The sequence below is a fragment of the Nesoenas mayeri genome, assembly GCF_963082525.1.
Source record: "Nesoenas mayeri genome assembly, chromosome: 1".
Lineage (NCBI taxonomy): Eukaryota > Metazoa > Chordata > Aves > Columbiformes > Columbidae > Nesoenas > Nesoenas mayeri.
Window position 1 is genome coordinate 140,532,579 of NC_137541.1, and position 60,948 is coordinate 140,593,526.

At 45.3% G+C, this 60,948-nt stretch overlaps 1 protein-coding gene across 1 annotated transcript; it reads left to right on the forward strand.

Moving 5' to 3' along the window:
* Window positions 1-46,890: 46,890 nt before the first annotated feature.
* DRD3 (dopamine receptor D3) lies at window positions 46,891-60,545 on the forward strand (the record flags this gene model as incomplete). The annotated part of the gene is made up of 6 exons (XM_080360321.1): window positions 46,891-47,205; window positions 53,880-53,992; window positions 56,245-56,387; window positions 57,514-57,710; window positions 58,635-58,980; window positions 60,349-60,545. The coding sequence occupies exons 1-6, from the start codon at window positions 46,924-46,926 to the stop codon at window positions 60,543-60,545; spliced, it is 1,278 nt and encodes a 425-aa protein (XP_080216447.1). The 5' UTR covers window positions 46,891-46,923.
* Window positions 60,546-60,948: the final 403 nt, after the last annotated feature.

Genomic DNA, 60,948 nt, shown 5'->3' on the forward strand with positions numbered 1-60,948 from the left:
ACCACACCTGGCCAGAGAAAACTCATAATGTTTGCCTTAGGAAAAGGAGTGTAGCATTTAGGTAAGCAGACCAAGAACATCTTCCAAGCACTATCTTAGGTGTATTTTAACCTTCCAGTTTACACATTTGTCCTCAACTGTTTTTCAAAAAGCAAAGAGCGGTAAGATACTTCTTTGGGAAGCAAATACAATGCAGCCTTGAATACATTACGGCCTCGCATACAATTGCTGCCTTAAAACATAAATGTGTCTGAGCAGTATGGAGTGTACCGATGTTTTGTATCTGTAGCATAGTTTCATCTAAAACATTCCCTTCATACAAAAAGTCTTATATTGTGTTTTCCTGTTTGAGATGGTAGGGAAGAGGTAAAGAGGTATTAGTAAGGCATAGTCATTTCTTCATATTGGATGATGCTTCTCAACTGTTTCTTACCTTCAGTTACAGCTTCAGGCTGGACCCTCTTCTAAAGTGATCTCCTTTTGATTGGGGTGGTTGGCATCAGCTCCCTGTAGAACACTGGAGCGTAAATCCTCTTTATAAACCAAATGAATAATATGGGGATAAGGCTGTGTGATATGACTACTGACTCCAGCTTTGCCAATACCAGTGGAATTCCTGAAAGAGAAATCCAGTTAAAAGCTGCTTCCCAGTGACAAACTCAATTCTTAATTTCTATCAGCGCAACCTGTATTGGCACTTTTGGGATAACTGCATGTCACTGGAGATAAATGCAGGCCCTTTGATTGGTTTAGCTGTGATTTCTTTCAAGAAAAATGTACTCCAACAATATCCTTTTGCTGCAACAGTATCATTATACAAACAAAAAGAACCGCCAATATCCCATCATGTGTGAGAACTTTTATCCAGTTCAGCACATAAGGACATTCTTGTTTCTGTTCCTCATGCAAAATTTATTAGCACTTGAGCTCTCTTTGTGCTGCGAAGTTTCATGCACAGTCATGCAGCCACACCCCAAGCATCCTTTGTAAATGCTTTGTGTCAGGTTGGGCTTAGGTATTACAGTAGCCCAAAGGCTTTCATAAGGTCTCCACTGGGACTTACCCTGCTGACAAATCTGGTCAGTTTGGCAAAGCATTTCTTGCTTTGGGTATTTTCCAGTCAGAATTGCAGACTTCTACTGGGTGCACACTTCATATAGTTGACTTGTTGGTGGTTTTTTTGCCAGCTTCACAGTCCTATGACACTTGAGGAAAGTGCAGACCTTGGTTAGATACTTACTGTTGTGCTCTGTCCGACTCTGCAGTGACCAGTTCCTACAAAATTGACATAAATATTTCTGAGATCTATGCATTTAATTAGGCATCTTTCTATTTCACTTTTCTCCTTTTCTTTTTGCAACCTGGATATCGCCATGTTCTTTAGTGAACCTAATGAAGTCTCCTAAAGGATCAACTGCCGTGTTGAATATGCACAGTTCGACTAGAAAGGACCATCACATTCAGGAAGCAGGATTACATTCACCCAACTGCCCTGACATACATCACAACTTTCTTCCTCTCACTTTTTCCATGAAGTCCTTTGCTTTCATTTGTCACACAGTCTGTTGGTACCAATGGGGTCTTTGAGTAAAACTCAATTATATGACCTCTGTGCGTGTGTGCATGCAAATGTATGTGTGAGTATGCATGTGTATGTGTGCATGCATAGGTAGATAGCAAGCTATCTCTTTCTGGCTTTACAGACAGGTTGCTTATAGAGTGCGTGGGCATGCCTGGTTCAGGAAAGGGTTTAGATGGAACAACTGTTACAACATTAACTGGAGCATTGGCATGAGTCTATATTAATATGATGAAAAATAAATACACTACTTTTTCAGTATATATGCACACATATATTAATAAAGCACATTCTGTTGGCCAAATGCTCTTAACTGATATTTGCCCAAATAAGACGTTTGTCCTTATTCAAAACTTGACACCCAGATTTGGTCCAGTGTATTTTTGTGAGTACCCATTCTGAAGGGAAGGCTGGAGTGTGCCTCTCAGAGCCTTGTGTGGTCTTTCACCCACAAAATAAATAAAACTGGCCAGCTCAGGTGCCTTCACCAGCAGAGATGGGCTTCCATGGGGAGTGACAGCTCCGGAACAACTGTTGAGCTTAGTCACTCATTTCCATTGAATTTCAACATGTTCACCTGACAAAGGAATAAAATCAAAGCAAAATAATCTAACTTGCCTGTTTGCTCCCCTTAAAAAGAACAATAAAAAATTATCAAGTCTTTAAACAGTTAGCAACACAGGGTGTTGATAGGGTCTGACATGCTCCAGGTCTGGAGTCGGTAGTATCCAAAGCGCCATATCAAACAGCCCTTTCCCCACCTCACGTACTCTGAAACATGTTAACTCTGGATATATTTACAAGTAATGTGAGTAATCCATTCTAAATGTGCAGTCACTAACAATTAACAATTAACTTTCTCTCCCTTGGTCTTTGCCAAAGTCTTTTTGGGAATATGGTTAGTGTGTCTAGAAGACCAGTAGATTGTCAGGAGAAGAAATTGGTCAGTTAGAGTATTCAGTACGTAATCCATGAGAACTGCAGGATTTCTAGAACTCATTTTTCACCCATTTAGTTGGGGGTATGAATAAGTATGTTTAGCTACAGCTGCCTATTTTGGTATTGAAATGGCCCCAAAAGTAGCATTTCATTATTTTAACTCTTTTGCCCAGCTGGGGGATTGCCCTTGTCCAGGAAAGGATAACTGGAGACTTGGGTGGATTTTTTTTCTTTCATTTTTCATTCATAAAAGTTGAGTAAATGTTATTCCTCTTCTTAGATTGGTTGCATTTCCCTTCCCCTTTTGAATAAGATGATAAATGCAACAATTTTGGCTGGTTGATTTTGGGGTGTATTTTGGTTTGGGGTTTTCCTTTGGTTAATGTACATTGTCTCTCTATAGTCAAAATGTCTGTGACTGTAACAGTATGTATTTCTTTTACGGGAGAAAATAGACTTTTTGGTTTTTGTTAACAGTACTAGTGACTTTGTGGAAAATGACAAGTTGCTATTTAGATATGCTTAGTTAAGTACAGTACACTACAATACAGTATTTCTGAAAGCTAGAACATACAGTACACAATATATATAGCAATTCTATATCAATATATATACATAGTATAATCATTTAACTTTTGCATCTGCCTATGATCATAGAAGAATTATTTTTCACATGTATCATTCACAACCCAATCAACTGCTGCAGCTATTTGAAGCATTTAACAATCATTATTACAGCTCTAGTGTGCTTTTTCATGTTATTGGCTTCTTTGTTGTCTTTACAACTCTTTTTTCAGACTTTTAAAAATCTCTATGTAGCAAGATGTAGGAAAGTAAATTTTTTTAAGAAAAGGTAAAACAGTATTAGGCTCTACAAAAAGTTAGAGATTGTTCCCTGCTACCCTTTCATATCAGAACAACAATTAATCAAGACAATTAAGGTTATCTATTAGCTCTCTTCTAAGATGCCCTTTTATTTCATTTGTAAAAATGTATGTCAGGCTTTCCTCTTCCATTCCTAGCCTTGGAGAAAGATGCCACAAGTGGTCTTTCACTCTTTGCAAGTTCTGTTTCTTTAAAGTTTTAAGATTTCCTGAAATGATCCTCCACACTAATGTGGGGTAGAATAGATCTTATTCTCCATAAAGTTATGCTTAATGTGGCCAGTGGATTTTGCCAGGAATTGAATAAAAAATACTTCCATCCACCACTATCAATATGTTCAAATTGCATCTTTACTTATCCACTTGATCCCCGCCCCCCCTTTTTTCAAATGAAAAGAGCCTCTGCAAGTTTGAGTTTCAGTTGCAAAGTTTTCCAAGGTGAGTGCTGCCTTTATCATTGTCAGTCCACATTGCTGTTGGTTCTGAGATTCGGGTCAGTCCCACTAGATTTTAATTGTCACCACAGAGCTGCTGAAAAAATGTCACTAAGGATATGTCCATATCTAGATCCAAGTAGCCCTGAGGAAGCTGAGCAACACCCAAGCCGTGTGGCTTGGCGTGTCCTTTCTGTGTTCTCATCTTGCAACAGATGGCCCAGGCAGCAAGTCTCAATCCAAACTTCATAAGAGTGCAAACTTAACAAAAGCATTGATGTTTGCTTTTCTAATTCAGATACATCTAGGCTGACCCTCATTCCTTGTTGATAATATATCGTTCCTAAGTGAAACTGTGCAAAATCAAGTGGATGCGCTTTGTGGAGGAGGTATTCATTATATCTCATTTCTTCTAACTGTGAAGACTGGAAGAAATGAGAGATGGTCACATCAATTGCAAACTGTGTTTTTGCTGAGAATGAGGAAATCTGTGTCACTGCAAATCAATAAGCTTAAAAGTGACTTGAGAGTGGGAAGAGAGGGCAGGAATTACCTATGCCACATCTTGGGATAATAAAATGAGAACTTCAAGCATGGGAATCGTCAAGTGCTGGCATTCCTTACAGACTGCTGTCATCTGCCATTTGCACTTATGTGGAGGCCACTACCACATCCTTTTTCTTTCTACTTGCAGTTTAAGAGTTACGGTCTTCCAGCAGTGACCTGTAAGTCTGGCTTTTCTTTTCTTCTGCGTATACCTTTTTGTAAGGGAAGGAAGAGACTATTCCCTCAGTATGAATTACACAGGTAACAAAACTAATTACCCTACTACATAAAGGATGGGCTTTGTCCCATCAAGCCAAACAGGTGCCATTTCCCAAATTAATTCCAGTTAGCTGCTGCAACAGAGCGCTGATTCAGTGGTCCACATTTTCTGACCATGATCTTTGCCTCTTCCTTTGACTGAATGCTGAATCATACATATTTTCGTAGAGAGTGTTCTCGCTTCACTGAGAACGCCTGATCATTTAACGGGCTGCATACCCATTCCACGCTTCCCCTGCTAATCCTTTGTAAGGTTCAGTAATTCATTTAGGATAATTACTAGTTTAATGTGTTTCTTGATTTGACTTCTTCGTTGCCTTTTATTTTTTCCTAATGCTTTTTTAAACACCTCAGTTCATTTTGCATCTTATACAGTTTACAGTTTATATTTTTAGGCTAAGAAGTGGTTTTACAAGCAGGATGGTACCAAACAGGTAGATTATCCACACTAGAGATTGTACTTTTAGAATGCAGTGTGTACAGGTACAATTGCCTAAGGGAAAGTGAAACTAACAAAATAATCAGCTGGTGAACACTATTTTAACATATCTTTTACATAAAAGACAGTCAGTCATTTGTGAATCCAGAAATCTTGCCTTTTTTCAATATGTATCCTTTCTTTTTCATTCTCTGAAGAAATACTAATCTTGAGGATTGTGATGTTCTAAGAAACTCATTTCATATGTGTGTATTTTCTGCTTTTCTAAGGAGAGAGAAAACTGAAGGTGGTACTGGCTTTAGAGTTGTATAGATTCTTGCATTGGAGACTTTTCTGAACTGACAGAAATGTCAAGGGGAGACTCTGTCCAAATATTAGCTTTATTCTAGTATATTATTTTTGTTATTACTTTTGTTTCTCCAACTCCTCGTTGACCAAGTAGACTCCAGGGCTAATGCAAGCTGTGATCTTGTGTGTCTGTGGTCGACAGCTCCTTTTTGCACTTCTTTTCTGTGTTATACAGCTTTTGAGGAACACAACAGTTGAAGTAGGTAACACTGTCACCACGAGAGGGAGAACCTTGTTCTCTGAGAATGTTGCTCTATGCTACTGTACAGGGACTGAAAGGGATTTTAAAGCTTTTTGCTGCAAGGTTGAGTAAGAGGAGAGTCCCCCGCCTTGGGGGTGCTTGCACCAAAGACTGGGGGCCTCCCAGGAGAGAGAAACGCTTGATCTCCGTACAAGGGACTTGCTCTTCACCTGTGCCACTTAGAGAAAAAGACTGAATCTCCAGTGTCTGCTGCTGCTCTTTTTTAAATGTATGAATATGTTTTAAAAATGTTATAGTTCCTATTTATTGGTGGAAGAGGTGTCACTCTTTCATTTATTGGAGTCAGAACTACTTGTTCACAAGTATTTTCAACAGGTTTCATAGTCTTTTGAGATGCCCCTTTTCCTTTGTCCTAATGCCAGGTTGTAGAATGAACTGCCGTGAAACTCATAGGGATCCTTTAAATCTGGAATTTATTCCCAGTTTCGTATGTGCGGAGCATTCAGTCTCCTAGATACTTGCTCCAAAGTTCAGATTCAAAGAAATTCTTACAATGAAATGAAGCAGAAAATTGGTGTTTTCCCATAAACTCCACCCATAATGAGCTTTTGTTGTCAAACGTAAGATAAATAAGCTGCTCCATTCAGGCAGGATGTACTGTGTGACCTTTCTTGTCAGCATCAGTGAGGTCTGTACTTAATCCTCAAAACTGACTGGACCAGCTCTCTGTGGGCCAAACTCTGCAGGCAGGAGCCACGTGCTCTTCTGTTGACTTCAGTGTGTTTTCTCTGGAGAGAAGGAGTATGTAGTCCTACAGAAAGCTATGGTCCTACAAACAAGTTTCATACACACACTTCAGGGTATCACAGGACCGATCCCCATAATTTAGCATGTTTCTGCCCAGAGTTTCTGTTCTTCATAAAATTGTTTTAAGGTTTTATTTCACTCCAGTAGGCAGATTTTGCCTATGGTAATGGCTCTGTGATTAAATACTCCCTCCTTCTTGCTGGGAGGCTTGACTCAAAAGAACTATACAGGGCAGGACAGCTGCTTCACTTTGAACAAGGCATGGGACTTTTTCTGTCCAGAGAGTCATCAATAGCCTAGAGTCTTTCATTCTACAAGTATGTAGCCTCTTTGGGTTTGATTGGTAAGAGCGTGTTTGTCTGAAATGATTAAATAGTGAACCACAAGAGCGAATGTAGATACATGATACGCAGCAATCGCTTTTCTCTAACTTACACCCTTGCTGTGTCACTTTTCTATTGCCAGAACAATGTAAAAGCATTTGTGTATTTGGATATTTGGAGTTACTTCATTCTAGGTTTCTGACTGCTTTACCCAGAAGCACTCTGGCCATGCCTTTTCTGTAATGGTGAACACATGTTCGTGTGGGTGAAATAAAGTTCTTTCTTTGTAATATCTCATTATATAACCCCAAATTCAGACTATACATCAAACTTTCCTGAGGACTTTTTTTTTAAGAAGTGCTGCTGCACTGGGTACTCAGAGTGGATGGGAACCCACATAGTCTAGGGTGAACTTAGCATTTCAGCAAACAGGTAGAACACCCTCAAAGTACACAGAGATCAACAGCAAGAATATTTGTTGCTGTTGATTATACTGGCTATATTTATGTTTATAGATTTTACAGAAGACTTAGCAAGCTATATCCACTTTGTATCTCGTGTGCTCCGACTCTGCACCCAGAGAGACTGCATTTAGGTTCTGGCCCCTTGTCATGGCTAGTGATTCCATTATGCTCTCTTTATTTTTCATGATAGGCTCATTGGTGAAGATAAACAGCAGAAGTCCTTACGAACTGGCATTTTTCTGTGTTGGCAGATGTTATTCAGGATCCTTGCACCCTTATTTAGATTCTCTTAGGTTTTTCCATTATTTCTGTGCATGTGTAACGCTGTTCGTTTTTGTCTGCACTAGGATGAGGCAGAGTGTATCTGTGTGCCTGGAGGTGAGGGCATAGTTCTGTCTTTGCAAGAGAAAGAAAAAGAAGGAACCTGCTTCTTGGTTATCATTTGGTTTATTTGTTGGTATTTGCTTCTGTTTACATTCTGGGGGAGGTTGCCACCTTCAGCAAGGGACTGGGAGTGGGAGAAGAGGCTGAAGGTGTGAGGAAACATGTGCCTGAGCCTAAGCAAAGCAGCATCAATATTCCTCTATATACTGAGCAATTACAGTGAGATTAGTATAGCAGCAGCAGTGTTACCCTAATGTGTTCCTTTTTCCATACATTTCCCTTTCTTGCTCCTCCTTCCCTGTTGTGGCCTCTTACACTGTTTTGGTGGTTCCCTACACTCCTTTCTAGTAGTTATGAGGCTTAGATGGAGACTCTTGTGTCTCTCCAAACTGAAATTAATCTCCAAACCAGTGAGTACTCGCAAGTCTTTGTTGTGTTTTCCCAGGTGATATCTTAATGAGTGGCAAGCCGTGGCAGATGTTTTATATTGTTACGAGATAGGACAGGCTAGAGGAGGTCTGGGCTGATTGGGATTCAGTAACCTGCTGCCTTTGTTATTAGTGAGCTTTATTTTGTTTTTCTTATGTGTTTTCATTTTGAGGTACTTAAGAGCTTGTAAGCCTGTCATTAAAATTCCTGCTTTTCCCATCATAGCCCTAGAAGGGCTGTGAAAAAAATCCTTTTTATATACTCATGTATTTGCAGGATGGAGGAGGGATTTGTCCATGCACCTGCGCGTCTGTGTGAGAGGGAGAAAACTAAAGTTAGAGTTGATCTGTCCATTTGTTTTAGGGTGGCCATAGAGAGCTACCGCTTTGAAGAGTTGATTGCACTACAGAACCTTTGCTTGGGCACTGTTAAAATAAGGACTGTATATTGGGAACAGGGAAGCTTCTTAAGTTTTTTTATCCACACTTACACATGCCCTTTGCAAGGTGTGCCCTTGCAAAGTTTACGTCTGACAACTTTGTGTGAAACCACTACTGACCTTTTTGCTGTATCCATTTAGTTCTCTCTTATTTCTGCAGCCCCCAAACAATGGCTTGTCTCCGTTCAGTTTCTGTCATTTAACTTCTTATGTCTTCAAGAAAAGTCCCACCTGCTAAGGAGATCTCTGCATTGAGTGGGAGGAGAGAAAACGAGGCATGTGAAAGTGTGGCTGGGAGACTGCAAATCCCCCTTTGTTTTGGGGCATTAGTATGCATTTACTGAGAGCTGATTTCTTGGGGGCTAGGTGGGACGGGGAGGGAGTTTGTGCTTTTTTGGTCTGGATAAGGCTTTTTATTTTTGCACTAAGTATGACTGCACTGCACTGCATTGCACTACTGAAATGTATTTACATGTGGTGGGATTGGAAGGGGCCAATTAAGCAGGAAGAGAGAAGAGAAAGGGACAGGCACAGCAAACAGGATGTACCGTAAACCTAACCAGGCCGAAAGCACCGGGGTTACCTTTACTTTAAGCAACTAGTCAGACACTGAGATAACTGTATTGAATAGCTTCCATTTAAAAATAAATAAATAAATAAATAAAAGTATAAGAAAAATAAGCACTATAATAGAAACTAAAGAGTCATCACAGGTGTCAGGGTGCTAGAGATCTTTTTTCCCCCTTTTCCTAGAGAGAGTTCTTTGGGGCTGTGAGAGAGTTAAGAGAACTGCTCAGCATGAAAACCAACCTAAGGCTTCAACCTAAAGATACCAATTCCTTGTTCAGATGTCAAAACTTGCATTGTCAGATAGGATCTCTTCAGAGAGGTTCAGCTGTGATTAGCATCCCTTCAATATAAGCCTGATCTCTCAGCTCAAGAAGTGAAGCCACGAAGCCGGCTTACCAAAGGGGAAGGTCACTCAAAAAAAGCACTTCTTTCTGAGGCTGTTATGGGAACAGTGCAATAAACAGTCATCCTGAACACTCAATTAAATAAAGATGTTCCGGTCAAGTCTTTGGGGCAGAGAGAGCAGGAGGGACATGTAGACAAGAAAGGGTGACACGGAATTCAGTACAGTAAGGAATATTTCTACTTACGCAAAGAAGCTGTCTAGCATTTTAAGATCTTCAATCCGATTTCTCTCCTCAGATAGTCAAGCATTATGAAGGCTTTTGGATGGAACCAAATGGAATCCTAAGTTGGAAAGTATTTTTACAGTCAAGCTGTATGTTGGCCTATGCCTTGGTCATTAACCTTGTAACAAGCATAATATGAGAAAAAAGAAAACAGTAGTAATGTGCAGCAAGATCCAACTCTGCTGTAGCTCTTGGTGGTCTATAAACTCTCAAAAGTTTCTGTCAAATCTCTTCAGTAAGACTAATTACAACTTCAGCCAGAAGATAAAGCAGGATCATGAAAAATGCTCTGTATGGCAACTGGGAGAAGAATGTAAAACATGAGTGCGTCTGCTTTGCTCCCATAATGTAGGGACCGCCAGTCTAATGTACATAGAGGTTTCATGCAGAAAAAAGGGGCGGTAATGACCCAGTTGCTAAGGAAAGTCTAGAGTAATTGGGTGGTCAACAATTTACTCATGCCCTGAATTTCTTCTTAGACTTGAAGTTAAGACATTTTGGTTTCATTAGTACCAAGGAATGGGTTGTACAGACCTTACACAGAGCTGCACAATGCAAAGCGGATTGCTGCTAGTCAGTCTGTTGGGCTGCCTCAGTTGAGAAAAGTACCAAGAACTAGAGGAGGAGTAATATAGAAGAGGCAAGTCCTGAGTGGGAAGGAGAGAGTCTGTCTGGAGTGAAGAATGTTTTTTTCTGGCAAGCTCTGAGATTTCCACTCTTGGATTTCATCCATCCTGGCTTGAAAGGACTGGAAGAGAAGAACTGGAGTTATCTCCTGATCTAAGTTTAGATGAACTACTGAATGACTCTTCCCTTCAAAGCAGGCAGGACAGTAGAACATGCAGTGTCTTTCTGAGCCATCTGCAGGAATCCTATAAGACGAAGGCCACTGGAAGGTCATCTTCCAGTAATGAGGCAGTGGATGCCCAACAAAAGCACAGTTCATTTGAGAACCAGCATAATACAGTGGCAGGAGAGCCCCTTGAATTTGTAAAATGGCATTTGCTTCTGTGAGAGTAATGACAGCTACAGAGTCACAATATGGGAGGAAATGAAGTCTGTCTGCTGAAGTTAATTCAGGTTATGAGCTCATACTCCCATTTTTTGTCTAGGTGAGTTTTTGTTTTGTTTTTCTGTTTAAGGCAGCTGCATATATTGCTACTGTCAGAGTGGATTTGCATTGTCAAAGAGGAGTAGTGGACTGCTCCAGAAAAAAGTGAAGCTGAGGGTTTACTGAGCCTGCTGTGTCCAGAGTGCCTTTCCTGCTGTGGTAAAATAAAGAACTGTAGTTTGAGCTGTTCTGGCTGACTGATTGCTGCATATTCCTCCCTTGTGGTGTGACCTGATGGCAACCATGTTTGGACAAAGAGAGGAACACTGCATGCTTGCAATGCTGTGATAAGATGCCATTTGCACTAGTTTTTAAAAAGTACTGCAAACTGAAGTAGTGAGTTTGAATTCAGCCTCTTTAAACCTGATTCCAGCTGACTTAGTTTCAACAAAACCAGTCTAGTCCATGTAAACAGGAAATAAACCAGTTTTTAAAAGCCACATTCCAGGCTATGTTCCCACTTATTTACAGTGCTCGACCAGATCACATCCCAGACATAAATGTGATTGTATAATTTTAATGGCTTTTAAACAAGTTATTCCTTTTTACATGGTCAGCTTGAAACCAGTTTAACTGGAACTGCATTTAAATATAGCACAAACTCATCTTTTTTCAGCGTGGTACTAAAGCCCCATGTAGACAGTGCTTGACTGAGAAACCAAGGATAACTTGAGATTTATTTTAAGAAGCCAAAACATATGTTGCTGACTAGAGATGCCGCATAACTTAATGCCCTATTTTTTCTCGAGATGGAGAAACACTAAGTTCTATAATTCCCCTCCATTTGTCACCCTGCTTCATTGTTGCACCTTTTCTCTTAAATGAAAATCACTTTGGCCAGTGAGCTAGATCCAAAACAGAACTTCCCTGTACCATTTGGTCATCTGGTTTCTGTATGTTCCTTTCCTTGACATTGACAAGCACTACTGAGGATCAGCTTGAGTTTTTGCTGGCACTCTGTGGCATAGATATGGTTCAATAAGACACTAGTGATATTTTCAACATTATGGTAATTTTAGAGCTTACTCTTGAGGAAAATATTACGTTTCAGAAGTTCCACAGTAAAAATCAAAATGCCAGGAATCACGATGGAGCTTCAGTCCCATTGCTGTAGCCAAGTTTGTAGGGCACGCACTTCTGGTGCCTGGTGATGCTGACATTTACGAAGGCAATTCAAAAGCAGCAGAGAGCGTATGCTTTCTCATTTTTGCTGAACTAAGATAATTCGTACTAACAGCATGATCCCAGAGTATCCTGTCAGTGTCTGTCACTTTTTCCCTAGTGGAGGAGGCTAAGCAATCTGTCACATCACCTTAAACAGTCTGAATTTGCTTCAAGATTGCTTCCAAATGGCCTGCCAGCCAGGTGCCCTCCCTCATTGATTTGTCACATTGGCCAAGGTGACCAAGAGATAGCCTTGGCCCCAGCTAGGAGCCTTGTACCCTTTCCTTTCCTTTTGGTTTTGCATCGCATCAGGAGTACAATTAGTGGTGAATAGATGGCAGGTCAGCTGTTGCTCCAGATGATAAGAATGGCAAAGCCACATGGCAACTGAGCTACTGTTGTCCTCAAAGACACCAGTGAAGGCAAAAGACTACGCTCTGGTTGCTGGTGTTGTAAACCAGCAGCTTCTGCTGCTTGCCCCTCCAAAATTTGTTTTGGTCAACTGTGCTGTTGCCCTCAAATATGCTTTGTGTGTGGAAACCTGAATGCGGTTGTTCTCTTGTCTGTCTGTTTTTCTTCTGCATCACGGATGTGGCACCAACTTACTCTCACGACAAGCTTCAGTTTTGTTTTGCTGTTGTTATTAACATGTAATTCTACTGTAGACCAAAAAAAATATGAAAAGGAAAAAAGATCAGTTTCAAGACATAAAAGACCAGTGAGTGAAAGGTGAAAAAATTAGGAAGTGAAGGTGTGAGAGAAGCAGTGGTTAATTGTGTTGAGTTAGAAATCTCAGAATAGCCTTACCTGTTTCTTAACCAATGCTTACCAGTCATCCGGTAGTGGGGTTAGATAGCTTTCTTGGCTCATTCATACTTGTATCCTAATATATATGTATATATTTACATGTATATATATATATACACAAATATATATATATATATATAAAGTTTTTATTTCTTTGGTATTGCTGTTGCACATCATGTTGTCTTTTATAATGACTGATTTTTATTGTGTTGTACTTTATCAGTCTGGTTTGGTTTTGTTTTCCTTTGAAGGATGGGAAAAGTAATGTTTCCTTTTTGTTTTGAATTTTTGAGAAAAAAATGCACTGGAAGTAAACACAAACACATTTTGCCATTTGAAGAAAAGGAAAACACACAGCCACACAGTGAAAAAGGCCAAGAAAAAGCTCCTCTCTTCCTTATTATGGAAGCACCCTCTAAAAGATATGCTAGAAAGAAAACAATCAGTCTCAAACAAGAGAGAAGCCTCTCTGATCCTAGCTCTGCAGTCTGGAGTATTTTAGCACATTGTTTTGCAGGGTTGGGCTCCTAAATGGCCAACAGTCGTAAAATCCAGAACCATATGGGGCAAATTCATCCCTGGTGCAAGCAGGTGTAATTGCGATGAAGTCAAAGAAGGTACACAAAGGATGAATTTGGCCACGTGCGTGCAAGATACAGCTGCCTTACCCATAGTACTCGAGTCCCCACTGCTAGATTTTGTTGCTGTCAAAATAGTTGGTCTTTTGGCTGTGTTAATCGCATAATACCCCTTGAACATTGTTCAAGGTAGGCAAAACACTTTCCCGCTGAATAAATGAGTTCTGGATGCACCTTGGTGTGACACTTTTTGCCTATCAGCTTTCAGCTGTTACCCACTCCCAGCTGGGAGCTGATAACGATCTAACTCTGGCTGAAGAACCTGCCTTTGCCAGAAGAACGGACTTGACTATTAAGCATAGTAAAACTTTCTCGTATTTAATGACTATGATCCAGAAATGGCCCTTGCACTTTTAAGGCATATGGAAACATCCTCTCTGTCTTTCAAAATGGCAGCAGTTCTTTTGCGAGTAAAACACCACGTGCACCCAACATGCGATCCCTGGGCTCATCGCCCCAAATTCTTAGCAGATCTTACTGTGCCCGGCAGTGTCCTGTCTCCATAGTGCCTGGTCACTTGTGTACAGCGGGACAGAGACCTGTCTTGAAATAAATGCAAAGAGCGTATACATTTTAAAAGGCAGATGATTTTCCTGTTACGCCAGCATCTTTGAATCCCCCTGTCAGCTGATGGGTTTTCCTAGCCTGACAGCTTTCAATCAGTTGTTGAAACATTGGCTTTCTCTGTTTTGTTTTGGTTTTTTTGTTTTGTTTTCCTAAGGAGGGAATGTGGGGTGGGGAGATTAATGAGTTGTTGTTTGTAACTTCACAGTCCTGGTAGTTGGTTTGTATCTTCCATATTTTATGCAAAAACAGACATTATAAGTCAATAAATAATTGTGCCCTAGGTCGAAAGTTAAGTGTTCAGGAAAGGAAAAAAAAAAAAAAGGTTGGCATTTTTCTACATTTTTGTGAAAACTCTTTTGGAAAGGAAGGGTACATATTTTTGTTGTGTAGTATTTTCTATTTTTGAATGCATTTTCTTGGTACAAGACTGTTTTGTGGAATTTTTTTTTTCTTTTTGGTGAACACATTATTTAAAAAAAAAAAAAAAAAAAAAGAAAAGAAAGAAAAAAACTAATTGAAAAGTTTGCCCTTAAGGATATGCTGCAGCTTTGAGGTTAAAAAAAAAATTAAAAAATAAAAAAAAAATCAAGGCGCGTGTTAAAAGTTGGGGGATTGTATTGTTGGGAGTTTTTTTGTAATTGTTACAAGAAGAAGTTTGTAGCCACTGCTGTTTATTTTGTTTCAGATGAGTAAGTAAAGGGATTGTTCTTGTGTTATTCTTTTTTTTTTTTAGAAAAAAAAAGTTATTTATGAAATGTCACAAACACTGGACTGTGAGTTTGTGTGGAAGCATTTTACCACCCTGTGTCTTCATAGGGCTGTTGGTGATCCTACTTCTCATTACTCTGCCTTATGATTTCCTGAGCAAATTGGGGGAGGGGGGCGGGGAATGCAGGCAGAGAGAGAAACTAAATGCATTTTTGAGGCAGAGACTCGGGGGAAAAATGCAAAACAGTGTTTTTGAATCCCAAAGCCAGGCCATCAGCTCTGCTTCTCCTCCCATCCACCACAGGAATGAGAAAGGCTCCCAGTCACCCGTGGTACCAAGACATGGCGATGCACGAGGGGTTAAGTGACTGAGAGCCGCGGTGCTCATGCTGGCCTCTGTAAATGACATCCCAGTTTCTCAGTCAACAGCTCCCCTTGTTTGCCCATCATCCGGTGGCTTTTGTGACCAATTCACCAACCCAGGTGAAACCATGAGGATGGTTTGTGTTTTCAGTCGCCAATCAAGCCTTTTTGGCACCTCAACAGTGGAAGTGACTGGCAGGGAACACTACTCAGTTTAATCACTGATTCTGGATTTGAGGAGAAGTAGAGACTGAGTGCGACCAAAGAGGTGTGCCATGTTCTCGATTTTTGAAGAACGGGCTTAAAAAGACTAAAGCAGTGCTCCAGGCACTCATGGGACCAGAGAAAAGGGAAGGAGGAAGACACCAACAGCCATAACAAAAACTGGAGATATGTAACTGGGCTACGTTTGAGACCAACCAGACTCTTTTCCTTCCTGGATGATAATGCAGCCAAATCTTGAGACTGTCAAGTGGACAGAAAGCTGAATGTGGCCTTCATTTCTCCTGCCTTTCCTTTTTATTCTCCCTCTTCCTTTGCCCTGAGATTTCTTCTCAGTGAGCACCGCTCCACTGAGCACTTTTTGCCCTCCACCTAAAATGCCCTTGCTTTCAAAATGTGGGTTCAGTCAGGACTGAGTAAAATCATGTGCCTTCTTTTTCCCCTTTTGTAATTATACCAACCTCCTCCCTTTCCCCGACTTACACATGTGAAGGACACAGGAGGAGGCTCTTCAGAAGTGCTACTTGTCTATAGGTGTCCAGCAAAACAGTAAAGTGGTGGTGAGGGGGAAGGAGAGTGGAGAGATGCTATTAACTCCTTTCCCTTTCCACACGTAGCAGGTCTTCCCAAGGAGACACCCTCCACCACCACCTCCTCAGATGTTCCTCTCTCCTACAGAGCAGTCGTAGTGGGCATGGGGTGGCTCTTCTCTCCCGTTTCTGTCCCAGCTGAGTGATGCACTCACTCGATTTTCGATTCATGCCATTTGCAAGCGGTTACATTGACAAGACAAATGCAGTTTGTGGCCTTATTGAGATGACTTTTAAACCACTAAAAGAAAAAAAGGCAATTCATTTCCTGCCCAAGGTTTGTGTCACTTCTAAAAACCCAGTCCATAGCAGTTCAGGCACCTTTAATTTTAATCTCAGTGCATTTTAACTATGGTGGCTAAACAGATCAGCCTAGAGCTTAATTGCTAGACCCTCTGATCTCATGCTTTCTTTGCTATAACCCCTATTGTCTGCTTGCTTTTTCTACTTTCTGCTATATTCTCTGCTTTACGAGGCAGCCCTGCCCTTTGGTGATGGATGAGAGGAGCCAGTGAGATCCTGGCTCAAGGAAGGCAGTTAATGTATCCTTTTCAGTGTTTTAGCAGGAGAAGGATATACCAGCTGCTGTGCATGTTATGATGGGCTGGCTGCAGTATTTTTAGGGCCAATGAACCCCACCCAGTTACTGGAACATGGCTTGTTCCCAGGTCAAAACCCTGGCGAGAAAAGAGCGCATTGGCATAACAAAAAAGCAGCGTGCAATCCACAGCTGCTTGTGGGCAAAGACAGGGACCCAACCGCTGCCTGGCTTCTCTGCAGATTTGCCAGGTGCACAGTGCATGTCCCCAACTCCATGGAGGAGCCAGCTGCACTGTAGGGGCTTCTCTGATTTTAAGAATCAACTCAAAGCAGCCCCTGACTAGTGTCTGTCTCGCAGGCAGGCACGAGAGTGGGTGCCCACCCGTGCTGTTCCTCCACACAGCAGGGAGATCCGCATGGGCTTTCCAGGAACTTACCCTTTCCGAAATCCACCTGTAAAACCTGTAGCACCTGAGTGATGGAAATGAAAAGTCCCTTGAGCACTTCCATGAATGGTCCAGTAAATGAAAATGTTGTGGAGGAGGGACTGGAAATTTATTCTTTAGGCTGGGCTCTAGAGACAGGGAGGAGCAGCAGAGGAACACTGTAAGCATTTCCCCCTCCCAGTTAACAACCTGCATGTGTGCATGTATATACAAGAGAAGGGGTGTATTCCTACCTATCTTTGGTGCTGATGGACTTAAGACATTTGTCCAAGGCCTACTTTTGACACACTTAGAGAACATAAGAAGAAAACTCTATCACATGCAATATTTCCCCCAATAAAAGGAGTGAGGGGGAGGAGAGCAGTGTAGGCAGTGAGGATTGTTAGGGTTGGATTATTTTGCATCTTTCGTAAAACTGTAATTTCAGCAGTGCCTTATTCCTAATAGATGCTGGCACTTGGGACACACACACACACTATGAAAGACAGAACTAGGGAGAGTCAGGTGTACAGCCGTAAGACAGAAGTCATTAATCATCGTAGAGGAAGCTGTACTGGGAATGACACAGCTATGTCAGAATTGAAAACAGTTCTAATATTCAACCTCTAAAGCAATTTCCATTCCACCACCTCCTGCCTTCCCTCCTTGCCAATGGTGCTGCCCAAGAATAGCTGCCTACACCAAGGCCTGTCACTGCCCCATTTGCTTTTGGCGTTGTCAAGTCCAAGGAGTTCAGCATAGTCAAGCTTTCCACTGCTATCGTGTTTTCCATGGGGTATGTGAATGCCAGTTATTTTGCTTTAAATGCACTTTAAAAAAAAAAAAACAAAAAATCAAAGCTCCAGACTGTTTCAAATACATAGGGGAAGATAGTGCATATGTGTTTGAACCCAGTTCACTTTATCTCCAGTTAAAATGTACTCCATGCAGTGTGTATGTATAGAACAATGTGTATGCATACAAACACACATGTCAACCTTAAATATCAGCAGACTAACCTTTCTCCTTAAGCTCATGAAACCAGATGCTACACAAACACAGCAGCAGCAGAGGAATTACGGTTGGGCTCTTGAAACAGATCACAAAAAATAAAAACAACTACTTGGTCCTTTCTGTATGTTCAATAATTACAGAAGGAATTGGGTTGTAACCAGAATAAAAAGGAACGGTGCTAACTGAATGAACAGGGAAAAAAGAAAGACAAAAACAAAAAATCAGCCCAATAACGCAGTTTGACTTTTATGCTAATTCTCACATTGGGTTGGTTTGTTACTTTTTTTTTGGTTTATATGAAAAAAGAATGCATCTAGACTAATCCACCACAGTAACAACAACAACAACAAAAAGAAGCAAACAAAAATGCATCTTGCCCTGAGGAAGCTCTTGTTTATGGAGGATGTCAGAAGTCTCAAAACTCTTGGCCTTGCTCTCACGTACCACATGCTCAATCAGTCCTTTTTTAAAAATGTCTGAAACTGAAAAAAAGAAAAAAAAACCTTTTTGAAGCACCTTACGTGGCTTCCCATTCCAGGAGTGGGAGCCACCTTTTTTTCTTTGAGCACCTTACTGATGTGTTAATGCTATCTGCTGTCTTTTCGTTACCCGTGGGCCGAGCGGCGGCCGCCAGCACCTCCACACTAGCGCGTGGGGGGTGACGGCAAGGCCGGGTGGGTGCTGACCCTGCCCCACACGCGTGGGTCCGACGACCTTTCTGCAAAACGCTACAGACGCACACCCGAGCGTGCAGCCCCGCAGCGGTGGGGAGGGGGCGGCCAGCCGCCTGCCCGTTCCTCCCAGCACTGGCTTGAACCCAGGCGGAGAGTTGTTGGTCTTTGCTCTGTTTTGTGGAATGAAGAAGGGGAGAAGGGGGGAAGAAAAATATCTGAAGCTAAATGGTGGAGAGGAGAGCACCGCACTTGTGTGTGCGGATCAATGTTCTTCTTGGGGGTGAAGAAATTCCCAACAGTCATTGGATGGTGAGTGAATGGGAAACTGCACTCAGGACCAGATCCTGTGGTCTCGGTGCAGGTGACGGTGGCCACTCACCCCAGGGGCCATCGTGCCAGGACAGAGACTTCAGGATTTGGCCCCAGAGTGAAGATCCGCCTCAGGTGATGGGTCTCGGCCGGTACCGATGCGCGTTGCCCTGGTCGTATGTGTCGTTACACGCCCGCCCATCCGCACACCCACGCGTGTGCTGCCGCCTGCACACACACCCCCACACCCACACCCACCGCTGTACAGGCATCTCTGGAGAAACATGGTTTGTGACGATGTGAAGAGCAGGTCAAAAGTTTTGAGGGGTTAAGTTCCTTTTTTTTCTCTCATTATACTCTGTAAATGGTATGTCAGTTATCAAAAACAAGCAAATAGAAAATCATTAAAAAAAAAAAAATTACCTTGCATACGCCTTTTCTATCAAGTGCTTTAAAATATAGAATAAATACACACATCCTGCCAGTTTTTTCTTACAGTGAGAGTATCCTTACCTGCCATTTAATATTAGCCTCGTATTTTTCTCACGTATATTTACCTGTGACTTGTATTTGTTATTTAAAACAGGAAAAAAAAAATAAAAAAAGAAAATTAACTGTAGCGCTTCATTATACTATATTATTATTATTATTATTGTGACATTTTGGAATACTGTGAAGTTTTATCTCTTGCATATACTTTATACGGAAGTATTACGCCTTAAAAAAATACGGAAATAAATTTTACAAGGTTTCTGTTTTGTGTGGAAGAGTAATTGATGTTGCTAAGAATGATGTTTGTTTTTTGTTTTTTGTTTTTGTTTTTTTTTAATGTTACCAGCACTTTTTTTGTAAGTTTCACTTTCTGAGGTATTGTACAAGTTCACACTGTTTGTGAAGTTTGAATATGAAGGAATAATTAAAAAAAAAAAAAGAAAAAAAAAGACAAAAGAATGTGGCCGGTGTCTTTGTGTGTTTCTTTTTCTCTGGAGGACACGGAAGGTGGATGGTGAGTGTCTCGCCAACCCCACTTAGCTCGGATGCAGCGTGGTGTGAGTCCTGCTGGCAGCTCTCTGCAAGGGCAGCCAGAAACTTCGTCATGTTGGGATTAGTGTCAAGTCCGAACGTGAACAGTATTGAGGCCTTATCACTGTCTACAACTACCTGAACGGAGGTTGTAGCATGGAGGGTGTTGGTCCCTTCTCCCAAGTAGCAAGTGACAGGACGAGACAAAATGGCCTCAAGTTGCAGCAGGGAACATTTAGATTGGATATTAGGAGAAATTTCTTCACGGAAAGGGTTGTCAGGCATTGGAACAGGCTGCACAGGGAAGTGGTGGAGTCGCCATCCCTGGAGCTGTTCAAAAGACACATAGATGGGGTTCTTAGGAACATGCTCTAGTGCCAGAGTTAGGTTATGGTTGGACTCAATGACCTTGAGGGTCTTTACAACCAAAATGATTCTATAATTCTATGTGGAAGCCAGATGCCTGAAAGTCTGGAGTACTGGTATCTGAGATACTGCTCAGAGATAAAATCAGTGACTTCCCATTCTTCCAGTTTTTAGCAACTCTGCACTGTCTGTCTATAAAAGCAAGACATTTTGCTTGCTCAGCCCTTACCAGCCCTCTCCAAATTTCAGAAGCAGATTCTGCCTCTTGGTTGAGGCTCTGAAAGAGTGGGGTGCTCCTTGGGATCTGCACTCACTCTGAACAGTCTCATCTCTCCTGGATTTCCCCTTCTTGACAAGGACTAGTCCTCAGCCCTCTAGTTTCAGTAAAACCTTTTCCCTCAGTCATTACAAGAAGCTCATTAGAAAGACAGCCCCTAAAAGCTCCTCATTACTGTGTTGAACAGTGGCAAATAACACCTAATGGTTCCTGCTGTTCACTAATGTTTTTTCCTGCAGATCCAAAGTTGAAATGGCCAAAATCCCACAGGCACGGTGTGCAACAGAGGCATTGCTGAATGAAACAGGCACAGTGCTACACTTAAGCAACTTTTGAAAGCAAACTTTCAAAATGGAGCAAATTTTGTCAGCTATGGGATTTTAAAAGTTACCAAAGATGTAAGCAGTGCCACCTTTCAGCTTTGTCCTTTTGGCCTTGCCGTTTTCATAGTGGATGTCATTCTTAACTTTCTATACCTTCACTACGCTTTTCCCTCCAGTACCTATGCATCGTTGAGTTGCAATATCCTAAGTTGGATGACTTTCATTAAAAACATCAAGTAGTCAGGCCCACCAAACTCACTCTCAGGTTATGCTTGAGCCAATGCTGTAGAAATACAGAAGAGGTTCCTGCAAGTTACAGCAGATGTGATGTAAAAACCAGGGCACAGACATTCCCAAGATCAGGCTGCTAAGGCTGAGAATTAGAATTATTGTACAAACCAGAACTGGACACACAGACCTAAACTGAGCTCCTGCTCACTGCTCAAACACCGCTTCCACTTGATCAAAACCATATTTGATCTAGAAAAGCTCCTCATTTTGTTTCCAGGTCACCTATTACAAGCAGTTAGGTATAACCAGTTTTCTGCTTGGAGCAGAGTTGAGAGCCTGAAGGTGAGACCAAGGTACCCTATCTTAACTTTCTCCTTGTGAAAATTAGGACCATTTTGTCCTTTTGTTTCCAGCTGCTCGCACTGTGTGCAAAACAACTATCTTCCTCATTTTGCATAGTGGGATCAAGGACAATTGTCCCAACAGTCATCTAACCCATGAGTAGTAGAAAGGAAAGTCTCCTTCCACCTGGGAGAAACCATGTTGGATAAGCCACTCCATGAACAGCTCCTAGGGGCGTTTTAGCATGCAATTAAAATCCTGTTTCTCAGCCACCATCAGCAAAAATGCCGAGCTGTCTCACATCTAACAACTCACACCTCCCTCAAAGTTGGGTGGACAAACATGCAGAGATCAGCTCTGGACATGGTGGTTTGCTGGGCCATGGGTGGCCTAAGCCACAGCCTTCCTAGACATGTCCCCTACCCTTGAGGTAGGATGAGATGACAAGAAACCAAGCTTGGCCCTACCTGACCTCTTAGCTGAGAGGCTTTGCTGCCGCCATCATTCATGACATGTGGTGGTCTCTTGCCTTCTCACCCTCCCTGCAAGAAGGAGCCAGCCCTCCAATGGAGACCTCCACCAGTGTACCTTTCAGCCAGTCCCGCTGTAGTTTCATTCATTTCCACCAAACAGCTCCTTTTTGTGCACCTACAACACTTACCCAACCTCTGAACCTGCTTTTACAGACCTGAGAGGAGTCAGGGATCCCAAGATAGAACTGAGGTCAGGAACAACAGGGTTGACCTCATGTCCACACACTCTCCCCTCTCCACCTCTCCCTCCTTCACCAAATCAGCACATTTATATTGCAACGCTCACACTACTGATGTGGCTTTTATAGTGTAAGGCACGGAAATGTTCAGGTTCCGTGCACACTGGTACTCCAGGCTGATACTACTCCTTCCTCTGCTATAGTGTCTGGTCCCCTGGCATCTCTCAAAAGTACCCTCCATCGTATATATGGTATATATGGCAGTATGCGGATGGTGGTTGTTCTTTTCTACAAGGCAAACCAAGTTGTTACTTCTCAAACCAAATCATTCCACACCAGAGAAGACATCCACACACATACACCCGCACTCCCCCAGGACCACTGAAATAACCAAGTTTCCCCAGGCTGCTGGCAGGTCTGGTGCCAGGGTTTTAGTGAGTTTGGGCAATGTGTTTGTATGACCTAAGTGAGGGTCATAATGTCTCATGAGGAGATTTTGTGTGGGAGCTCAATGGAGGAATAAGGAGTAAACAGGGAATAGCAGTGATTTGAGGTGTGTCCCTGTACCAGTCCCACAGGCTGGAGCACTCCTTAGGGTGTCCCAGACTCAGCTGATGAGAGTGAAGCTCCTAGAGGAAATCTGTCCCCAGTCAAGGAAGAAATAAAGCCTCATGGGCTGTGCCCTCACCTTTGGTCTGTGAGGGAGAGGAAGGTCCCCTGTGGCATCTCTATGGGGTGGGGATGGAGCTGTAAAATACGCTGGCACACACAGACACACAAGATAAGCCTGAAATGAGGATCCTGACATGAGCCTCTCCTCAGAATTGCACCTGTAGTTGCTGGGAGTGGGAGAACTAGGAAATTGTTTAGAAACATGGCTCTGGGAAGCCATAGCATGTTTCTCAGTAAGCACCTGGAAGGACATGGGGACATCTCATGTAAACATACGTGGGCATGCACATGCAGATGTTCATTTCTACCATCATACAGCTCAGAAAGGTTTCCTCAACTCAAGCCCCAGGGAAGCTTTGAGTCATGGCCCCAGCTCAGCCATCCCAGGGAGTTGGACCTCGGGCCCCCAAAAGAATCAGAAAATGTGGGTGAACACAAAAGCACAAAATGAGGGTGGGTTCAAGACCCTCATTCAGATTTGCTGAGGTCAAAAACTTGGGCCCAGGTGATATTTGTTTTGGTTTGAAACACTCAAGCAAAACTTGCTGGCTGGGAAAAGCTCCAGCTGCCTGCCAAGAGCTGGGCTGGTGAGGTGCCACCCCAGGGAGAGCAGCCAGGACTCAGGTGCTTTCAGCCAGAGTCTGGGCAGGTTCCTTAGCCCAACACAAGGGCACACACAAGTGACCCCTCAGTATGGTAAGAACCGCATGGCTGCATGGTGCCTTTGTCTCCCATTCACGGGTCCATCCCTGGTCAGAGACAGGTGGCACATATTAGTGAGCCTTGCCTTGCTGTGTTAGTTCATGTTTATACTAATCACAGATGGCCTGGGCCATGGCCAGGGCTCTCCCTTACCTGCCAGGATGAAGTAGCAGCCCAAAGCTACCAGTGGTGTGTTTTCTTCCCCCTCTCCAGACTGCAGGACTGACAAAGGGAGTCCAACATCAGGTTCCTGAGCCAAACATGGTCCAAAAGTGCTCCTTGCAGGCCTTTCCTCCAATCCTCAGGCTCCTTACAGCTATGAAAATGGGCAGAGGATATTATTTGCAGCCCATCACCCCCAGCTCAGACACCTGGTAACCTCCATCTGAACACCTCCGGCCCCTTCTCTGCCTGGGACCAGACATTGCCTGACCACACAAGCCACCCACGGGCATCTCCATCCAGGCCTCTGTGCCCGTACACACAACAGAACGGATATATAGCTGAGCATATTGATTACGCAAGCTGTGTACATCAAACCATATAAGGCAGGAGCCACAGAAGCAAGCAACCCCCTCCAGAGCTGCCATAAACAGCCAACAGGCCTTCCTAGCTCACCCGCATAGAGCTGAAGCTTCACTGCTGGCTGGCAGACACGACTGCAGCCCTGTCAAGGTCAGCCTTAACTATTTGTTTAAAGACCCTTCACTGCAGGGGTTAATGGCTAAACTATCCCCACATGAAAATAATATATGTATATACATATATATACATATAAAAATGCACAAGTGTTCACAACACTAGCAAAGAAATGCAAGATTCATGGCTGGATATTTGTGGCCCAATGCTCAGGTTACAGTGCAGCTCCCAAATCAGAATTGTTCAGAAGTGTTTATTTAAAGCTTCACATTTGCATACTTCAGAGTATGGAAAGTGGAACATGTTTTCTTTTTTAAAAAAAACAGGAATCTCAAATTTTTTTCAGTCAGTTTTCTTTTAAAACAAGAAATGCCTCCTTCTGCCAAAATCGAAATGAATAATCCCCATTTCCCATGAAAATGTGCAAAGTTCAAGTAATTTTCGCTGAAAGTGTGACTTTTGCTACATGCTGGTAAAAAATTACAGTTGAATTTCATTAAAAATAGCTTGCTTTTTTCATAAAGGCTGCAGTCCTAATGTTCTCAATGGATACCCATGGGATGTAAGACAGTTGCAGACAATATCTCAGTGATTTCAGGGGCCCGAACAAATTTATGAGACACTTTAAGGCCAGGTCCATGAGGGCAATTCTGTGTCTCTCATATGGCTCTGTTTCAAAGGAGGCAAAGCATCGATGCAGCTCCTCAGAGCTGAGCCCCAGTCCCTTTTGAAAGCTTTCCTGCAATTTCCCATGGCTGACCCATTCACTGATGGGTCTGTGCACTGAAACCCAAGTCTGAAGCACAACAGGAGACTGAAAGATCATTTCACCTAAGGAATAAAAAATGTGATTTCCTTCAGGAGACACAGGAGGATGCCCTTATACAACTGCATGGAGACAGACCAGATGAATACTGCCATCATTGCCCCCATTGCACATCTTTCTGAGTATCAGGGATGCTCTCCCACAGCCCTGATGAAATGAGACCGACTGTGCTCCAAGACCTTGGCACAGGTGCTTCACTTTAGTAATCATCATCATCAATGACATCTCTGTGACACTCGTACAGGTACTGTGCAATGCATCTTGCAGACCAAATCATGTTAGGAGGGAGGGAAAGCATAAATATAATTAACCTAAGGAATTAAAAGTGTCTATGGAAATTCAGCTGTGCCAACAAAGCTCTCTGTGCCTATGAACCAGCAGACAATGGGCTTCAAAATCAAACCTGGGTGGATAAAAGTACTCAGCTTGCATGCCCCGTTGGATTAGTCCCCGCTGGGTGAGTCCCTGCCTGTACTCCTTGTGCCACCAGCAAATTGTAGGCAGCAAGGATTCAGCACTTTTTTCACACGTAGTGGCACAGGGGCCATCCTCGCGGTGCAGCACTCATGGACCCCACACTGATACAGCAGCTGAGCTTCTACTCAGTTTTAAATCCACAGGCTGTGTGCCACGGGGATTCCATGACACGCTGGCACAGTGTGTTGGGCCAAGCCAGAAGAAGTACACGATAACAGGACTTGCAGTATTACTGACCACAATCCCATCTAACTCATTTTGTCTCATTAAAATAAGCAAGCGAAGAAGAATCCAGCTATTCAGACAAGTTCTATTTTCCGTAAAGCCATGCTGCCCATCATCAATTAGTCTGATGAAAGAGACAGAGCCAGCTGTCTGGAAGGACTGAAAATGGAGCAATCAAATGCAAGAAAGAAAACAAACAAACAAGCAAGTAGTAGGAGCTCAACTTCCCCAGACAACAGCATAACCCTCCTTTTTTTTTTTCTAGCCTGATTTTGGAGGCCTGCAGCATGGAGGGAAGCACTAAGCAACAAAAGCTGCTTGGCCCCACTACAGATGAATGCCAGCATTTCAGACAAACCCCAAGATTTCCCATTCCCTGCCTGAACCCCAGGAAAGGCATCATATCCCAGCACACTCCAAGGACTGTACCTGAACCAGAGGGCATTGGAATGCTGGTTACACAGCAGCATAACCCCTTTGGCAGGAGCAGCCAAACCATGCTGACACCAAGCCATGAAACCTTCAGGTCACTTGCTTGGGAAATAGGCAGAGGAGCAGAAAGACAGCTTTGTAGAAAGCTTAAAGGGTAGGAGGGGAAAAGAAGGAAAGAAAAGATTAAACACTAGGGAGGAGAGTCATGACATAACCCAAACACAGTGGCTGCGGGAAGCAGCAGAGAGACACCTTCCAGCAACCTGTGTATTCAAGCCACACTGAAGCCCCAACTGCTCACCAGTGTTAACAGCTGCTGGGTTCCCTACCTATATGTAAGTAAGTAAAATACATGAATGTGATTGATAAGACAGCAAAGCCAGCAGTTCATGTGTAAGCGAGCCAGCTTTGAGACTGTAGCTGAAACGGGCAGGATCAGCCCGCAGGAAAGTGAAAGCAGCAGTATCATCCTGCTGAACCCTCTGGCCTGCCAGGCTGTTGTGTCCGAACTGTAGTCAAACCACAGGGGCAGGATGCTAGACCATATATAAGCACTGGAAGTCTGTTCCCTTTTGTAATAAGAAAGTGGTGCTTACATGGAGAGCAATACATGACACCAAGATGATGAATTTTGCAGCAAAATGCCTGCGTGAATAGCGGGGGTTATTGCAGGTTTGTATGTGTAGCTGCCACAGTTTAGCCCCAGCTGGCAACGATGTACCATTGTGGCCACTCAGTCCACTCACCTCTGTGGTGTGGGGAGGAGAATCAGAAAAAGAAAAAGAAAAAAGGGGAAAAAAAAAGTAAAACTCATGGATTGGGATAGAAACAGTTTAACAGGACAGCAAAGGAAGAGATGAACAAGAACAATAGTAACAATGAAAGAATATACAAGCAAGACATACTCAATGCAATTGCTCAGTACCAACCAATGCCCAGACCTCTCCCAAGCAGCAACTCCCTCCCCTGGCCAGGCCCCCCAGTTTATACAGTGAGCATGCAAGTTGAACATGAGCCAACAGTGTCCCTGGCAGCCAAGAGGGCCACCTGTGTCCTGGGTGCATCAAGCACAGCATTGCCAGCCAGGAGAGGGAGGTGCTTGTCCCATTCTGCTCTGCACTGGTGCAGCCCCACCTCACCTCACACCTCACTGTGTGCAGCTCTGGGCACCACGGGATAAAAATGATATAAAGCTGCTAGAGAGTGTCCAAAGGATAACCACAAAGTTGGTGAAGGGTTTGAAGGGGAAGCCATATGAGGAACAGCTAAAATCACTTGAATGTTCAACCTGGGGGAGACTGAAAGCAGATCTCATCGCGCCCTACAACTTCATAGAATCATTCTGGGTGGAAGAGGTGCTCAAAATCACCAAACCATGTCCCTAAGAACCTCCTCTATATGCCTTTCAAACACCTCCAGAACGGTGACTCCACCACTTCCCTGGGCAGCCTGTTCCAGTGCCTGACAACCCTTTCTGTAAAGAATTTTTTCCTAATATCCAATCTAAACCTTCCCTGGCACAACTTGAGGCCATTTCCTCTTGTCCTATCACTTGCTACTTGGGAGAAGGGACCAACACCCTCCATGCTGCAGCCTCCTGTCAGGTAGTTGCAGAGAGCGATCAGGTCTCCCCTCAGCCTCCTTTTCTCCAGGCTAAACAGCCCCGGTTCTCTCAACCGCTCCTCATCAGACTTGTGCTCCAGACCCCTCACCAGCTTCCTTGCCCTTCTCTGCACTCTCTCTAGCACCTCAATGTCCTTCTTGTCGTGAGGGGCCCCAAACTAAACAGAGGATTCAAGGTGGGGCCTCACTAGTGCTGAGCACAGGTGGACAATCGCTTCCCTGGTCCTGCTGGCCACACTATTCCTGATACAAGCCAGGATGCTCTTGGCCTTTTTGGCCACCTGGGCACACTGCTGGTTCATATTCAGCTGCTATCAATCAACACACCCAGATCTCCAGCCGCTCTTCCTGGAGCCTGTAGCTCTACCTGGGGTTGTTCTGACCCAAGTGCAGGACCTGGCATCTGGCCTTGTTAAGCCTCATACAACTGACCTTGGCCCATTAACACAGCTGGTCCAGATCCCTCTGTAAAGCCTTCCTACCCTGCAGCAGATTGACACTCCTGGTCAGCTTGGTGTCAGCTACAAACTTACTGAGAGTGCATTCAATTACCTCATCCAGATCATTGCTAAAGAGATTAAACAGAACTGGCCCCAATACTGAGCCCTGGGGAACGCCACTTGTTATTGGACGCCAATTGGATTTGATTCCATTCACCACAACTCTTTGGGCCCAACAAAGAGCATGCCTGTCCAGGCCATGAGCTGCCAGCTTCTCCAGGTGAATGCTGTGGGAAATGGTGTAAAAGGCTTTACTGAGGTCTAAGCACACAACATCCACAGCCTTTCCCTTATCCACTAAGTGGATCACCTTGTCATAGAAGGAGACAAGGTTGGTCAAACAGGACCTGCCTTTCAGAAACCCATGCTGACAGGGCCTGATCACTTGGTTGTCTTGTATATGTTGTGTGGTGCCACTCAGGATGATCATTTCCGTGACCTTCCCTGGCACCGAGGTCATATTAACCTTCCAGCGCTCCTCCTTCCAGCCCTTCTTGTAAATGGGCATCACGCTTGCCAACTTCCAGTCATCTGGGACCTCCCCTGTTAGTCAGGACTGCTCATGGATAATGGGAAGTGGCTTAGTGATCACCTCTGCCAGCTCCCTCAGCACCCGTGCATGTATCCCATCTGGCGCCATACACTTGTGGGTGTCTAAGTGGTGTAGCAATGTCTAAGTGGTCCTCACAAAGGGAGGAAGAATGGCAGGCACTGATCTCTTCTCTATGATGGCCAACGACAGAACCCAAGGGAATGTCAGGAAAATGTGCCAGGGAAAGTTTAGGGTGGACATTAGGAGAAGGTCAGGGAGGTGTCACGGCTCCAAGCCTGACAGTGTTCAAGAAGTGATTACACAATACCCTCAGACACATGGTGTGAATTTTGGGGTTGTCCTGTGCAGGGACAGGAGTTGGACTCAATGATCCCTGTGGATGCCATCCATCTCAGGGCATTCTATGATTCAGAAAGTGACTGCTGCCTTGGAAGAAGGGTTTGCCAGCTGCCAGCTCTCCACATTGGTCAAATGATGTTTCTTCCTCACTCCAACTCTTAACCTATGTCTCCTCTGGGGTATTGATCCCCTCATCCTGCCTCACAAGCTGCAGGACAGGCATGGTAAAATGCGGGTTGTTTTGGGGCACCTGTGCGCAGCTGTGACAGAGGTTTCTTTGGCCCTGCTGGCACATGCAGCCCATAGGGCTCGCACTGCTCACCACTTCCCCAGCTTAACAGCACGTCAAAACTTCACCTGCTCTTAACCTTTTTTCTCTTGCCTCCCCAAATGCTTTTTAAAACCAATCAGGCTGTCTCCAAGGGGATTTACTGTCCAGTGCGATGAAGTCAGTAGCTTGATTTTATGGCTGCTTGTGGCTTTCAGGATGCTTTGTGGCCTTTGCAAATGCAGTGGTGCAACAGCTGAAGGTTGCGGGTCTCCTCATTGCCCCTTGGCTCACAACTGCATTAGCGTCCTGAGCTGATCATAAATATAAGCTGCCCAATGTAAGATCTCATGTGCAAGTGGAACTTCAAGGTATTTTAATCCTATTTCCTTCCCCCTCATCCTCTAGATCTTACATGATGCCTACTGGAATCTATATATCTTCCCACCCATTTCTTTTCATCAGACACTTCTTTGGTCCATTTGCAATCTGCTTACATGGCTTTTGGGAAGATATTTTAGTGACTGTGTTTCATCACAGTGCCCAGGCTTATTTGGGTTTATGTCTTTGGACAGCCTCCAAAGGACTTTATCCAAGGGACTTAATTAGTCACTATTAATAAAGTGCATAAACAGCTGCTTAGGAGAAAAACAGATCATAAAACCACGTATTTTAAGGAGGCGGCTAGCCTGCAATTATATGTGAGACAGAAAAATGTTACCAGACTGTCCTGCACCAGCCTCGGGTGACATTTGAAAAAAATGACAAAGAAATTTAGATACTGGCATCCTTCTAAGTTCCTGGCAGCAGTGCTGGCGCTGCAGAGCAGCTGCACTCCTCAGTGCCCTCTGCACCTTCTCTCTTGGGTGTTTGGGAGTTAGGATGTCTTCAGGGATGTGAGGGTGGCAAGCATACATAAACCCCCTATAGACATGGTTCATAAGCTATGGACCCTGTAGGGGTGGATCCTGAAAGCATTTGTCCAAACAATATGACTATGTGAACATGCTCTTGAGCTCATTTTTTGGGAAAGGTCACCAGGAAACATCCCCCCCTTTTGTGCCTACACCTGAAGTGTTCTCCAGCCAAAGCACCTGCAGACCTATATGGTCAGACTTCAGCAGTGATATTTGTTTGATGTGCACATTGAACCCAGAGCTTTAATTCCCCAGTTGCCCACACAATGCATATGCTGGTTGGAAGTCTGGTAAAAGCCAGTAGGTTTCTCTTCCAGAAAAACAAAAAAAAAAACAAAACAGAACAAAAACCAAAAGCAAACCAAAAACAAAAGCAAGCAACCAACCAACCAACAAAACAAACAACAACAACAACAAATGAACAAACAAGCAAAACAAAACAAAACCCCAAACCAAACCAAACAAACAAACAAACAAAACACACAAAAAACAGGGCAGCAGCAAAGCACCATGAGCTCCAGACCAAGGGGCAACCGCCACCTTGAGCCAACTGGTGTGGCAAAGTCCAGCTAGCCTGGTGTGGTTCAAGAGGAGGTTCGGTGGATATGTTTTGTCATACCAGGTGTATCAGGTGTCTCAGCTCTAAGTGCTTCCAGCAAAAGTGGGTATGACCCACCTTTGAATATGCAATTTGATTGACAGGTCAGTTGGATGTTTCCAGAGCTTCTTCTCTCCCATTCTTGGCTCTTATGCCATCGCCTCTCTTATTTTCTCCCTCTTTTTGACACAAGCCCTCTCTGCCCCTGTGTCTTCTCCCTGCTAGAGGTCCTGTGTATCCTCACAGTCTTTCCCAGTTCCCTCCTCTGGCCAAGTTCCCCCAGCCCTTGCTATGCCCCTCTGAGCCACTGTGGTTCCCCTGAGGAATATCACCACAAGCACCTCAAGATGCCTCTTCCCTGACAGCTTCATCTACCCACCTGTTTGTTCCTTTTCCACTTGTCATGCTTGACTGATGCCTTTAAGGAGGCAATCTCACAACCTGCATCCTTCTTTACCTTCTTCTCTTGCCCTACCAACCAAACCACATTTTTTCATTTATCTTTACTCTCTGCTTTCTTCTCCTTCACCCCCCCGCCCCCCGACCCTCATCATTCCCTGGCCTTTCACCTTGCCTTCATTTCAGAAAAGGACTACAACAGTGAGTGGGAGTATCCACATGGGCCTCAGCAGACCATGGCCAAAGTCCATGGCTGCTCACGCTAAAAGAACAAGTAAGCAGAGCTCCATTCTAGAAAAACACCTGGGTCCTCCCTCAACATCCATCCAAAAGGTATTTTGTTATTGACAATCAAGAGAAACACAAGAGGCATGGTGAGGACTTAGTAGACACTGTCCTGATAGCCGCTGTCCTTTCTCTTCCATATTGCGCACAAGTGGTCCTGAACAGATCACCTGAACACATACACCTTAGTGCTTGTTAGTATATGAATGTGTGTGTGTAACAGCAGCCTGCTAAAAATTTGGTTTAAAAAGCATTTTCACTCTCGATAACATCTCACACTGAGTTTTGTTATATTTTTTCCTACGTTCTTCTTATCCTTTGAATTTGTTGCTAAGCCCCTACACCTCAAATATTCCTTAATATCTGTTTGTTTGCTACAAGTAAAATTCTACAGATCAGAAATACACTATTTGAACTAATCAAATATCTAGTCATAGAGAAGTTTCTACTTACAGACTCAAACGACAGAGTTTTTTTTCCATTTATGTTCCCTAATTTAGTACTGGTAGTTTGTGCGATGTTGAGAGATATTAAAACGCTCTTTCTACAAACTATTCAAATACTTCGCAGTTTTGAAGCTCTTAACTGAAAAGAAAATACAAATCCACAAGCCTTAACTGGAAAGAACAAACTGCTAGTGCACCTTATCTGGTCCTGGTTTTTCAAAAGAGAAGAAAATAATTGAAATGGATTTGTACCTGCCTTCTTATCCATGGATAAGAATAGGTTAGTACCTAACATTCTTATATTTGATATGTTTATCGAATACAACACCTGTGGTTTCTAAAAGTTCATGGTGAAATCTCCAAAGTAATGTCTCTCCTTTCCTGTCATGAGAAATCCACGTCAGCAAATGACTTGAGAGCACACTTTACTCCTGTGCACCAAGGCATGTATTTCCTTAATTGCAAACGTCCTTATTGTTGTAAGTTCTTGAAATAATTTAACTTTCCCTCTAATACATTGAAATACTTTCAGAATCCAGAGGGAGGCATAGAGACAGCAAGAACTTCTATGGAAATATGTAGCACCCCAAGGACAGTCAAGGCGAGGAATTCATTACACAAATATCGTACTATGGTTGGTCCACACTGATGAGCGCTGACCCACTGAGGCAACAGCAGCTGGTGAGCAAGGCAAATAACAGCAGTTTAGTTTCCTCCAGCCCACCCCAGAATGAGGGCAAGTCTCGCACAGTGCTGCAATAAACTCTGGGCACTTAAAAGTTTCATGTTGTTTTGTTTTTCTCCAGTGAGACACCACCAGCCTAGGCTGCAGAAAGCCCCTCAGTCCAGCTGCACCCCAGGTCTCCTGGCTTGATAGCACACCTGCATAGCACAGGTGCAAAAGCTGTGTCACGAGTGTGTCCCAGCACACATGACACACCGTGAAGTGTCTCTGACCCCTTCCCAGAAGACATATTGGAACAAAGTCACACATAGACAGCTCTAATGAGGGACTGAAAAGATTAGTTCTGCATTGAAAGAGCATAAGTTAGAAACAGCAACTAGTTTTTTTTTTTTCTCTCACTGCATTTGGTGTCTTACCTTACTTTTTTGGAGATATTTATAATTAATCAACGCTAAAGCTTATTTCTGCATACCTAAAAGTTTCCTTGCTTTGACTAACATGATCATTCCATAAATGTGAAACTCTTCAATACAAACACACTATAGCAAGTCCGCATCTTATCTGGAAGAGTAACATGCACCAGGCAAGGGGGAAGGCACCAATCCCGCATGAGCAGTGAGAGGAATTCGGTGAACTGAGTTGCTGACAGCCCAGAGTTGGCCTCAGAAACAATGATAGCAGCAACATGATTGTTTTCCTGTCTTTTGATATCAAGTACCGTCACATCCACATATCAAACAGGAGAAAGAATGGGCTCTCAAATTTTCCTACAATTACAGATCAATTACAATTAACGTGAAGATTAACTTTCCAAAGCAGAAGCACCCCACTTTTCACATTGGCAGAGGAAACCCTGAGACAGCTGGCTCAGCTGATCAGAGGTAGCCTCTGAAGAAAGAAGATCCTCTGGGACAATACTGCCAGCAAGGTGACAGCCCGTGCTGCATTCCAGAGAGCTGGTGAGTCCAGTGGGGAGTGCGCTGTGGCACTGGGGCACTGGCTCAGGAAGGGTCCAGACTGTGGATTGTCCAGTGTTACAGTGCAGAGACATTGCCTGTTCTCCTGGGCATCCCTATGGGGCCAAAAGCTTCAACGGAAGGAACTCCAGGCTAAAGTTTCAGTAGTTTAAGTTGAACCAATAACTGTGGACTTTGTAACAGCTAGTAAAATGTTATTTATTTGTGAACTTCTTTCTAGGACAGAAGACAGAATATTAGCAAACTCCCTTGGGTGTTCATTTTTTAATCTTTCTGGACATGGATGGGAGATGGGCCTCACAACATCAGGTCTTTGCTTTGGGCAGCATCATCTTGCAACCCAATAACAGAATAATCACAGCCAAGAACCGGCAGGTCAGTGATAGAAGTATGGATAATTTCACTATTACTCTCTTATGCTGGTCAGAACTGCTAGAGATCAGCTGGCTTTTTACTGATCAGTTTAACAAGCAGCACTTGACTTAATATCACTTTGTGTTTGTCCTATACTGAAGGTGAAAGCACACAGAACTAGCAATTTTATTTCCTTTTGGAATGAGACCATAATCATCCTGATACAGCGGATGCATTGAAATTGGACATGGGACTGCTTCTGGAGCTGTTTCAAGAGGGCAGAGCATCTTCCTCTAGCTGTGAGCTCCCTGGAGACCCCTCAGGGAAGATGCTGGCACAAGGAGAAGGTCTCCTGCTCCCACTGCTCCCTGTCACATGGACCAAAACATGTCCCAGTGGCTCTGCTGGAGGGTGTAGCAGCAGCCACCTCCTCACATGGAACATGGGACCTGGGGGGACAGTCTCTTTCCAATGTAAAGTGCAGGATTCAGGTGAACCGACTGAGCTAAGCTAAAACCTGAAGGGCATCTTGGAGCTTCACTTTAAAAAGCTTATGGATAGGAAGACCTGGCTGAGCTGCACACTGCTGGAGGACGTGGGGAGGACAAGCCTTTAGGATGATCAGCATGTGAGGTGCTCTTCAGGCACCTCGTGTTACAGACTGGGCTGGTTCTGCCAGCACCAAAAAACCGATAACATATAGCAGAGCCTAAGCACACTGAAAGTTTCTAAGTAGCCAAATGAAAGCAGGAATATGCATTATGGCAGTGAAAAGAGACCCCACATTCTGTAATCCAGCGATGATCTCTTAAAAGATTTGCATACAGATCCCATTCCTGAGGAGGAGTCTGTTCAAGGATATTTGGTGTCATTAATCTTCCCTCCTAAGAAGATAGTTGGAGAAATTAAAAGAGAGAACACTCAGTGCTGACATAGATTGTTTTTTAAACACCATAATTATCCTGTGTGACTCACTGCCACACCGTATCATTGCTATCAAGAGGATAGGCAGATTTAAAAAAAAAACCAAACCAAACTTAGTGTTTATATGAGCCAGGAGACTGCATCTGCTGTGTTAGGGAAAACAACGCAGGAAACCTCTCTCTTCTTATAGCATTGATCATGTGCAGGTTTATGAAGTTCGTCTGTAATTCTGCATTTTCTCTGAGTTTGCCCCCCACTAGCAGAGCCACCAGCGTGGGTGCTCGCCGTGTTCCCACCCAAAGGGCTGGGTTTTGGCTAAGGGCTGCTGCCAGGATGCTTCGGTGCCTTCAGCACAGGCTGCTCCCGGGAGCGCAGCCCCGGCCTGGGGCCGGCGCCGTTCGTGGGGCCGCGGGGCCGCGCTCGCTGGGGCCGGGGCTGCTCGGTCCCCCGCGGGGTCCCGGTTTACAGCCAGGGGCTGCAGCTTTGCTCACAGCCACCGGGTGTCCCACCGGGATCGGGCAGAGGTGCCGTTCCGTGGGGAGGAGGAAGTGGGGGGATGTTGCTCCAGTGCCACCAGCTGCTGTGGGACACGTCCAGCCTTGTCACTGGCAGGAGGGATGGAGACAGGGAGATGTACAGAGCACCTACTAGCTGAAAAGTTGCTTTCAAAACACATTTCCAGAGCTCATCAGGCCACCTCTGGAATAGTGAGTTCAAACTTGGTCCCTGCTATACAAAAAATATGTGGACAGGCTGGAGAGGGTCCAGAGAAAATCCACAAGTATGATCAAAGGACTAGGAAGCCTGACATGTGAGGAAAGGCTGAGATAACTGGGCTTGTTCAGACTTATCACCATGTTCCAGTATGTAAAGGGTGGCTACAGAGAAGATGGAGACTCCCTTTTTACAAGGTCACATGGAAAAGACAAAGGGCAATGGGTACAAGTCACTCCTGGGGAGATTCACGAAAGGGAAATTTTTCACAATGAGAACAATCAGCCATTGGAATAATCTCCCCAGCGAAGTGGTGGATTCCCCAACATTGGAGACTTTTAAGATTCAGCTGGACAGGGTGCTGGGCCATCATGGCTAGAGTGTGCTTTTGTCAAGAAAGGTTGGACCAGATGACCCTTGATGTCCCTTCCAACCTGGTATTCTATGATTCATTCTTCCTCCAGGTAGAAACACCTTGTCCCCTCGGATCCCACAGGCAGACCTGTGGGCTGCTGGGACTGCTCCCTGGCACATCACTACTCTGCCACTGCCACCCCCACATACCATGTGGCAGCCACCTGTGCCCCCCACCTCCCTCAACAGCCCGTCCACCATCAGGAGTCAAGGTTCTCTGGCTCCAGTTGCAGCCATCCCACACTGTAGGTCCTGCCTGCCTAGAGAGAAACAGCTTCCTCTTGTGATGGGTATCCCCAGTGCCCAGCTCAGGATGGTCTTTATCTCAGTTAGGCCCCCTAGATGCTGTAGTAATAAAAGTAATTAATCCTACTACTTTACAGGAGCTCAGCAGAGCCTGCACACCTTCAGAGCAGATATACTGGTTGGAGCACTCAGCCCCCAAATCTGTTCATGAGATGTTACCTGTATGTGCAACCTCAGCTCTGGATTGGGGTTCCTCAGACAAATCCCTACATGAGCAGGAGAGGGCACTTCCATAGCCCAGCAGCAATTCCCTGACAAATTTTGAACCTGAGCTGTAAACCACAGAAGACTTCAGTTTTAATAGGTGGGGTTTCATTAAAGGCAAACCAGCATTTTTTCCCTTGTGTTCTAGTTCTGGCTTAACACTAGCATTGAAAGTTGCTCTGAGTAGCACAGTTAAAAGAAGCAAAGAAGAAGGCCATATAGGAGGTCGTGTTGGGAAAGTGATCAGTAAGCATTGCTACAGGAGTACAGTGAAAGTATTGCAGGCTTTCAGATGTTAAACAAAATATCTGCTGTTCATCGGATCGAGCTTTTGGGCATTTTTCCATTATGAGGCATTTCCCCCAAAAAACCCACTTTGCTCTTTGTGACCAGCCACCAGTCACAATGAACCACTCACTGGCTTCATGGAGCTCTGTGTCCCTGCTCTGGGCCCTCAGCACTTGCTCTGCAACCCACTCACAGGAGAAAAAGGCCCCAAATTTGAACATCAGAGCATACTGAAAGTCCTGATTTCTGGCTCTCAGAGGCATGGTTTAATATAAATAAATAAATAAATTAGCCTGAAGCTCCATAAAACTTGTGTGACTGCAAGTGCCCTGCAGATGACTCTGATGAAGCTGCTAGTTGTTCCTTCAGGAAAAGCACTTAGTGCAAAGTTTTAAAACCTGAGCAGCATGCACATGGCAGTAAGATAGGAAAATGCCATTAAGAACAACATGTTAAACCGTTCCTTGTCTTCTCATGCACTTCAGGGATACAGAGTAGAAAACCCAGGGGGCAGCAGAAAATCTCACCATTTTCTGTCCTGGCAGACAGCTTAGAGTACAGGTTTACATGCAAAAGTTCACGTGGAACCATAGGTAAAGCAGAGTTCACTGAGGCGGGTGGATGAGTAGGACTCAGGCCAGGTATCTGAGAGGGGTGCAGGAGAGACAGAGGATGTCTGAGAGGAAGTTTGACTTTGATGCAGACGAGAAGTAGAGAAATTTTGGTTCACAATGGAGAAATATGTAAATGCTACATCCACTCCAGTAATTTTCACTTGAGGTCATTTCATGGTCTGCCTGTATATAACAGCTGAAGTACCTCCAAAAGCTATAATGAAAAGTACCAGAACATGGTCTAATTTCTTGGTTCACTGTTCGGGCTGCACTTTTGTCGGTCTTGCCTCAGCTCAATATTCTCAGTGTTTTTAAGTAAAAATGGTTCAGATGTTTTTAGCTTCATTGCTCTTTCAAGGAAACATGGTTTGTGCAATCACATCACCCTTCTGGCCCTTCACAAAGATTTTGAGCCCAGTGACCCAAGCCTGAGAGAGGGAGCAGCAGCAGTCCTAAAGAGGATGACACTACTGCAAGCCCCACACAAACTAGCAGCAAGGGGAGGACAAAGGCAGCAGACCAGGCTCAGCTGCTGCCGGCTCTCCCCAGTGTGCTGCTGTGCTTGCTTGGCGCAACTTTCCCACTCGGACAGGGAGTAAGAGGAGCAGCCGGGGTTATGGGGGTGGGAGAAAGGCAGAGGTCTCAAACCCATAGGAGGGCAGAGCCGCTCCTCCCACTGCTCCTGGAACAATTAATTTCTGGAAAAAAATAAAAAAAAATAAAAAAATATATATGTATATATATATATGGAGATATATATATATATATATATGTGGAATCTTCTGTTGTCTTTCTTAAAATAGAAACTAAATCTCCTGGAGCATTCTTGCTCTACTCATAGGCCAGCATGGCTCAGGGCTAGAAAGTCAAAATTTGTCAGAGGCAACACTCCTGCATGAGGCTTAAATGTTTGGTGTGTGTTGTGGGATACATGGGCATCTTAGCCAGAGATGATTAGGACACTCCAAGTCCATGTAGGAGCCATCATAACTCCCCACATCCTCCCCAGTGACAGGGGTGTCAGTCAGTCAGTCACACCACGGCCTGGAAAGGAGATGTGGCCAGAGCTGCTGCCTGGTGAAAACATCTATGGTGTGGCAGCATTGTGCCACCCAAAGTGAGGGGTAGCTCTAGGTGAACACTGGGGCCAGAGACCAGTCAGTGACAGGAGAGAGCCACAAACACCCCTTTCAACTCGCTTGCATGAACGTGTGTGTGCACGCAGCCTCTTACCTCAGGAAAAGAGGATTTTAAATTCCCACTAGCTGTGAGATGAGCGTATTGCTGTGACCAGCACTGAGAGAAACCAAGAGGTCAGAACATGAGCAGAAACACGCCAGAGCCATGGGTGCCAGACAGCTGGGTTTGAGCTGGGATCCCAGGTGTAGGATGGAAAGCATCAGTACCGTTACTGATAATGCTGAGACCCCGAAAGCCCTTTAGTGTGGAGGCAGTGTGAGGGAAGAAGACGGACAAAGGCACTGCAGGAAGAGCTGATGCTGCGGCAGCCCTTTGCTGAGAAGGGATCCTGCTTGTTGAGGATCTTCAGGCTATCACAGAGGGAATGGGGAAAAAAAGGATACTGACTTGAGGAGCAAATGTAGCTTTAACATTTGAGTTTGGCTCATAGGACCGTTCCTCCAGTTCAAATTAAGCAACTGTTTCCGTAATGGGACCTGTCTCCAGCAGGGCTTTGCTCCCATCCAGTGATGGATAGTGGTCCCATGCAGAAGGGGCGATCATGCTACCCCAGGAAATCCCACATGTCCCTTGCTGTCTCCAGATGCAGCTGCAACAGGCACTGAGCAATAACCAGTCTTTCTGAGATGTAGGGCCACTTCAATAAATGGCTGGACAGCCCCAGCTGTTGAAATTCTGTGCCTCTCGAGAGGGCACAGTGAGAGCCACAGCAGCGTAGGCCATCATGGATGAGACAGGTCTATTTTCCAAGGTGGGAAGGAGTAATGATAACCTTGCATCTCCACGGCTTCTTTGTATGAAAATGTGAACAGTTTTCCCTGGAGAGCAAAACAGTACTTTGGAACACAAATGCCCTTTTTCTTGCGGATGCATTGGGCCTCTGGCATTTTTCCTCCTATATCTCCTGGGACCGCTCCACCCATGTGCACTCCGCGGTGCAGCATGAAGCCTGTGGTGAGGCACCGCAATACGAGGTGCAGCAGTATGGTCCCCTGGCCCCCTCCACAATCCTTCTTCTGTCAGATGTCCCTGCAGACGTGGCCATCCTCATTTTAAAAGGCCAATCTTCTCATAAACAGCACCGATTGCCTGAGACTAGATGCAGAATAAAACTGACTGCAGCAGGATCTGCCCTTTCATGGACACACTGCAAAACGTGTTCTAATATGACCAACATTTAATGAAAGGAAAGTAGGATCAAAACAGTAATTTTACAGAGGGTTTGGCAGAATGCTGTCCCGCCTTCATCCAATCAGACTGGAGACCCAGTTCTTCCTATTATTGGGAGCTCTTCTACTAATTATGCCTTAGGTGAGGCAGAAGAAGGATTTGGACCTGAAACTCCCAGCCTAATACCCAACACCGGATGAGAGAGTTGTTATGCTACCATCTACCCTTGCAGTAATATTATTTTGCTGTGTAAAATCCTCTGTGGATGGGATTTACATGACAAACATTCCCTGCAGGCTAAGCTCACATCACTCTGTGCTCTGCAGGTTTTGGGATGTGCCATCTCTTACCAGGTTGCCAGAAGAGGGAACAGAGAAGGGAAAGGCTGAGCAGAAGGGAACTAACATCGGCAGGATCTGAATCTCCTGTGAATCTTAAGTTGAAGTGAACTGTGTTAGCTTCCTCCCATTTCTCCAAGGAATCTGTACTGGTTCTGCAAGCTGCTGTGCATACATTCTCCTGAAGCTGCCTGAATTCCTTTTTTGGTCACTGCTGTGAAAATAAGTGAGTTTTGTAAAAAAATTAAAGTGACCAAGGCTGAATAGATGTATCCTATTTAGATGGTATGGCTATGAACTTAAGTTTCATCTGACTTTCAGAGGTTATGCCTGACAGGAAAGCTCTGTTTGCTTTGTATCCAGTGGGCAAGATTATTTTCATGGCAGCATAGGATAATTCAGGTTGGAAAGGGTCCCTCAGAGATATCTAGTCTGGCATCCGCCTCCAAATAGAGTCAACTATGAGCTCAGATTGGGGATTTATCCAGTCAGGTCTTGAAAAACTCCATAGATGCAGAGTATTTTAACAATATTCATTACCAGGAGCACATCCTGGCTTGCAAGATGAGTTATGGGAGGTTCATTCCACCCGAGTGGCACCTATTAGACACTGCACCTCAAACACTGGCTAGAGTGACAGCAACCATGGGCATTGAAGCACAACAAATAACATTTGCAAACAATCCTTTAAGCTTCAGGACTGCAGGGGACTAGCGATCCAGACAGAGAGGGCAAAGTGGAGAGTGAGGAGCATGGGCAGGAGCAGCTGTGGGAAATGACAAATAGTCTGGATGGAGCTGCCAGAGGTTTGGAAACTGAGTAAGAAGCTGAGAGAATGGCTGGAAACTATAAAAAAAAACCCACAAGTGTGGACTGGAGAGAGAGAGAGAGAGAGACAAGATACGGGCAGTGCACACTCTCTGGACAAAATTAGCACAGAGAAACACTGGGACTGAGGGGCAAGGAGATGGGGGAAAGTTGAGGGAACATTGAGACTTATCCAAGTTATTTGAAATCTTTATCAAAGAGCTTTGGAGACACATAAAGCAGATATAGGGAAGTAAGTGTTGGAGGTGGGGGCAGAGAAATGGGCTCTAGGGCATCCAGAGGGAAAATACCAGGTTTGGCAATGATGGCCCCTCTCTATTTTCTGCACATCGAGGCAGAAAGCCTGTCATGGTATTGGAGATCTAAGAGTTTGAGAAGTCTTTGCTCTTAGGATATGCACATGAAACCTGCTGGCACAGCCCCTCATTCGGAGGTTCCCACAAGTCACTACTGAGCTTTTTCTCTGCCATGCTCCGGTGATATCATGTTGTCACAGACTAGGGCTGCAACCTGTGCAGTGTATAACTGAGCCAAATATATGCCATATTCTTGCTTTTGAGCTAGGAAGAAGAAGGAGTTTATGAGAGAAACATTGCACTAGGCACTATAGTAAAGAAGTTGTAAAATTAAAAAAAAAAAAAAATCACTGCAAATATCACAATCGAGATTGCCTATGGAATTTTAATTCAACCCTGTATCTGCATGTGGTACAATCTAATCTAAATTAAATGATCACATGAATTATTATCCTGCTCTGCAAGACCTCTGCCACAGAGCAAAAAGCAAGAAAGTCATTAAGTCCCCACCCCAAAGAGCTTCCAGTCTCAAGAAAGCAAAACAAGGGGATGTGAAGGGAGCCATCCCAGGAAGGAGGTGGGGAGGGAGCATCAGTGACTACAAGTTCAAATAGAAACAGCAACATTCACAGCTAGAATTTTTCTCGAATCAGAGTAATATTAAGAAAATAAATCAAAATAAGTAAATCAAGAAACAAGTTTCACAGTCGCCTACTGTCCATCTGTCTCATTAATCTGAGTAGGTTGATGAGGGCAGGTTGCCGCAGACCTCTTGGGACCAGAGGAGGGTAAAGGACTGGGACATTTGCAATGGGCCCCTCGGAATGTGGGATAACACAGATTAAGGGGTGAGGAGGCTCCTGGGAGAGGTTCCACTGACACACAAGGCAAAGCGACAGAGAGCATTTCAACAGTGGAAGATGAAGATGTGAATCAGAACAACAGTGCTTTAGTGGGTTTCCCCTGCTGTATCCCCACTAGCTCAGAGGAGGGGGGCAGGTGCAAGGTCATGTCTCTTTATTGATCCTTGGTTAGCCATTACATTGAACAGAGGACATCAGTAAAGTGTATCGCAGTAGCACCTTGAGGTCCCAGCATACTAGAGCTTCTATGAAAACCTTGCTGGTCACAATCCTTTGGGAATCACCTACAAACAAACTGCATTTAAAAAAAAATGCTAAAATGAAGCTAAAATGCCTTCAGCTCTTTGCATCTCTCTAGCCCCACTGCAAGGAGCTGTGCTCACAGGCCATTCACACTCAGCCCACAACTCCCACAGCCCTCGCTAGACAGAACAAGCATCGGTGCATGTGCCTTTCCCTCCAGTTTTAATGACACTAGTATGGGTGTGTTGGACTCTTTCCAAGCTCACAGCTAAAAAGCCTCTGCTGGGCATGGGTGTGAGGGCTTTTCCCCTGCCTTGTCTGCTCCAGGCACAGTTAACATGTTTCCCTGAAGGTGAGCAGTATAGGATGGATGACAGCAGAGGTTCAACTGTACACATAAGATATAAGCACAGTGAATGCAGTCTACGTCACAGTGTCCTGGAGCTCCCAAGGGGACAAGGGGGCTGTAGAGTCCTTCATAGGTCATTTTGTATATAGTCTGGAAGCTATGTCCTCCACCAAGGACACCTGTGAATGTGTCACTTGCAGGGACTAGGCAGTGACTTATCCAGCAGCATCCACCAACCTGCCTCAGGGCAGTCACACAGCTTTGGTTAAAGGCAATTGGTGTCACTTATTACCCATCAAGTCCTGTATAGGCATTTCCACCATCTCCAGCCAGGCTAAAACTGGTATTCTGAGACCTCACAGGGATGAGTGGTATCCACAGCACTTCTCCCCACTAGAACCCTTACCCACAAAGAGATCATCTTGAATAGATGCAATCAGAAGAGATGAGATCCAGGCAGCCAGAGTCCCAAAGCATGCTTATCAAGGTAACTAATTTCTTAAAAATAAATAAATAAAATCTCATTTCCACAGTATCTCTTTCCCTTCTTGCCTACCTACAAGATAGACTGTGGACACCCTTACCATCAGGTGTATACAAGGGAAGAGCACTTTCCATCCTCCCTGCTGGGGCTGCAGCGCTGTTCCTGCAACTCTTGCACACCTGGAAAGGAAAACTTCGGCCCTGCAGCCGAGCTTGTAGGACCTCTGTGACAATCCTCAATGAGCCCCCGCTTGTGGTGCCAGAGTAGATGGTGAGGCCACCAGGATCATTCCTACCCTGCAGAGCCCCCACAGGAACCACAGTCTGAAGGGGAACTGGGCCGTGGAGACCTGGTCTCAGATCTCAAGGGAAACCACATCTCAGAGCCAGCGTTTTTGGTCATGCTTTAGCCATGGTAGGTGCAGTGTGCTGTGCCTACCGGGGGAGGACACTTCCCCAACAGCACCCTCTTTCCCAGCTTTCTCCTGAGCTGCCCGCCACTCTTTCATCTCAGGTTTAAGATAGCTTATTTAAATATTTCTTTAATTCTCTCCCTTTCAAAATCGCCTCTCCTTTGATCATTTTTTAACTACGAACTTTTTAAGCTTTAAGTGTGAACTTCTATCCCGAGCCACACACTCACAGCATCTTCAGAAGTGCTTTGCCTGTTGGTTTTCCATTCCAGCACAGACAGCTCCGGCCAAGACATCTCCCCCTGCTCCACCACAGCACGGGTGCAAGGCCCGGATTTGGGGTTCTCAGCTCTATACTTTGCCTCCCAGGCAGAAGCAAGTCAGTCCCGCAGCAAAGCACAACCTTGCAGCAGCCCCTGGCTCCGAAATTAGCCAAGACCCCTCTGTCAGGTCCTTTGGGAGAGGAGCAACCGCTGGGGCACCTGAGGACGGGAAAGCGTGAGCAGCCTCCGGCCCAGCTGCCCCCTCCCCGGGCACCGAGGGTCCCGGCCCGCCGCCGCCGGCGGGGCAGGGGCGGGGGGCGGGCGGGGAGGAGGTGGCCAGACCGGCCCCGCCCCGCGTCTCCGCACCGGGAGGGCGGCAGGAGGGAGCGGGTCGGGCCGGGAGGCGGCGGGACCGGCACCGCGACTCGGTGGCGGCGGCGGCAGTGGCGGTGCGACGGCGGCGGCGGCAGTGGCGGTGCGACGGCCCGGCGGGCCGGCGGGCCAGGGGTAAGTCCTGATTGCTGCTTTCCCGCTCCCCTCTTACCCTGTGCCGGCGGTCCCCTGCCCCGCAGCATCCCATTCCCGGGTTTCCCAAGCCTCTTTCGCCCTCCGCGACACCACCGGGGCGCACAGCAGCCGCGGACCGGGGGGTCATGGCGGGGAGGCGCTGAGCTGCCGCTGCCCTCAGGTGCGGGAGCGGCGGGCGCGGAGCAGCAGCCGGACCAGGACCCAAAGCTACGGCCACACCTGGACCCTGTGCTATGATCCCGGACCCCCCCCCCTGCACCCTGTACCCCACACCTGAACCCGCGCCCGGACCCTGCCATCTGCACCGAGACCTGCACCCGGACTCCTCCGAGTCTGAGACCTACTGGAGGAGCATCCCTCCCTTTCCCCTCCGTCTGCTCGTCCCCACGGCAGCGACCCTTGTCCCTGCCGCAGCTCACTGCCCAGGTGCCGGTGTTGAGTATCCCGGTACCCTGGTGTCCCGGTGTGCCTCTGCCCCTGCGTCCCGCCACCCCCGTATGTGGGTATCCTGGTGCCCTGGCACATCAGTAACCCGGTACCCTGTTATTTGCCAGGTTTGGCAGCAGTGTGGCCGCGGGCAGAGTGAACAGGTCCAGGGGGAGGGGTGGGGCACTCCAGGGCTGGGGGACCTGGCAGGGCCGGTGGTGGGGAGCTGGGAGGGATCCTGGTAGGGAAGACTGGCCCCCAGATGACAGTGGAAAATAGTGCTTTAGGGTGTAAGGGGCAGGAGACAGGTCAGGAAACCTGCAGGCAAACTGTGTAATGTGGTGTCTTAAGCCTTTTGGTTATATTGTGCATGATGTTTTTTTCATTCCCTGTCGTGGCTTTGCTTATCAGCTAGGCAGCTGCTTAATGTAGTTTTTTTCCAACACGACAGAACTAGCCTTTCATGGCCCCAGACAATAGAGATTTCCCAGAGAGGGAGCTGTTTCGGTGCAAGGGATGTTGCAAAATGAGTTGTCTTTGGGTGGCTGCAGCTGAACTGCTTTACGAATAAACAATCCTCAACTCAGGAGCAGTGCTCATGATATGAGAAATCCTTCAGATGCAGTGGAGGGCTTAACTTCTTGCTCAGGGGCAGGCAGAAGACAGATCAAGAAGGAAAGACAAGCACAGGCACCTTCAAACAAAACACATGCCATAAGGGATTGTTTCACCCCTGTCCTGTGGGATCTGAGTCCACAGGACAGAGGGAAGTTCAGTTTCCATCTCACTCAGCCCTTGTCCTCTCCCAACTACAAAGCAGGAGGGGCAAGTGACACGAGTTTTAAGGATCAGTATACACCAAGAAGCTGGAGCAATTTATACCTATTGCACAGCTACTCTTCCAGGAGTGTGTGCATCGTAGATGCTGCTGTTCCAGGAGTGAGGTGGAACAAAGAGAAATATTTATACCGTGGGCACTGCAACATTTTGTCCTTGCCTTTTGTACCTGTCACCCTGATGATGAGTTCAGCGATGGGAGCACTAGCAAAGAGAAAAGAAGAAAAAGGACACAAGTGATTAAATGTCACAGAACAACCCTGGGACAGCAAACTTCATATTCCTCAAAAAAATCATCCCCCTCCTAAATCAAGAAAGGGTAGGTTCCTGAGCACAATCACAAATCCATTGTAAGAAAAAGAAATGCGGAGTACCCTGCAAGCATCTTTCCATTATTTCATCCTGAATGACACGATGATTTGCTCTTCAACACAGTAAGCACGTCTTCTGGCCAGGCATGGAAAACATAGAGCACAATATGGATGAAATGAGGGCAGCACTGACAGTCAAGCTTTGGCAAGGCAGGCAGGGCAGAAGCAGAGCATTATTTGGACATAAGGCCTGGGACAGAAACATATTACATGTTGCAGGAAAAGAGAAATTCAGTAGGTGGTTCTTACTGTGAAGCAGCCAGGGTTCAAGAGGCTACTTGAGCATGCAGGTGTGGTCTCTCTGCCAGGCTGCTGAGCACTTGACTGTGTGAAGTTATTTAAGATATTTTTTGATGAGGGAGTGGGGAGGGTACTTCCCAGAAGAAAATATACTAGGTCCAAGCTTCTTGCCAAGCCCCAGTTTGCATAACTGTGTTGGGTCTTCCTCAGCACTCCAGATTGTTGTCTTTCAAACTGTGAGTTTGCCCAACCAATTTGTACTGTAGTGTGACTTTGGTGCATCTCAAAACCATTGCCACTTTCCACACAGCTGTGTTGGTTGGTAAGATGCACCTTTCAGATGCACACAGGAGGTGAAATCTTAGATTCTTTTCTTGGTTTATATTCAATGAAAAACAAAACAGGCCAAGAAAAACTTCAGGCAAAGCTCTGGGTATACCTGAGCAGAAAAAGAACACCTCTGTAATTGGCTTGAAGTAGCATTCATGAAGGAAGTATGAAAATCATACACCATCTACAAAAGTTACTGCTCTCCACAGTTACTGTAGAGCTCTGATTTTCAGTCATCTCTTTCTTTTTGCAGCTGCATCCCCATGGCCCTCTTCACAAGAACCAGCAGTCATCCCAACACCACCAACCCCCTTCCCTGTGGGGCAGACAACACTACAGAGTCTGACCTGCCACACTCACATGCCTACTACGCCCTCTGCTACTGCATCTTGATTTTGGCCATCATCTTTGGGAACGTGCTGGTCTGTTTAGCTGTGCTGAGGGAACGCACCTTGCAGACCACAACAAACTACCTTGTGGTGAGCCTGGCGGTGGCAGACTTGCTGGTGGCTACTTTGGTGATGCCATGGGTGGTGTATCTGGAGGTGAGTACGTCTTAGGAAAGATTAGCAGAATTTAGATGCAGTAAGAGTTCACCAGCATCAGTGCACACTGTCAGGATAGGCCAGCTCTGGTACAGATGAAGTCCTTCACATTTTAACCTCCCCGCTATTTCTAGAGTACTTATGGGGTGAGTGGCAGCCCACAATGTCGTACAGCTGGCTGTCGTAGGCTAGACACATGCCAGACAAACACACCACAGTCCCACCTGTCAGCAGGTACCCTGAGCCTTGCTCTTCCTGGCAGAGCACAGCCTCTTTGAGCTTGAAAGGCAGCTGGGCTACAGCCAGTAATGTAGATTCTGGTTCTGGTGTGCTAATATTACTTTCATCTGAGCATCCTTGAAGTTGACTCCACCCCCCAGAAGGGTGCCAGTGAGCACCACGATGATCCAGGAATGGCAGGGGGAGGCAATAAGGTGGAAATATCTTGTAGGAATTTGTCTTAGATCCCAGATCAATCCCCACTCCTGCTGGCCAGAAAACAAGTGAGGGCAGTCAAATCCTCTTCTCTCGTGGTGTTTAAGAGCCTCAACATCCGTGATGTTGGGTCAGCTCAAAGCAACATTCCTCAAGCATGCTGACAAAGAGATAAAGCTGAAGAAGATGCTCCAAAATCTTTTTAAGTCATGTGAACATTTTCAAAATAACTTCAAAGGACTCAGCAAGCCCTTGGGCTCTTATTCTCCATTTCCCTTATCTTTGCACATTGGACAATGTAAAAATATACTGGAATGACCATGCACAGTATGGACAATACCATTAGGTATAGGGCAGCAAAGATGAAAACCAAATTCCCCCACACCATAGCAAAATCCTGATTTACTGAAGCCAGTCCTGGGGCAAATATTTTTACTAAAGTAAGTACATGAAGGTATGCTACAGTTGACATTTTTTGTCTGTTCTCTTCAGCATTTTTACACTAATTCACAAAAATTGATAGGTCTAGAAAAATTAGCGTGAACATCTATCAGCCGTAAGCTTTCAGCTGAGCCCTGGTACCCTGTTTGCATGCTAACAGAGACAGAATAAGCCTCTGAGCCATGATCTCACTGAAGCCTCATGCTCTTTCTGTAAGGGGCAAGCTGGGATTGGGCTGAAGGGTAGGGTAAATATTCGGTTGGCAGCTGCCCACCTTTGGCTGACCTCTCTCCCGCAAAAACAAAGCAGAAGCAGAGAGAGATTTTGACTTGTGCATACGGATTGTGTACTGTAAGAGCAGAAAGTAGGACAAGACAGGACAGCACCAGCAAATGCCAGACCTACTGTGCGGGTCCAAGGAGATTTGATCAAGTAGTAGTGGCCTGCAGCCCTCCTCTGCCACCAGAGTGTGTTGGATAGGCAACATGGCTCTAAGCTTTGGCACCCAGCCTAGGCAATTCCCTTGTGCTAATCCAAGCCACCCTCCGCAGTCTCAGCAAGGCTACAATTAAAATAAATGAAGGGTTTGCTCTGTGTATAAGCATTATTAATAAGGACATCGATGATTAATTATTTATATATAGCATTGCTGTGGAGTGAAAGAACAAAGAGAGCACCATGATACCACACATGTCATCATGTTCCTAATGAACTCAGTAGCAACATTTAGACTAATCTGTGTGGAGCAGTCCTGGAGCTGACCTGCAGGATGCGTACAGCTCAGTTGTGTTACACCGAATGATTAAAAAGCAAGGAATAAGTGTGTGTAGGGGGAAGTCAACCCAGCAGAACAGAATTAGACTCTGTGATTTGATTGCAACTAAAAATATTATTAAAAGTCAAATTTTATTTCAGACTGAAACAGTCCATCACCTCAAGTATATTCCAGTCTTTAAGGACATCACAATATGCTTTGCATCAGAAAAGACCACTCACTCTTGCCGTGGACAGGCTGGGACTGAGGCACACCTGTGAAGCAGCCTCTGCCCCCATGCAGTGTTGTGGTCATGATTTGTGAGCATGACCCTAGGTCCGTTCCATAGCAGTGTTTATAGACCCATCCAAGATTATTTTCCATCTATGGAGCTTGGATAATCCAAGTAGCTAATACAACAGTCACCCAAACAACAGAGAGAAGAACCCACACACATCCCAAGTGCAGTCTACCACTCCCAGCATTGTACAGTATCTCCTGGAGAACTAGGCTGTAGGACTCCAGCAAGACTAAGTTTTAAGAACAGTTCAAACAGCCCCAAAGTCATTTAGATGTTTGCTGCTGTTTATGGATCAGCGATGCTACCAATGAAGTGAAAATGGCATCATGCTTCAGTACACCATGGGTCTCAAAATTGCCAAGAAATCACTCAGTCCCCAAAAAACATGTACAATAACTATTAATCTACTGAACGTTTGCCAAACCAGACATCTGAGACCTGGCCATTATTTATGGAGAAGATAAAGGTGGACGAATATCTCAGATTTAAATGCCAGTTGTGAACTTTGTACTTTCCACTCAATTTTTAGAGCCATCTGTGGCCTGGTCCTTCTCCATGAAATTTATCATTTTATCAGTTATGCAGACCAGAACTGTCTCTTTCTGAGAAGTCTTTTTGGAAAGCTATGACAGAGAAAAAATAGGAACATTTTATTAAAAAATCCTCATCTCCACCTAATGAAGATTCTGTCACAAAATGCTCTTCAGCACTGCATCTAGCAATTTTCTGGGGTCGACTGGTAGGTCTAATTTACCAGCACTACTACCCGAGTTCTTTACTGATCTCTGATGCTGTGGCTGCTGCATCTACTGAAGGCCGCCAAGGTTTCTAAGACAGTGGCATTAAGTTATCCTGCCCACTGGAGTCTAATGGTAATAAATACCATCATGCCTTATAGTTATTGTACAAATGGAGTAGAACATGTAGCAGCATGGCCTGGAGCATCCTTCTCAGTCTTCTCACAACATCCAGTTCTACCTCCAAAGGGAAAAAAGCTTCAGAAGATGATCATAACTGAGGTCCAGTCTGCAGTTCAGTTCAAAACTTCAGAGTAATGCTGTCTCATCTTCTTGTGGTGCCCACACTGAAGCAGTGAGACCTACAACTCCTGTTGGAGCTCAGGGAGCTTGCCAGACCACTGTCAAAGGAAGGACAACAGAGTCACTGCAGTCCAGCAGTTGCCTACTTGTCAGCAGACCTGATCAACCGCATGCTCTTAGTTACTCCCACTGCGCAAAAACATAAGCAGCCATTTCACAGCCGCAGAGAACTAACAGCACCCCAAGAAGAATGCTCTCTTAAATGCAAAAATCTTAAGTGAACATGCTTAGATGTACCGCTAATTACATCTCTGATGCAACTTTGTGTTCATACTTTCTCATCCGTTACTCCTCAATACAACATCATCATACATATCTGATTTACAGAGATTCTTTTGTTTATTTTTAGGGATTCAGGGGAGTGATGGTTTTGCGTAAGTTTATGAATGCACAATGGTTTTTGGTGTGTTTTTTTTGTTTGGTTCGTTGGCGTTTGTTTAGTTTTTGTTTTGTTTTGTTTTGGTTTTTTACTGTAAGGCTTCCTATAGGGTTGGAAAGTTAAAAATAATAATAACGCAATTTTGTGGATAAAGCAGACTGGTCATCAAGCAAGATGGGGTGAGAACCTGACCTGAATAGTCTATAGGGAGCTTTAGACTGTCTTTGACAGAGCCAGGATTTCATCCTGGACTCTATTCCCACTTCTGCCGCATAGGCACTGAGTGGTAATGAGAGATTTTATCAACTCATCTCTTTGTGGTTTGCTCTCATCAGCTGTAAGAGAATAATATTTGACCATGCACCTCACCCAGGCGGTTGTGAGGATTCATTCAGTTAGTACTTTTGATGTGCTTTGAGATTCCTGGATAAAAGGCACCAGATGGATAAAGAACAGGTACTCTGCCAGCACATGGAAACCAGAAATGCACACTAGCATGTTCTAGCTGCTGTAGCAAAGACTGAGCAGAGCAGAACAGAACAATAAAAGGAAGAGCAGAAATAGAATTTTTTAAATTGTGAATGAGGCCTATAATATAAAGGCTCTTCTTCATTGTTAAATTCTGGAATAAATTCTGGGTTTGCATACCCCACAGGAAAATATTAATGACTTTACTGACTTCAGCAGAGCTGCTTCCCATTTTAGAAGTTGTGGTTTGTGGAAGTGAAGATGAGTTTTAAGCCCTAATGTTTTGATCTATCAAGCATCCTCTTAATACAAGCTTAACACAAACTACAGCTTAGTATGGTGTGATCTGAATGTGTCATCCTGAGAGGGTTCACTTCAGAGACATTTCCACCACCACCTTCTTCAGTTTTAATGGTTCGAATTCTTGGGTTTAGCATTTTAATGTGCACAGGACCTTGGAAACTCCCTCAGTTAAGTGCTTGCACATCTGCCAGGCTAGTGGCAGCTGGCTTTCATGTGAACACCTGGCACTAGCTCCTGGAGAAATATTCTTCTTAGTCCATGAATCACACAGTTGCTGCATTGCATTTTGTCTCAGACTACAGTAACACCCCCTTCCTGAGTCCCACTTCAAAGGCTTCCAGCATGTATTTTTTTCTAATATTTTGGGGTGGTCAAGTAGATCTCAAAATCTGCAACTAAAGCAGAAACAGTGTGGGGTGTCTTGGAAAACTGAACCTACATATTAAGGTCTCTAATATCAGAAGGGCAACCTTCCGTTTGCACATCTTGTAGCCCACCTAATCGTGCAGAAAAGCTCTAAGGGGTTTTGTTTATTTTTCTGTTTGTTTTTTTTGCTTGATATTTTAAAAAGAAAGCCAGGGATCCCCACATATATTAGAGAAGATGAAAGCACAGTTCCCTACTGCATTTTGCAAGCCAATTCCAATTTGTCTCCCCTGCATTCATTCAGCGTTGGGGGGGTCTAATGGCAGACTGCCTTGTTCAGTACCTGACTTCGGACACGTAGCAGCTGGGTCCAGCAGAAAACGCCCTAAAGACACAGCTCACCTCAGCCAGTTTCTGTGCCCATTTGCAGAAATGCTGACACAATCAAAACCATTTACATTTTGCAGTATTGTTTCTTAAACAGTTCTGAAAACAACTCACACAGAGTGAATTCTGTATTTATACAAGTGTTTCTCTCTACTGGGAGCCACATCCTTCCCAGGCACCAACATGTGCTGCAGGGTTGACCCACTGCCTTTGAAGCCAAGCTTGCTTGTGGCACCCTCTCCAACCTGTTCTGGGGTGGTTACTTTTGAGAGGATCTTGAAAACCTTCAAGGATGGAGCTTGCACAGACTCACCAAGCAACTGTCCCTGCTGCCTCCCTGTCATCATGGTCAGAAAGTTTACCTTCATAACCAGTTTGCACCTTTCTTCTTTCAACTTACACCTGTTGATTGTTGTTCTCCCATCATGCGCTGTTGCAAAAAACCTGGCTCCATCTTGTAAGTAACCTGTCTCCAACTGTCTTATTAATAATAACACCCCACTAGGCACTAGAGGGCTGCTGTGAGTCCCCTCCCAAAGCCACCTCTCCTCCAGGCTAAACAAGCTCTGTTTCCTTAGTTGCTCCTCAAACAAACTCCAGCCGCCAGGGACTGCCTTGGTAGCCCTCTGCTGGACTCACTCCAATTTACCAAGGTTTTTCCTGTACTGGGGCCCCAAGACAAGATGCAGTACTCCAGATGTGGTCTAAATGTAAGCAGAGAGATCAAGAAATAGTGCCAGTTCCCAATAGCTTCCCAGGATCCAACTGAACCAGCAGGATTGATTGGGTTGAAAGCTAAAATCCAGGCTCTCTCCAAGCAAGGACCTTCCTCCTTCTTTCTGTCCTACCCCTCTTCTCCAACCAGCACAGCATTAGATTCATTAGATTTGTTTGCTCTACTCATCCAATGGGGTCATCGGTTGGCGAGCAGGCTACCTCCTTGTTCTTCTCCTGCAAGGAGCAGGTGCTGAGGCAGACTGTCATCCCAGCCCCGAGGAGACCACTGCCACACAGTACGTGGAGCTTATTGTTGTCAACCAAAAAGGTCATTCTCAAGAACTTGACAGCTGGACCAAAAAATGCACTTCTCTATCACAAAGACTGGCCACCGCTAAGCTTTCATGATTACACACTTCAGATTGAAAATTCAAAACCACCTGAAAAAAGGTCGGCATGGTAGCAAACCAAAACCCTTTATCCAAAAAGCTTGTGAGTTCTCAGATCTAATAATCAAAATCTGTAACTGAGATAAGAATTCAAGTAAGGTTTTAGAAAAGCCTTGGGTGTCAGGTCTCTGTTTCATACATAAATGCATAAAATTTTCAGCATTTTTGCAGCTCACTGCCTGCAAGAGAATTCCAGCAGCTAAGCTGAGAAACACTTTCAGCCCTTAGATTTTCTCAGATAATCCTTAATCAGAGGTTATATATGGTGATATCAAATTTAAATCAATTTATCATACTAAGCCTTAAGGGAAGGGACAGTTGCCATCTCTTTCTTCTCTTTGCCTCCCTCTGTAAGAGCAACTAAAACACTGAAATCAAGGTGCATGTCCTTCTCCATGACCTACCACTATGTCATTTTGCACACAACATAGGTGCCTTAGTTTCCCTCTGCACATCACAGTGGACAGGAACTCATCTAGCTGTTGAGATACTTGGAGGATGAGCACCTCTTTATACATAACTTATCAGGACTTGGTGCAGAACAAAGCTGACAGTTTTGTGGTTGCTGGTGCAGGTAACCGGAGGAGTCTGGACTTTCAGCCGCATCTGTTGTGATATCTTCGTCACCATGGATGTAATGATGTGCACAGCCAGCATTTTAAACCTCTGTGCTATCAGCATTGACAGGTGAGAGCCAACAGGCTGGAGATGGGGGTCCATCAGTCCTCTTTCCCAGGTTGGCAGGGACAAGGAGTGGGGTTCGCACAGGCAGCATTGGTGTCTTCAGGAACACGAACCTCCCTGCAAGTCTGTCGCTACCTCTGCTGCTATTAATAATATCACAGAATCACAGAATGTTAGGCATTGAAAGGGACCTCAGAAGACCATCTAGTCCAATCCCCCCGCCGGAGCAGGAACACCTAGATGAGGCTACACAGGAATGTGTCCAGGTGGGTTTTGAATGTCTCCAGAGAAGGAGACTCCACAACCCCCCTGGGCAGCCTGTTCCAGTGCTCTGGCACCCTCACTGAGAAGAAGTTTCTTCTCAAATTTAAGTGGAACCTCTTGTGTTCCAGTTAGTATCCATTGCCCCTTGTCCTATGATTGGTTGTCACCGAGAAGAGCCTGGCTCCATCCTCATGATACTCACCCTTTACATATTTATAAACACGAATGAGGTCACCCCTCAGTCTCCTCTTCTCCAAGCTAAAGAGCCCCAGCTCCCTCAGCCTTTCCTCATAAGGGAGGTGCTCCACTCCCTTCATCATCTTTGTTGCCCTGCGCTGGACTCTCTCCAGCAGTTCCCTGTCCTTCTTGAACTGAGGGGCCCAGAACTGGACACAATATTCCAGATGGGGTCTCACCAGGGCAGAGTAGAGGGGAAGGAGAACCTCTCTGACCTACTGACCACCCCCCTTCTAATACACCCCAGGATGCCATTGGCCTTCCTGGCCACAAGGGCATAGTGCAGGGTCATGGTCATCCTGCTGTCCACCAGGACCCCCAGGTCCCTTTCCCCTATGCTGCTCTCTAATAGGTCATTCCCCAACCTATATTGGAACCTGGGGTTATTCCTACCCAGATACAAGACTCTACACTTGCCCTTGTTATATTTCATTAATTTTTTCCCCTCCCAACTCTCCAGCCTGTCCAGGTCTCGCTGGATGGCAGCACAGCCTTCTGGCGTGTCAGCCGCTCCTCCCAGTTTGATGTAATCAGCAAATTTGCTGACAGTGCACTCTGTTCCCTCATCCAAGTCACTGATGAATATATTGAATAGTACTGGTCCCAGTACTGACCCTTGAGGCACTCCACTAGATACAGGCCTCCAACTAGACTCTGCCCCGTTGACCACAAGTCTCTGGCTTCTTTCCTTCAGCCAGTTGAAGCCATATATCTCTGTCCATCATGTATTAGAAGATGTCTGCACTTAAGGGCAGAGAGGCACAAGCAATAAAACATCACCAGTAGGTAGTCAACCATACCCTCATGCTTTTTGAAGGCAGGAGTCAGAACTGGTCATCTAATTCCCACTGACTCTCAAAGAGGGTTTCTCCTTCTGGAGATCTCACTTGTAAAGCTTTAATAAATAAAATCCTGCCCTATACATAGGGAGGGGTGAAAATTATTGCTGTGTAATCTTCAACCTTGCCCTGATTTTCAGCATCTTAAAACTGAGCCTATTTTAAGCAGTGCTAAGGGCTGGGAGCCAAGATCTCAGCACACGTGGTGCTATCAGGATGAAGGAGTGGGGGAAGGAAAAAACACTGCATGCTGTACCTTTCTAATATGAGGTTCAAGGGTAATCGTATGAATCAGCATAATCAGCACTGGGTTGGTTTGGTGTTTGTCCATGGGAATCTTTATCCCTGTTTCATTTTGGCTCTGTCTGCAAGCAGCAGCCCCCAGGTGATCCTCAAGGTGAGACTCCTGTGCCTTCCAAATCCTACCTTTGCTGAGCTGCATCCCCTGGGGCACCCCAGCATCCACTGGCTCTGGACATCCACCTTTGAGCAATTCTCTGGCTGTCAGTGGGGCTGACACCAGAGTGGGCAGCTGAGGCACAGAGTGCAGCAAGCTGTGGTTGCTCCAGAGACTGCTCTGTCCTGGCAGTGAACATATGACCTTAGAGGCTTGAGGGGTGGGTGGTTCCTGGTTTCTAGGTTCATCTGATATCTCAGACCTTGTAGTTCTGCATAGCGTTTCTCTGCAGTGTTTCTAACTAACTCTGATTTCCTCTGTTCCTCCCTCCAATGCTCCACTTACCATTTCTACAAATTGCCGATCCCATCATCTGATCTTCTCTCCTTTCCTCTTCCATCTCTTCACCACGTTCACCATCATGTTCCCTACGTGGTTTTCATTTCTCCTTTTAAAACCTGGTCCCTTCCTCCCTCCATTCTTACCTCTCCTCTTTCTGGAGCTGGTTTGGTCCGCAGATACACTGCAGTGGTCAAACCAGTTCAGTACCAGTACAGCACTGGGCAGAGTTCCTGCAGGAGGGTCTCTCTCATGATCGTGATAGTCTGGATGCTGGCCTTCGCAGTGTCGTGCCCTCTCCTTTTTGGCTTCAATACGACAGGTAGGTGATGTCCCAAATGGTAGCATGCAGGAAGGGGTTGGAAATGGAGCTGCCCCGTGTATGGCCAGATCATGGGCACTGCAGACTTTCCAAGTTGCAGGAAATTTTAGGCAACTGGAAAACACACTACAAAGGGTCAGAAAAACTTCCAGTGCTGGAGAGCAGAAGTGCTTTTGTCTATAAACTTGCCATTTGCTCAAGCAGCCACTGGCTATTGCTCTGAGGACACATCTGCCTGCTTTTCTGCCAAATCAATGCTCATCAAAGTGTCCAGGGCTACAGATCCCCCCAAACAATCTGTGCACACAGAACAATTCTCCAGACATGCAGCACGTCCAACACACACACACACACACACATCAGACTTGCTGCATCTTGCCAGTATCAACAGGTCCAGACACACAGTTTTAAATCTGAATCAGGACACATTTCTAAACAGCACGGACTGCACATCAACTCTGCTTGTGAGAAACCTCCTTGCCATCCAACTGGCTGTCTGCCTCCTCACCTAATTCCTTGAGGAGAGCAAACAATTTAGCCTGCTCCTTGGAAGCAAGCTGTTTTTTCTCCTTGCCGTCACCTAGGGCAGCCCATTCTCCCTTCAGGCAGAAGGACAGGAGTGCCTTCTGCCCTGTGAGCCATAGGCAGAGGTTCTCTGCTCCCCATCCATCCTCTGTGCCGTGCTTGAGGTGAGGAGGGGATGGGGGAGGGAAGTGCAGCTGTCCTCCACTGCCTGGTCCAGACAGATGAGGCTGAAGTCACACTTCTGCCTCTAGACAGCTCAGAGGCTGTCAGAGGAATAGAAGAAAGTACAAAAGGAAAAAGTATCCTCTGAGAAAGGATGGGAGTAGATGTGAGAGGAGAGGACAGAGGTGTTGGCCAGAAAAGCAGGCGTGATTGGTCATGCTAGATGACCCTAGGTAGAGTCCATTTTAAGCATTGGTTAGGTGAGTATATAGGCCACAGTATAATTTGCAACAACAGAGACAGGAGATAGTCACACTCCTTGGACTGCCTTTGTCCCCCAGGCCACCTTTCAACTTGCTTTGCCAATGCACCAGAGCATCCCTGTACTAAACTGAAGCACCTCAGCCGCTCCTCTCTCTTTCTCTCTTCTCCTTCCCAGGGGATCCCAGTGTCTGTTCCATATCCAATCCTATTTTCGTCATCTACTCCTCTTTGGTGTCCTTCTACCTCCCCTTCATGGTGACCCTGCTGCTCTATGTCCGGATTTACCTCGTGCTAAGACAAAGACAAAAGAAGCGAACCCTCACGCGACAGGGCAGCCACAGCGCCAGCACCAAACTGTGCTATGCACACAAAGTAAGATCTACACAAACAACACAGAAGCTGTCAAAAAGGACAGTGCATGCATCATTTCTTCTCCTCAAAGGGTCAAAGCACAGAACAGAGAGCATAAAGAAGGGACATGGCATGTTTTCATCCCATCCCTCACTCATACTCCATGATATTTGAGATGTAGAAGTTCTAGTTCAATCCTTTTCAGCTCTCTAGAAAGAGGATACTCCCTGTGTATCTCTGCTCTCTGGAACCGGGCAACTAGCATAGGAGCACAGCCTATTCCAATATTTCTTCAGAGCAGGGCTTTCTCAGCCATGCAGAAGTCTGGCTAATTTCTCCATTTATTGATTTTAATGCCTTCATTTATTGATTTTTGCTCTATGAAGCTTTGTTCTCAGGGCTTCACAGGCTTTAACCTAGATTGTTTAAAAACAAACAAACAAACAAACAAAAACAACAACAGAAAACCACAACCTCTTCATCTGAATGAATTAAGAAATGACAATGCTCATGGTGCACCGAGTATTTGTTCTACTGGCCTTTCTAGATTAAATATCTGCAATCATGGGAACGAGCACAATGGTTTGAAAGGGATCGCCTGGTCATGCATATTTGCTTGTTTCACCCATTTTCTCACATTCAAGCTACATTTAAAAAGGGTGGGGCTGTAGAGGGGAGAAAAGTCAACACAAATGATACAAGTGAAAGGTTAGCAGAGCGGGTGTTTCTCTTCTTGTTCTCATACTTCTCCTTGGTGGGATGGAGGCAGAGATTTGTCAGGTGCTGGTCTACCCCTCTGATAAGCCAAGGTCAGTCCAGAGGATATGGTGCAAAACTAAGAAGCAAGTGGAACTAAGGATGACTTACACAACTTTCCTCATCATCCTTTGACCCAATGAACAGTTTGGACGGTTCCCAGTTCCTCTGTGGCATCCTCTTTTGCAGGAACACATGGAGACAAAAGCTTTGCCAAACAGATGCCAAGGCACCTCTTCCCCCTGTCTCCCACTCAAATGCTCAGGCCAGGAGACATCTACCAAAAGGAAGCTGCTGACTGTCTTCAGCCTACAGCGGTACTGCAGCTTCTGCCACGAGGCAACACTCACCAAGGCACCAGGGACTGCACAACACAGCAGGCTGGAAGAGAGGAGAAAGAGCATGAAGCCAGGACTGGAGGTACGGAGGCTCAGCAATGGCAGAACCATGAGCTCTTTGAAGCTAGCACACCAGCAGCCCCGGCTGATCCAGCTTCGGGAGAGGAAGGCTACACAGATGCTAGCTATTGTCCTGGGTAAGTGAGACCCATTCTGTGTAGTGAGATGCGAGGGGTGGTGGTTTGGAACTTGCCAGAGCAAGGAATCTCCTAGTACTGTAGTAAGATTAAAAAAATGCAAGCCAGGCTCAGACTTCAACTATAACTGCTCCACAAACTCAGGAGAGAAAACGGTGGGACATTTAGAGATCTAAGGTAGAATCACACAGAATAGCTGGGGTTGGAAGGGACCTTCAAAGGCCATCTAGTCCAACTCCTTTCAATGAGCAGAGACATCTTCAACTAGATCAGGTTGCTCAGAGCTTCGTCCAGCCTGGCCTGGAATGTCTCCAGGGATGGGGCATCTACCACCTCTGTGGAAAACCTGATCCAGTGTTTTACCACCTTCATTGTAAAAAATTTCTTCCTCATGCCTAGTCTGAATCTCCGCACCTTTGGTTTAATACCATTACCTCTTGTCCTATCACAACAGGCCCTACTAAAATGTCTGTCCCCATCTTTCTTATAGGCTCCTTTTAAGTACTGAAAGGCCACAATAAGGTCTCCTCGAATCCTTCTCCAAGCTGAACAACCCTAATTCTCTCAGCCTATCCTCATACGAGAGGTATTCCAATCATCTTGGTGGCCTCCTCTGGACCCTCTCCAACAGGTCCATGTTTTTTCTGTACTGAGGGCTACTGAGCTGGATGCAGAACTCCAGATTGGGTCTCACAGAGCAGAAGGGTTGTGCTCTCAAATGCTGAGAGCCAAGTATGTTAGTGTTTTATTCACTATATTTTGTCACCCTCTTGTTTTAAATCAGTGGCCAACACACCCTGCTAGAGGGAGCAACAACCAACATCTTTGCTTTCCCTTTTCCTTTATTTTAAGATTATGATGATGAATGTAAAGTTGGAATAATCCTAAGTTTCCATACATGCAGCAGCTCTTAGGTCCAATTACAGAGGGGGAAACTGAGGTAAGGAGCAGAAGAAGAACCAGCCCATTGAGCTGGACAGAAGTCCACCCTGGTCATCTGCCGCGGTCACCAGATGCACTGCTTCCTCTCATTAACTTACTAGTAGCAGGGAAATAATGCAGCCCTTGTCATAACTGATTAAATCAACTAAGGCAGCAGTATTTCCCTCTAAGTTGTGGCCACTTGCTTTTGTCTGTCACCAGGCCACTTCTGAAACCCCATCCATTCACACAACTGGTCCCAACGAGCCTGAGTTTTTGCCAAATCCCCCTGTATCAGGAATAAACATCACTTTCAGCATTTACTAAAAGCAGATACATGCACAGAAATAGTGAGAGGATGGAGGTAGAGGGCACAGGTGCAGTTCCCTTTCCAAGTAGTTGTTTCTCTAAAGTCATTGATTGTTTTCTCCCTCTCTTCAAACCCAGGCGCATTCATAGTCTGCTGGCTGCCCTTCTTCTTGATTCACATCCTCAACACCCACTGCCCATCCTGCCACGTGTCCCCAGGGCTTTACAGCGCCAGCACCTGGCTTGGCTACGTCAACAGCGCTCTCAACCCCATCATCTACACAACCTTCAACACGGATTTCCGCAAAGCCTTCCTCAAGATCCTCTGCTGCTGACCACAGGGCTGGCACCAGGCTGCATGGGCTGCGGTTTGCAGCAGACTGCAGGGCTGGGGACAAGGCAAGGGGCCCTTCCCTCCCTCTGCTTTATACACTGCGGGGAGTGATGTGCCCCCCTCGGCTGTGAGCGGTGGTGTTTGGCACAACACGAACACTGCCGACAGCCAGAAAACTTCTGTACCAGAGTGAAGAGCAGGAGTGTGCCCCACCTGCACGCAACCTTCACACACCCAGCCTCAACGCTCCTGCTTAACAGAGTACAAGTGCTTCCCACTTCTGAGGAGGGAGGAGAAGACACAGAGGCAAACCAGTGAGTCCCTAAGTGTTGGGCACAGCAGCAGAGAGAGCCAGACCCAGGCGTGCAGTGGAAGATCAGCCACTGCAGCGTCCCGCTCTGGGA